This window comes from Arachis stenosperma, chromosome 9 (assembly GCF_014773155.1).
Source record: "Arachis stenosperma cultivar V10309 chromosome 9, arast.V10309.gnm1.PFL2, whole genome shotgun sequence".
Lineage (NCBI taxonomy): Eukaryota > Viridiplantae > Streptophyta > Magnoliopsida > Fabales > Fabaceae > Arachis > Arachis stenosperma.
In genome coordinates, this window is record NC_080385.1 from 1809675 (window position 1) to 1881763 (window position 72089).

The 72089-nt window shown below is 29.4% G+C and overlaps 2 protein-coding genes and 2 long non-coding RNA genes across 5 annotated transcripts; 2 read left to right on the forward strand and 2 right to left on the reverse strand.

The window, feature by feature from the left end:
* Positions 1 to 25978: 25978 nt before the first annotated feature.
* On the forward strand, positions 25979 to 29535 carry LOC130947293 (receptor-like protein EIX1). The gene is made up of 2 exons (XM_057875953.1): positions 25979 to 28717; positions 29315 to 29535. Exon 1 carries the CDS (start codon positions 26086 to 26088, stop codon positions 28669 to 28671), a length of 2586 nt encoding a protein of 861 aa, XP_057731936.1. The 5' UTR covers positions 25979 to 26085; the 3' UTR covers positions 28672 to 28717; positions 29315 to 29535.
* Positions 29536 to 35327: 5792 nt separating this feature from the next.
* LOC130947934 (cysteine protease RD19A-like) lies at positions 35328 to 58501 on the reverse strand. Its single transcript, XM_057876647.1, has 4 exons — positions 58039 to 58501; positions 55574 to 55689; positions 45972 to 46047; positions 35328 to 37752 (listed from the first exon to the last, which is right to left on the reverse strand). Exons 1-3 carry the CDS (start codon positions 58152 to 58154, stop codon positions 45992 to 45994), a joined length of 288 nt encoding a protein of 95 aa, XP_057732630.1. The 5' UTR covers positions 58155 to 58501; the 3' UTR covers positions 35328 to 37752; positions 45972 to 45991.
* LOC130947935 (uncharacterized) lies at positions 42436 to 45299 on the forward strand. The gene is made up of 3 exons (XR_009072864.1): positions 42436 to 42750; positions 42975 to 43131; positions 45017 to 45299. It is a non-coding gene; the product is annotated as an uncharacterized LOC130947935 (long non-coding RNA).
* Positions 58502 to 62024: 3523 nt separating the features above from the next.
* LOC130951487 (uncharacterized) lies at positions 62025 to 65760 on the reverse strand. Of its 2 annotated transcripts, XR_009073988.1 has the most exons (8): positions 65018 to 65760; positions 64910 to 64945; positions 64594 to 64697; positions 63955 to 64109; positions 62921 to 62965; positions 62670 to 62762; positions 62512 to 62577; positions 62025 to 62421 (listed from the first exon to the last, which is right to left on the reverse strand). It is a non-coding gene; the product is annotated as an uncharacterized LOC130951487 (long non-coding RNA). The 2 variants fall into 2 exon arrangements; XR_009073987.1 differs by lacking the exon at positions 62921 to 62965.
* Between the last annotated feature and the right edge of the window lie 6329 nt (positions 65761 to 72089).

The window sequence follows — 72089 nt, forward strand, 5'->3', positions numbered from 1 at the left end:
TTTCTCCCCCTTTCAAAATGTCACATGGCTCCCCCTTAATGTATGCTATTTTACCAAGGGAAGCATAAATCTGTAACATTTTAATCAAGCTTCAAAATAACAATGTTATTTAGCATATTTATTCATAATGCTAAATGCTTGATTTATGAGTAGATTTGAATGATATACAAAACTCATTTGTTATCAGTAATCTGATTTTCTGATCAAACTCAAAATAATCAATAATAATCAATCAAAAAATTATCTTTGAAGAAAGTCTTGCTGTTCAAATTGTTTAAAAATATTTTCCAACAAATCAGAGCAACTTAGTTATGGTAGGAGAAATATTTTTAATCATGGTATGATCATTCCAAGCCCAGCAACTTTCATCATTAAAAAAAAACTAAAGGAACTGCCAAAAATAACTTATTCAGCAAACAAATTTTCCAAGATGAATCAAGATATTCCTATTCCAATAGCATCAAACATATTCATCAAGATAAATCATTTGCTTCCTCACAAGTGTGCATGTTATCAACCAGGCAGCCACAAATACATCACAGATGCATCACAAGTATTGTTTCAACACAGTAAACATTTTACCAAGATAAAATTAAATTTCAAACTTCAAAGTTTCAATCATCAACTCAAAACAGCAAGCATCAATCAGATGCGTTATTAACATATAACAAAATATTGAAACTTCTTCCAAACAAGGATTTCATCCCTGTTTTGTTAAATTCACTTTTCAGCACTTCCTTTCTCAATTTCAATTTTCAGCACCATTTCTCCCCCTTTTGGCATCAAGGGGCACTGCAAAATAAATGAAAATAACATACAAAAGGCAGAATATTTGTTTTTCACCAAAACATAATGGTCCAGTCAGCACACATGCATTTGAGCACATGACAATCAAAGCTCAACTCAAAATCAATCTACTAACACAAAGTGCTCAAAACAGAGTTAGATCAGAGCATAAAATAGAGCAAAACAGGTCTGCAAAATAGTGCAACAAATCAATGAAACATAACAGTTTCAATTCAATGAAAATAGTTCCTAGAATCAAGGGATGAGGAAAGTATAAAGATTTGATTTGACAACTTCCAAAAAAAAATGAGGAACGGGTCAGAGTGATGTCAAAGAGATTTGGTGGGGCCCAAAATAATTAACTTCAATTCAGTCTCCCCCTGTATCATGGCCCGTTCAACACATCCTGAAATTTGTCTCCTGCTTTTCTACGAGACAAAACCAAACAGAATCAAAAAGTTCACAAATTTTCAACAGAACTTAATTCTATCATTCCCAAACTGTTTCTTAAGGTGCAGAATCTGTCTTCACATAAGGGCTTAGTGAAAATATCCGCAAGTTGATCTTCAAATTTTACAAATTGAATATCAATAGTTCCCTTTTGCACATGTTCTCTAATGAAATGATATTTAATTTCAATGTGCTTTGTTCTTGAGTGCAAAATAGGATTTTTTGAAATATTTATTGCACTCATGTTATCACAAAATAAGGGTATGCTATTGATCTTTAATTTGTAATCTTCCAATTGAGTTTTTAACCAAATTAATTGCGAACAACAAGCAGATGCGGATATATATTCAGCTTCAGCTGTGGATAGAGCCACTGTGGCTTGTTTCTTGCTTGACCACATGTTGAGTGAGCTTCCAAGGAAGCAACACATGCCCGAAGTGCTCCTTCTATCCACTCGATCTCCCGCATAATCTGCATCACAAAACCCTACTGCACAAAAATCATCAGATTTTGGATACCATAAACCATAATCACATGTTCCCTTAATATACCTAATGATGCGTTTAACAGCCGTTAAATGGGATTCTTTTGGGTGAGATTGAAATCTTGAACATACACCCACACTTTGAACAATATCCGGTCTAGAGGATGTAAGATACATTAGTGAACCAATCATTCCTCTATACCGTGTCTCATCCACATCTAGGCCATCATCATCCTTTTCAAGTTTAGTGTTAGGATGCATTGGTGTTCCCATTGGTTTGGAATTCTCTAAGCCAAATTTCTTTATCAATTCTTTTGCATACTTGCCTTGGTGAATAAATGTACCACTAGGAGTTTGTTTAATTTGGAGGCCAAGAAAGAAAGTTAGCTCTCCCATTAAACTCATTTCAAACTCACTAGTCATGAGTTTTCCAAACTCTTCACACAAGGTTTCATTGGCCGATCCAAACACAATATCATCCACATAAACTTGAACAAGAAGGATATCATCATTAGAAACTTTAATGAACAAAGTAGTGTCGGTGGTTCTCCTTTGAAAGTGATTTTCTAATAAGAAGGCACTAAGCCTTTCATACCAAGCTCTAGGAGCTTGTCTAAGGCCATAAAGAGCCTTTGAAAGTTTAAAAACATGATTAGGAAAATCTTTATGTTCAAAACCGGGGGGTTGAGCCACATACACTTCTTTATCAATAAAGCCATTAAGGAAAGCACATTTAACATCCATTTGAAACATTTTAAAACCTTTATGGGCAGCATAGGCAAGAAGCAACCTAATTGCTTCCATTCTAGCTACCGGAGTAAAAGACTCATCAAAATCTATTCCCTCTTCTTGATCGTAACCTTGGGCCACTAATCTAGCCTTGTTACGAACAACTTGTCCATCCTCACCAAGTTTATTTTTGAATACCCACTTAGTACCCGTTACCTTCTTACCATCCGGATGAGGTACTAAAGTCCAAACCTTATTCTTGTCAAATTGAGCAAGCTCCTCTTGCATGGCCTTGACCCATGATGGGTCTTCAAGAGCTTGTTTGACATTGTTGGGCTCCATTTGTGACAAGAGAGCAAGGTTGCTAGGTTCGGTTTGCCTCTTGGTGGAGGATCTTGTGGTTACACCTTGAGAGGGATCACCAATGATGAAATCATGAGGATAGCCCCTCATGGACTTCCATTCTCTAGGCTTTCGGACAGGTGTTGAGCTTTGATGAACTTCTGATGGTCTCACTGTTTCAGTTTCTCGTGTCTGCTCAGGAGACAAAATGGAAGTTTCTCCTTCAATCTGACGAGATAAAACAGGGCTGACAGATTCTTTATTTTCCACAGTTTTGGAATTTTCTTTACTTGTTCCATCCTCTTCACAATCTGAATCATTTTCCTTTACAATACTGGGAATTAAGTTAGAATCACAAAAGGTAACATGTATGGATTCCTCTATGGTCCTATGCTCTTTGAGATAAACTCTATAGGCCTTGCTTGTGGTGGAATATCCAACAAACATTCCTTCATAGGATTTTGGATCAAATTTTCCAAGATTTTCTTTATTGTTAAGTACAAAGCATTTACATCCAAAAACATGAAAGTACTTAAGATTTGGAGGGGTTCCTTTCCATAACTCATAAGGAGTTTTCTTTAACCCTTTTCTAATGATTGTTCTATTCAAAATATAACATGCTGTGTTCACAGCTTCAGCCCATAAAAATTTGGGAATTTCATTCTCACATAGCATGGCCCTAGTCATTTCTTGAAGGCTTCGATTCCTTCTTTCAACCACCCCATTTTGTTGAGGGGTTCTAGGACATGAAAAATTATGAGAAATCCCTAAGTCATCACAGAATTTTCCAAAATCTTGATTTTCAAACTCTCTTCCGTGATCACTTCTCAAATGGGCAATTTTCAAATCCTTTTCATTTTGAATTTTCTTACAAAGGGTGGAAAAGGCATAAAATGCATCATTCTTATGAGCAAGAAAAAGTACCCAACCAAATCTAGAGTAATCATCAACCACCACAAGACCATAGTGTTTACCTCCCAAACTTTGAGCTCTAGTAGGACCAAAAAGATCAATATGTAACATTTCCAATGGCCTTTTGGTTGAGATTCCATCTTTTGATTTAAAAGAGGATTTTACTTGTTTGCCCAATTGGCAAGCATCACAAGTAAGATCCTTATCAAACTTGATGTTCGGAATTCCTCTAACCAAATTCTTTTTGACTAGCTTAGAAATTTGGTACATGCTAGCATGACCCAACTTTCTATGCCAAAGCCATTTTTCAGATTCAAAAGATGTAAAGCATGTTACATTTTGTTCTTTTAAATCCTCAAGAGTTAATCCATACACATTGTTGCATCTTTTAGCTTCAAATAAAATATCCCCAGTTTTCTCACAAACAACCAAGCAAACAAACTTCTTAAAGATAACATCAAAACCTAAATCACACAATTGACTAACACTAAGCAAGTTATGTTTTAATCCATGTACAAGAAGGACATCATTTATACAAGATGAGAGATTTTTACCCACTTTCCCAACAGCAACTATTTTTCCTTTTGCATCATCACCGAATGTGACAAATCCTCCATCATATTCATCAAGCTTTATGAAGAAGGCGGTCTTTCCAGTCATATGCCTAGAGCATCCGCTATCCATGTACCACGTGTTTTCTTTTCTTTTGGATGCTAGGCACACCTGCAAAACAATGCTTAAGAGACCTTAGGTATCCAAATCTTTTTGGATCCTTTAACGTTAAACCATCTTCTATGTCCTAAGCCATTGTAATAAAAAACAACTTTACAAACTTTGTCACCAATCATTCTTTCACCAAAGAAACATTGGATAGGAAAGTGTCCATTTCGATTGCATAGTCTACAAAATCTTGGAGTTGCTGTTTTGTTAAAGCAAGTTGGGTCTTGATACTTTGCATCATTTGAAGATGAAGCAATGTTTTCAAAATGTGATTTTTCAGATTTATAAAAGCCCAACCCAGCTTTATCATAAAGAGGTTTTTGACTAGCCAAGATTTGATTCAAATTTTCAGAACTTTGGGTGAACTTGGCTAAGTCTTCTTTAAGTCTGTTAACCTCTTTAAGCAACTCTTCATTTTGCTTAAAACAATTCACATATGCAAGGACTGAATGGTCACTTTCACAACTTCTAATTTGGGCTCTTAACTGCTTATTCTCTTCAACAAGATCACAAGCAGTTTCGGCCTCTCTCACTTTTTCTTTTAGGAAACTGTTTTCAGCTTGAAGAATGGTGATTTGTTGTTCAAGTTCTTAATTTTCCATTAGAAAGCATCTTATTTTTTCAGAAAGGTGGTCTATCATAAGATGAAGATCTTCAGTGTCAGGGTTATGAAAGACTACCTGATTTACATGATCTGCCATAAGACACTGTTGGGACTTTGTTTCTGATTTTTCATCATCATCATCTGAGTCATTTTCCAATTCTTCCCATGAAGCCATTAGTCCTTTCTTCTTTCCTTTTCTCGGCTTTTCTTCCTTCTTCAACTTGAGACAATCAGATTTGAAATGCCCCATTTCCTTGCAATTGAAACAGGTTACTTTGCTAAGATCTTTCTTTATCCTCCTTGAGCTGCCGCCTTTGCCTTTGAGCTTTGCCATTTTCCTGAATTTTTTTGCAAACAACACAAACTCATTTTCAGAAGAGTTATCACTGGATTCATCATCCAGAGGGTTAGTTACAGAAGAAAATGCAATTCCTTTCTTTTTTGAATCTTTTTTCAAATAGGAGTTTTCAAAAGCAAGTAAATTTCCTCTCAAATCATCAAGTGTCATGGAATCTAAGTTGCTACTCTCAGAAATGATTAAAGCTTTTGTTTCCCACTCTTTTGTGAGACATCTCAACACTCTTCTCACTAGCACAGATTCTGAATGTGTGATTCCAAGAGCATCTAAGCCAACGGTGATGATATTGAACCGTTCAAACAGTTCATCAATGGACTCTCCTTCCTTCATTGCAAACATCTCATATTCCCTGTTTAACATGTCAGTCCGAGTTTTCTTTACAAGGGTAGTTCCTTCATGAGTGATTTGCAACTTGTCCCAGATTTCCTTTGCCGTTGTGCATCGTGATACTCGTCGGTACTCCTCAAAGCTGATAGCACAATTGAGCAGATTGGTTGCCTTGGCATTTAACTCCACCTTCTTCCTATCTTCCTCGGTCCAGCTTGCTTCTGGTTTAAGAGAGGTTACTCCTTGAGCATTTGTGGTAATTGGAAATTTAGGACCTTCCAAGATGATCTTCCAAAGTCTGTAGTCCACGGCTTGTACAAATATCTTCATCCTCTCCTTCCAATAGGTATAGTTTTTCCCATTGAAAAGAGGAGGTCTATTGCTTGATTGACCTTCAACCAGATTGTAAGACACCACATTTGCGCCACTGTTTTCTGCCATGAGGATCCTTACTCCAAGCTGCAAAGCTTGATCTCTTTGAGACCAAGCTCTGATACCAATTGATGGTTTCAGTGGCTAAGAGAAGGGGGGGTTGAATCTTAGCCCCTTTTTGCTTGCTGATACTTGCTGGACTTAGAGAAAGCTTTTCTGTTTTTAGCTCGTCCCTAGGCACGAGACATTTTCATTTTGTCTCGTCATTTGACACGAGACATTTTTTATTCTTCATCTTGAACAGTAAAAACAGAATTGAAGTAGGAAGAGAGAGAAGATAACACCCAGATATATCCTGGTTCAGCTGCTAAGTGCAGTGCAGCCTACATCCAGTCTCCATCACAACAATGATGGAATTTCACTATAATCATACAGATTACAACTTGTAAAGTGCTAACCCAACTTACAAGGGGATTCCCACAGAATCATGAAACACAACATAGATGAACAAAGGACCTCTAAGACACCTATGGCTTTTTCTTTTAATTTTGCACTCTCTGCCTTTTTCCGCTCTATGGCTTTTTCATTACAAACCTCACTGTTTGCCTTTTTACCATGAGACTCAAGACATGACAAAATTAAACAGAAAAATACAAAACAGAATACTTTGAAGGAGAAGAACATATGTTAGCTCAGGTAGCTCTGAGAACCCTGTGCCTTGCACTCTCACACTGTCTCCTTGAATCAAACCATGACTGTTCACCTCTTTTATAGAGAAGTGAAGCCTTCATAGTTGAGACCCAAACCCGAGCTCAGCTTCTTCCCTTCAACAAAAACCGGTTCGGCCATACAGAGAGAAGAGGTAACTCATGCAAAAACCAACATGCAAATACCTCTAGTCCTTCCTTGGTCACCACTCTTCATCAATCCGAGCGCTCCATCCTTGGCTTCCTCTCCAAGATGGATTTCTGGCCCTTGATGCTTCATGATGACGATGACTTCATCTGCTTCGATCTCTGCCTTTAACCATCACTTCGCCACTCTAGCTACTCCCTGTGGTGGTTGAGCAGAATCAAAGACAAGCCATGCCTCCAAGGATCTTCTCTACTGGCCGAATCTACTTCTTACTTTTTTGAGCATGAAGAAGCCAGGATCTCATCACAAAATCTTACCATAAGTGATGCAAATCTTAGCCACAGCATACTTTTCTTTTTCTTTTTCGTGCCATCATCATGATGGTCTTGTAGCTTGTTCTCCCTTCCTTTCGGTAGCTTACATTTGCTTCCATGGCTACCAATATTTTTTGTGTAATAACCGAAGAGAGAATGAGATGAGAGAGAGGAAAGAGAAGTTAATAATTAATGAAACAAAGATAGAGAATAAAGTAAATCAATTTCCCTTTCTCTTTGCTGGAAAGCGTGTAGCTTTAGTGCTTGTAGTCAAATCAATGACACTCATATTCTCTCTCATGTTTCCAATGCTATCAAATTAAATTTGGAATCCATTCAAAAAGGAGAGATGGGATCCGTTGGGAAGCATGAAACAAATATTAACATTGGCTTTCCTGATGGACTTAGGATTCGGATCATGCATGGAAACATTCATCAAAATTTAAATTGGGCTTTGTTGCAATAAAGCTTAATCTGACCCAATAAAATTTTGATTCAATCAAATTAATTGGGCTTATGATAATGTTTGAGTTTTGGCCCAATTAATTCATTTTCCATTCAGCCATAAGAAACTAACTCATATTAATGCTGAATATTTTAATCATTGGGCTAGCAACATTTCCTTTTAATTCGGCCCAATATATAAAACCTGCAACAAAATTATTAATCAATATATTAAATAAAGATCAAATTAATAATTTTGTAATTAATTATTTTAATAATGTTTAGTCATCACAAATATTAATTTAGAGTTTTCCAAACTCATCAAAAATAATTGTAATAAGTTATCATTGCATATATTATTATAGCATTTAAATATTATGGACAATAGAATTCAACCAATAGTTGAATTAATGCATACATAACTAATAACCAATATATGCATACATCAAAGTTTAATTTGTCTGTTTTTTTGTAGACCAGGAACCACAGAGCCAGCACTTACCCCTACATACAAATATCTGCAATATACATAACAAATGTTTTGGGTAAAATATTTTTTTTGTAGGCTTTACGATTGAAATAAATCTAAAGAATACTTGAATAATATGTTTAGAAATAAAGAAATTTAATAATGTTAAAAATAAATAATAAAAGTAATTGTGAATAAGTTTTTATTAGTTAGATTAATATATTTTTTTATAAATGATAAAAACTAATTAATTTATATAATTTTTTGTACAATAAATTTAAGTCTTAAATTATATAATATTATTCTATAAAAATAATTTTATCCACCATGTCTCCCGTATTAAAATTTTCTGAGTCCAGCATTAGCTAATAAGTAAATTATTTTCCTAAATTGCCAGATAATGAATGATGTAATTTAGAAATTGATGATGACCCACTAGCATTAATACTAAGGTCCAAAAATGATGACAGATTTCAAGAAATACCATCCATAGTCCATATAGACATTCTACAACCATTTTATACAATTCAAAAGATAAGAGTGTAACAAACATGTAGCTGGGGTCACTACTTCAAAGAGACATGGTTGTTAATTGTTGTGTTGCATTGCTAGCTATATATGTGTCCTTGTTATTCATGTGGTTAAAATCTTTTGTCCCTACCTCTTGTCTCCTTTCTTGTCTTTTAACAAATTTTGATATTTGAAATAATATATAGCACGGATATTTTGTTGAGTTGTTATATTTGTATATTATATTTATTTTAGATATAATATTTATTAATATTCATCTGATACACATATTTTTTGTATTTAATTGTGTCATATTAATAAAAATAAAAGATTATTCTCTGAATACGATTCTCTAAATATGGTTGGATATATACACTTAAATACTATTGCGTATCGACGTATTTAATTTTATTTTTAATATGTATTCTTGAAATGAATATAGAAAATAAAATAATATATATTATTATTTATTAAATAACAAGATTTTAAATACTTTATATAATTAAAAAAATTAATTTATGTTTTAATATTAATAAAATATTAAAATATCATTATAATTTATCTAAAAAAATACTTTATATTATTATTTCCGTGTCTTATAAGAATTTAAAATTTGTGTACCTACTACGTGTCCTATATCGTGCAATGTTCTGTATTCGTGTTAGTATCCATGCATAATAAAAAATAACACAATTAGTGAATCACATACATATATAATTAATATAAATGATGAATTTCAACAAATTAAAATTCTCATTCAGATGTTCAATTTAGGGGTGTTGAAAATGGGGCAAGACTGAGAAGTAATTCCTCACTTTATTATACTCCTTGCTTAATTTAAGCTTTAACTCGCTTGTCATTATTAGATTTATAATAAAAAAAATGGAAATTAAAATAAAAGAATACATTCTCTATGTATGAAAATTTTACATCACATTATCATACGTAATTTTTTTGTTATCATTGATCCGATAATTGAAAAGTAGGGCTATAATTAGAATTAATTAATTACTCCAAAGTAAAATTTCAACCAAAATATATAAATGGAGAATGTTGAAGATATATAGAGTAGCATGCAGAAGCATTTGTCTCCGGAAAGTGCTAGGTGAACATTGGAACACACAAAGCAATTAAAAGCTACATGAATTGGAACTTTGTTTATTAAAAGTTTGTCTGATGTCTCTTCCCAACCGAGCAAGTTTTAGTTGCAATGGAGCATTAAGATTCAAAGAGAGAGTTCCACACGTCATGCTTCTTGCCTTGTGTCCTCTTGGCACATCACTGGAGGAATCAAGGTTTTCACATCCTTGCTTCATTCAAAACCCTAATAATTTGTTTGTCAATTAAAAGCAAAATTTTGGGTGATTAGAAAATGGTAAGAATTTCTTGTAGTGATTACTGGTAATAGCGCACAAAATAAGATAAAGTGATACTATATGTTTAGAAAATAATTACTTTTAAATAGAGATGTCGAACAAGTCGATTAATCTAAGTAGCTAATGAGCTATACCTTAAATGGTATAGCCTTCCGTAATTATCTAAGAGGTTCAGGTTTCGAGTCTCCTTATCTTTAGTAAAAAAAAAAAAAAAGTCAATTCATCTAAGTTCGTGGGTTAAAACGGTTTAGATTAATCATATATTAAGAATATTTGAGATTCTAAAATAAGAGATTTGACCCATAAAAAATAATTATGATATGCACTAAAATTAATTACTAAAATTAATCACTAATATATAGTATAAGTTAGAATATAAAATATACATTAAAAATAAATTAAATAAAATATATATTTATACATAAATATATAACAGTTAATTTTATAATTAATTTTTGTGTACACATAATATTTTTTAAGGAAAATTCAAGTTAACACGTCTATTAGTTTTTTTCCCCAAACGAAATTGATTTTTTTTAATAAAATCCCAAAATAATCAATTTTGAGTTATATACCAAACTTTGGAAGCCATTTCTTTTCCTTCAATTGGGTTATTTTTATAGTATTTGGGTTGAATTGTAAACGAATTGAAATTTTATTAAATAAAATAAACGAGCTAATTCATTCGACTCGTTGAACAGCTTCTTTATTTTTCAAATTAATCAAACTAAATTCATTCAACATTTTATTTTTATGAGTATTTTTGAGATTATAAACTTGCCTATTTTAAGAAATAAACAAAATAGTTTGATAGATTTGGATATCATTTTGATGACCCTATTCACTATATCGGTTATGTTCACATTTTTTCGTCAAATTTATAGATTTAGTGTATTTAGTTTTAATTTCAGTATATACTTCATTTATTTCAGGATCCTTGGAGCAATTTAAATATTTAATAATTTCATAAATATATGCATCTATTTTTAGCAGGGGTATTCCGGAAATGATGCATTCTTTTTTGGTAAGAAATATGATCTATATTCGGCTTTTTATATTTTTCAACGGCCCTGAAGCTAACTTGAGCTAACTTACTTCCTTTGTGTGCTGTTCAGTTTTGGGCTTTAGTCCTTTACTAAGATTTAGGCCCAAACAATTTAAGCCCAAATATCAATCCAGTTTGACTTGGCAAGCTGCTCCTATTCATTTATTTATTTATTTTAATGTGATAGAATCACAATATCACATTCTTATAAAATATGTATTAAGTTTTGATCGCATGTATTAACCATCTTTAATAATTTAATATTTTGTTATTAATTAATTGGTTGAGATTTAAAAAAAAAATTGATGGAAAATTAAAAAAATGTGTTTAACTTTAAATCCTTATCTCATATCAATCAATAATTCAATTAACAAGTAACTGGTTTACTTATACTCGTGGGAGAGAGCTATGAGCGACAAAGGGGTGATCGGGGATGAAAGTGGAAAACACGGTGAGGCAACCGGCTCCGGTGGAAGTAACAAGGAGAAGAGTGTGAGAAGAGTTGTATTCGGTGACATAGAGAATTCCAAAGGGACGAGAGACTCTTTTAGAGATAGAGTGATTGGCGTGTCTAATCAATCTGAATTGAAAGTTAACTTTGAAAAGTCAAAAGTAATATATTTAAAAGATGTTTTCAATGTAAAAAAAAAGTTGTTTACTGAGGTATCATCTATCTATTTTACTCAAAACTTGGGTAAATACTTAGGTGTTAATTTGAGGCACTTGAGAGTGATTCGGATCTGTGCTATAGAGGTTATTGACAAAATTTAGAAACGTATGGCATTATAGAAAGGGAGACTGTTGAATAGAGTTGGGAGATTATGTCTTGTTAAATCGGTTGTATCAGTTATTCCTATTTATCAGATGCAATGCTTTCTTCTTCTAGGTTATGCTTGTGAAAAGATTAATTCTCTCACTCTACCGTTCTTTTGGAAGGGTAATAATATCGAGAGATATCTCTCTTTGGTCAAAAAATTTTGGTGGTCTGGACATTCGAGATTCTTCTCAATCAACGTGGCAATGATTGAAAAGTTAGTTTAGAAGATGCTAAACTGCCATGACAAGTTGTGGGTTCAAATTATACTCAACAAATATCTTAAAAATCCCTTGAACTTAGAAATTTCTGTTCCAAAGACTGCATCTATTTGCTCGAAGGGCATTGGAAAGTTAATGCAGCTTCTACAAGAGGGTTTGGCTTGGAGTCCTGGTAACTTGGACCAATCGATTTGGTTTAATGATCGACATCCAAGAGGTAAAATCTGTTATTATTTCCCTTTTGTCCATATCTTCGATACTCAATTGATTATCAGAGATGTTTGGAGCGAGTATAGTTGGCGTTTGGAGCGAATTGCGACACCCTTATCAGAGTTAATTCTCCATATAATGCAAACTTCTAACTGATTTTAGTAGTGCATAGTTGAATCTGGATGGATTTGGACAGCAAATATTAATAAAAATTATTCAACTAAAGAGGGATATACATGGTTACTGAAGAAAAGGATTCAGTGGAATGAGGGGCAAAGTTGGAAATGGCTGTAGCGGGCGAATGCCCCGGAGAAAGCAAAACTCCTGGCATGGTTTGCCATTCATGATTCTCTACCAACAGAGACTTTCCAACACCGGCGTGGACTCTTTGAGTCGAACATGTGCCCTTGATATATCGAAGAGACATAATCGGCGATGCATTGCTTGCTATGTTATCGACAGGCGCAAGACATTTGAATGAGATTGGATCCATCAAGTCTTTAGGTCAATGGGAATATGTTTTCTTTTATGCGAGCTGCTGTTTTGGAACAAAAAATATATTTTTTTTCATGGCATTTGGTGGATTTGGAGGCATCAAAATCAGAAAATCTTTAATCCATATGAAGTTTGGACACAACATAAAGTGGTGATATTGGCTAGAAGATGGAAGATGGAGTTAGAACAAGCTCGGATTCAAAGAAGATGTGTGCGAAACAGATTTAAGAGAAGCATTCATTGCTGTTCAGAGTGAGCCTGTTTCAGAAGATAAGAAAGATGGGAATCTGGTGGTACGTATTCATAAAATGTTTGGTAGGAAATGGGAAGTTCATTTTAACCTAGTGCTTCGAGAGGAAAATAGGATGACCAATCTGATGGCAAAGTTCGGAGCTTGAGGTCAGAATGAATACGTTGAGTAGTTTGATCCTCCTAATAAATTTGTTGAAGCTCTTCTTCAAGATTGAGATATTATTTGTCTTATAAAAATCTTCTGTATATCTTTTTTTTCTGTTTGGTTTCTTTAATTTTTGTTCAGACACAAAAAAATCAATAATTCAATTAAATAAAAAATAAATTTGTCTTTTGATCTCTTGATCTCTCAAACAATTTATTTTTAGGACAAATTTTTCAATTTATATCTACTTTATCTTTTTTTGAAGTTCTGAATCTCTCATACAACATTTTTAAAGACAAAATTTTATGACGACCTAACTTCAAAATTTCACAAACCTTAACTATGTAGATAATCCAAAAATTTGTGGACTTCACTCACATAAATATCTGCCCACAAAATGAAAAATCACTAAATAAAAAATAAACAAAAGAAGATGATGCTGACGACAATTTTAAAGTTTATTCATGGTTCTATATGTGTTTGGGAATTGAATTTGCAATAAGTTTTTGACCAGTATTAATTACAGTTTTCTTCAATAGAGAAGATTTCGGCATTCATATTTCAAATATTTAAAAAAATTATGACTTGGTGATCCAAAAGTTCAACTTTACTTTCTAAAGTATACATCATCAAAAGCTCTCGTAGTGGTAATTGATAAGTAACTCAACTAATTTTTATTCAAATGTTTAAATTTGGTGTGATATCCCTAATTCTCTATGGATATATTTTTTTCTATTCTTTCCATGCTAAAGGTTTATTCTTGTACACTTAAAGGGTAATATTTAAAAAAGAAGAACACAATTTTTACTCACTTATGCCAACATTCAAAACACTTATTTCACAACACCTAATAGCCACTTGCACTTTATTTGCTTCTCTCTCACTTTTCACACTACACTCTTCTCACCGCAATCATTTGATTTGCAATCTTCACACACAAGTACTAGCTAAGTAGAACGCCTAACTCATATTCGCTAGCTAGAATAATCTTTATATATATATATAGCATTTTAATTATTTAACATTAGCTATACAAGAAATTATTCTGAAGCATATTTCGGCTATCAAATCTCATTAAGCAAAATGATGTGAAGAAGGTTCTAAATTTTTAATCCTTTAGAATTAGTGTTGATGTTTCTTTCGTATACCTATTGTTCAAGGTAGGGTTAAGTATCTATTTTAAAGTATATATACACGTATAATGATGGTAATAGCCAACTTTTTTTTTTTATTTAAAAATGCACCAAAATATTTATAAAGACCAAAATCATAAATCCATGCACTGGCTAGTTAATGAAATGGAAGTATAGACTGAGTTCTCACTATATATATATATATATATATATATATATATATATATATATATATATGGTGCCGACTCTGGTGGCTTATCTTTTGCATGGCTAAGGTGACCACAACCAATTAGTTGTGGCCATTTGGCAATTGAAGGCATATCACTAAAAGTGTTGCCTAAAGAGAAAGTGTTACCCTTAATCGTTAACTTGGCTCTGATACCAATTTTTGATTGCATTATTAAAATCTTTCTAATACAAATTTTTGAAAAATCTTTCTTGAGTTGGATTTGCATTATTAAAATCATCTATTTCTTTTAACAACTTTTCTATTTCTTTTGTTATGCATTCTATACAATTTTTACAGAATTGTTCTACTTCTTCTCTATTTCTTGTATAAAAGTTACTATTCTGTAATCTTACTTCATAATATCTTTTTTTACTTTTTTGAAGATCTAAATCATTTTTTAAATCTTGTAGTGTTTGGTTTGCTATACCAGGCATTTTATATACTTGTTCCAGGATTTTGTACAGGTAATAAAGGTTCTTGTAAATTGGATTCAACTTGAACTGGTTGTAAAGGGTTAGGTTGTATTACTTGAATATTTTGAACATGTATTCTTGATTCTAAAGCTTGTAGTGCAATCATGCTTTGAATATGAAGATAATGTAGTCTTCGATTACGAAAAATACGTTTATTCTTAATACCTTCTTTTAGATTTTTAACTGTTTTCTTGGTCTTTACATGTTCTAAAAGTCTTCTTGTTTTAATTATTTTCTTAGTTATCTTTTTCATTTCTTCTTCCAAATCTGAAGATTCAATTGTTAGTCTTTTTATTTTCATGGCTATAGCCAAAAACCTTGTTTTCATATTTCTTTTAGTATTTTTTAAGGAAATAAGTCTTTTTTGGAAAACTTTCATATTGAAATTTCAGCATCTTCTGCCATAGATTCATGATTATTTTCTAAAGATTCTATTATTTTTTCTAATTCTTCAACTTCCTTCTTTAAATTATTATAGATCATTAGTAATGTCTCAAAAGCCCTTTGATTTATTGTAGAAAACCTTAGGTATTTCAAACGATTTTCTCTTTCAAAGAGTTCTTGTTTCTTATCTTGATAAGATACGTATATTTCTTCTTTATTTATTGTCATAATTTATTATTCAAAGTTTCATTCAACTTTTCAATTCTTCTTGTTAATTCCTTTATTTCAGAATTTTTTTCTTCATCCTTTAAATGAGATAAACTTAAAGGACTATTGATTTTAGATTCTCTTATTCGAAAACTAGAGGAACACGATTTTCTTGATGGATCCCTTAATAATAAAACTGGTTTTTCAATAGGTTTGCGACTTGGTATTTCAGTTTTAACAACCTTCTGGAATAAATCATCAATATAAATTCCTTCTTTGTTTTTAAATTCTATACTATGATGACTATTGGTTAATGCATAGTTTATTGCATATGTAATTGAAAAAGGTTCGTCATTTTGTTCCATTAAACTTTGTCTATGAAACTTATAAGCTAAGCTTATGGATCTATCAAAATTCTTTGTAGATAATGGGATAGCATATCCAATATGAGTATTAAATTTAACATTTACATTTGCCAAATTTCCATGAATAATTCCAATTATTTGATCTGTGGGATCAATAATTCTTTTATCACAGATTGCTAGACTTATTGGTGAATTAATTCCTTTCATATATGTTGATTTTACTAAAACTTGGATAGTACTAATATGAATCCATCCGATTTTAGATCTTTTTTGTTGATCTTTAATTTTCTTTATTTGTTCATTTATTTGTTCTTCATCTATTAGAGCTATTTCAAGTTCTCCATTAGCAGATTCTATTTTTACAGGTGCTTCAAACTGCATTTTTCCATAATATATTATGTTTTTTCTATTAAAAATTTCTCTTAAAAAACTTTGTTTAAAATTCTCATTTGCTTTGAGATCTAGTTCTGATTTTAAAATAGCTTGCTTTTCATTATCAAGTAAAGCAGTTATTTTATAATAATCAGATTCTTCAGTTATTTCCAAATTTTCTAAGTAATTCATAATATAAAAAGATTAAGATGAAGATGTACCTTTCTGGAGATGAACTTTTATTTAATGTTATTTTACAATAGGTGTTTTTCTCCAGAGGGGAGATTTTACAAATTAACTCCAGAGGGGAGTTTTTAGAATTGTTTTTCTAATGGATCAGACTCCAGAATCGCCTCAGCTACTTCCTCTTCGTCCTCCTGGCCTGTGAGTACTCTAAGCTTCCTGCTTTCTGATTTCTGATGCCTCTAACAAATGACTTAACACTCTATTTATAATGGTTGGGTCTGATGGACAAATCCCATCCTTACCCTTCTTGTGACGTCATTGCATGCGTCACTGAGCACTAAGTTCGCACCAACTTCATTATTGGTGCTTTTGTGATGTAAGCTCTTACGTCATTCTACAATAATGTTGATGGATGACTCAGATGTCTCATCTTCTTCTTTTCCCACGTGGGTGGGGTCTTCGGCATTATTGCTTTCTTCGGACATTTCTGAGGCGCACAACTGGCACCTATGGTCTTCTTTGTCCTTTAGCAAATGGCATAGATTCCTCCTTATCCCGTCAGGAAGCTTTTCTAGTAATCCAGAAAAATTGTAAAATGCTGATTCAAAATCTACTAGGAGTCTCATTTCTCTTGATTCAATTTGGTTTTTCTTACTAGAAACAATTAGAGTGTTTCTGCTTTTATAGTTTATTCTTGTTCTGGATTCTTTGTTTATTTTTTGGGCTCTCTCGAAGACTCTTGCCAATGTGCCGGCCAATCTTCCTTCGTCGTTATAAATTGATAGATCTTGAACTTGTTCTATTGGTTGAAAATCTCCTGGGAAGACTGACATGAAAACTACTTGAAATGCTGGGATTAAACATTCTCCTTCTTCATTGAAGATTGGCTGACTGCTTGTAAATTTTAGGGATATATCCCTTGGTTCTCTTGCATCAATCATATTTTTAAATTTTTTCACTGCGTCTATAAAACCTGCAGGAAATTCTTTAATGATATTCAAATTGTCAAAAATTAGGATTGTATCAATTAATCCGTATTGGAAAAACTGATATGTATCAGAGGGTGAAGCCTCTGGGAAGATTACCAGCTTTGTTAGCTGTTCTTTGTTTATGGGATAATATCCCATTGTTGCTCTTTTGTCTAGAGTCCAGTTTAGGACCAGATTTAAGGTTTCTCTACAGTTTGATCTGCAGACCCTTTTCTTGTCAATTATTTCGGCCCTTGTGGGAATATTTTTCATTATTCCTGTTCGAACTTGAACTTGAGTTCTTTGGGCTTGGGCTGGAACTTTGTCAGCTCTTCTTAGAATTTGCTCTGGATGGAGCACTTCATATTCTCTGAGGGATTCTTTTGCTTCTTCTATTGTCAAGAATCCTCCTTTGTGAATAGTTTTGGGCTGGTGAGTGAATGGGGCTGCTTTAGCCCAATCGTCGTAGACTCCTTTCATTGGGCCATTATAGATGACGTAATATTTTTTGTCCTGAGTTGATTTTTTAACTATTTCTGCCAGAGTTTTATTTTCAGGGATTTTTTCAGAAAAAATTAGTTTTGATTTTGGGTTTTGTGGCTGGTCCACCACGCTTAGCTGGCTGAACTCTGATGGTGTTGTCAGCATTGGTATTGGATTGGGTAAAGTTGCCTGCTGGGTTACTTTCATGGCTTCCATGGCCTTCTTGATGGATTGAATTTGAGCTCTGAGCTGCTGACAGTGATTGCATCTTTCAAGCTCTTGTTCAAGTTTCTGGATTTCTTGATTCATTGTGTTGACAATGAACTCCATTCTCTTGTCAATGTATCTGCAATAATATTTTTATTTCCTTTAATGTACTCGATTTTTATCGGATATTGTAATAAAAACATTTGCCATCTTACCAGACGACCCTGATTATAATCAGATTGTAAATTGTATCTAATAAAACCTGTTAAATAACTTGAGTCTGTTCGTAATGTAAATTCCTTTGGAAGTAGATCAATCCTCCATTTCTTAATAGTTTTTATTGCTGCTAGAGTTTCTTTTTCATGGGTAGTATACCTCTGTTCTGTTGGTGTAAATGTTCCAGAAATATATCTGCATAATAATTCCTTTGAGGAATGTTTAGAATCTAGTGATTCTTTTTCTTTGTTCAAGCTTTTTTCAGCTTTTTTAGCTTTTAGACAGCCTGACCAGGTCTTGTCTGAAGCATCTGTTTCTACTATTAAATAGTCATCTTCTTTTGGAATATAAAGTTCTGGGAGATTTTTACAAAATTCTTTAATTTTTTGAATCTGCAGGCTATCCTTTTCTTCCCATTTCCAAATCTTTTTTATACTTATTTTTGAAAATAAGTTTTTAGTATAATTTGTTATATTCTTTAAAAATCCTTGATCAGAAATATAATTTATGCATCCTAAAAATCTTTGTAATTGTTTTCTATCTTCCATTTTATCAGGAAATAAATCTACTTTTTCTAATACATTTGGTTGAAGTTTTAACTTCCCTTCAGAAGATAGAATTAATCCAAGAAATTCTATTTCTTGTTTTGCTATCTTAGCTTTCTTTTTACTAAGGACTAAACCCTTTTCCTTACATCTTTCTAAAACAATTAATAATTTTTGAAGATGATCTTCTTTATCTTGTTTTGTAAAAATTAGTATATCATCAATATAAACTAAAACAAAATCATTTAAATCTTTTAAATTTTCTTCCATAAATCTTTGATAAATACCTGGAGCTTGTTTTAGCCCAAATGGTAGAACATTCCATTCGTAGAGTAATACTCCTGTTGATTCTTTTGTTAGACAAGTAAAGGCAGTTAATTTCTTTGTTTCTTCGTCTAAACGAAGTTGCCAATATCCTGATTTCGCATCGAGCGATGAAAACCAAGTTGCTCCTTTAATCTTTTCTAGAATGGAATCCTTTCTTGGGAGCTTATGAGCATCACCTATGGTTGCTTCATTCATTTTTTTATAATTAATAACCATTCTTCGTTTTCCTCTTTTAATTTCGTTATTATTTTCAACATAGAAGGCTGGGGCCGCATGAGGACTTTTACTTAGTCTTATAATTCCTTTATCTAAAAGATCCTTGCATTCAGATGAAAATTCTTCCTTATCTCGAGCTGAATAGGGAATTCTATTTGGAACATTTATTTCCCTTGTAGGAACTTTTAGCTTTATGCTTATTAATTCTCTGTTAGTATTTTTGGTATCTAAAGGATTTTCAGCACAAACTTCATTTAAAAGTTCTTCTATTTTAATTTCGAGGTCATTTTTTGGAGTTTTTATTTGGAAATATAAGTTCAAATAACATTCTTCTAGAATTGAAAATATTTTGAATTTTAAAATTTCGTTTATAGTAGTAGTTGGGATTTTTATTAATTTTGCCTTTTGATTTAGAGAGGAATCATATGGGGCTTTTAGAACTATATATGTTAATTCTTGGATAAACGGGTGATATAGTTTTAGGAAATTATTTCCTATAATTAAATCTATTCCAGATTCTAATTTATATATAGATGGAATAATGAATCTGTAATTTTGAATGAAGACTTCAATCATTTCTGCTTTAAAATTAATTTTGTGTATGGATTTATCGGCTATTCTAATTCTTAGTGGATTTTCTAACTTTTTCCAGTTAAATTTTATATTTGAACTTGCAAAACATTTTGTTGCCCCTGTGTCTATGAAGGCATTGATAAATTTTTCTGTAATTTTTACAGTAATAAACGTAGCACTATTACTCAGTTCCTGAGCTTGTCTCCGAATCTGTTTCTGAGACATATTCAAAAATATATTTTAGTTCATCATCAGATTCTTCTAGAGGTTCCATAAAACAAGTTTTTGCAACTTCTAGTTGTTTAGTTAAGCCTTTTTTATCCTTCTTTTTTGGACATTCATTTGCATAATGTCCTTCTTCTTGACAGTACCAACATTTGCAGTTTTCTTTTTTATTTGGGCAATAGTTCTTTTGTTTTTTATTGATACTTCTTTCCCTAAAATATCTCTTTTTTCTCCAATTTGGATAATATTTTCTTTTTCTAAAGTGATATTTTCTTTTTCTTTGGATATTTTTATAAGGATGGTATTTCCGAATATTTTTATTAGAACCATATTTTTGAGAAATTTCCTCATTTTCTTGACAACAGATTCTAATTATATTATTAAATCTTTTCTGAGTAGCCTCTTGCATACAGCGTTCTTTTATTTCCTCTCTTATAGCAAAAGTTGCTCCACCAAAATTATTTTCAATTGTTTTATTATTTATTTCTCTTATAAATCTTCCCATAATAATTTCATTAGCAGGATATGGAAGTTTTGTAATATACATGCTAAGATAATGATTTTTATCTTCTTCTTTTAATTTATAATAATATATTCTATATTCACAAATATAGGATTCTATATAGCAAAGATCGAATATTTGAATATTGGCTAAATGATTTTTTGCCTCTAAATACTCTTTTTCAGAAATTTCTTTTCCATGATCTATGACATTTTTTCCAAAAAATTCTTTGTATAGAACCCTCATTATGTATGCAATTTTATCATAAGCTGTTATTTTTTCAGCTAATTCTTCTATTATTTTATTATCTACTGATAACATATAATTTCTTATAGTTCCTTTTGTGTGGAACCCTATGAAATTCCAGATATCCATTTCAGATAATTCATTTAATTTTGGGTTTGTATAAGCTTCTAATAGAAAAGAGTTCATCCAATCTTCGAAAATTTCTTTTTCGTTCCTTTTGCAATCTAAATCGAGCATTTTTTCTCCTTCTAGCTCTTGAATTTTAGGAACGTATTTAGATGGTATTTTAGTATATTTCGAGTTGTTGCGTATAAAACCTTTTTTGAAGGCATAATTTTCAAAACTTGTTTCCCATTTAAATTGGGTTTGATTATTATTCCCAGATGTTCCAGCTTCATCTTTTACTTGTACTGGATGTACTGGTTCTTCATCACTTGAATAGTCTAAAACATATTCTTCTCTTTCAGAAATTTCTGGTTCTTCTTTAATTTGAAAACCTTTTTCCATGAAATTGTCTTCTTGAGCCATTTTTAATTGTTTAAAAAGCATTGTAACTTCTTCTAATTTTTCATCAATATTCATAGTTTTAGAGGTGGTCTAATCTTTAAACTTGTTGTATCTATTTTATTTTTGACTTCTTCTTTTTTAGGAATATCTTTTTGGAGGTGTTTATCAAGAATCTGTTCAATTTTGTTTATTATATTAGGCTCTTCTTTTTCTTTATTTTTCTGAAATTTTAGAGAAACTAATATTTCTTCAAGCATGTCTATTATAGAATTTAATTGTGGATTAAAAGTATGATAAAGATGGGGATAATTATCTCCATGATAACATTTTTTAGAAACTCCATGTGAAATATAAGTTTTTTCAGGTTTTTGAAGCCCTTCAATAAAACTTATAGTAAAATAAAGATTTTGAGAAAAATCATTTTGTATTGATTTTAGGAATTCAGTGTCATTACAATTGACATTAGTCAAGATCATTAATTTTTGATCTATTAATTTTGATAAATTAATTATTTCTTCTCTTAAATCTTCTAATTTACTTTTTTCCATTAGATGACGCTTTTCTTTGTGAAAGGTTACGCTTTTAAGTGTAACCTTAGCCACCACTAGCCACTATAGCCATAGTCACCAGAGACTTGGCCTATATATATATACACTGATACTCAGGTAAATTTGCAAGGAATTATGCACCCTTGACTCTACTTAATTTGCAGGTTTTGGGGGTGCATAATTATTTCACTAAGTTACCAACGTTTTACACGTGTGTTACTTTTTATTTTTCTAAAATTAGGAGTGAGATTCGAAACTAAAATTTTTAGATGAGGATGAAAAAATTATGTCATTTGAACTATAAATTAATAGTTATAATTACTAGACATATATTCATCAAGATTTTATTTTAAAATTTATTATTTGTCAATCATAAACACTTTATTTTTATCTTTTTCATATGTTGAATTGAGTTGTGATAAAAATGTGTTGTTGGAATTGTAAATTATAGTTAAAGTTGTTTTTATTGTTTATATATATATATATATATATATATATATATATATATATATATATTGAAATAATAATTTTCAATACGTTGCTTTACACTATAATAATTAAAGAAAGCACTAATGTCAATTTTTTTTTTTATTAAAAACAGTGTAGTCTGTGTAGATAGTGCATTTAGTTTCAATTTGAGTACATACTTCTTTCATTTCATGATCCTTGGAGCAATTTAAATATTTAATACATTCACAACTACATGTATCTACTTTTAGATGAAATATTTTGGCAGGAGAAATGCTAAAAGATCATTAGAATTTATTATTTTTTGTTATTAATTTGTCATTAATATTTAAAAGTATAGGATAAAGTATGTTGTCAATAAGTAATAGTTCAAATGACATAGTCTTTCCATATTCAATTAAGAGGTTGTGGGTTCAAGTCTCGTATTTTTTATAAAAAAAAAGAATAAAGTATGTTATTGGATTACTAGACTAAAAGAATTAGACTAAAAAAAATTGAGTTAATAGTTAAATAATAATTAAAAATACTAAATTCTAAATTTTGATAGCCTTCTAATATTTTTTTTCGAAAATAATGATTTTATTTTTTGTTTACAATGATGAATTCCTTTTTGGCAGATGATAAGATCGAATATTCTCTTTTTCTTTGTTAAGAAAAAACGCCCGGAATATAACATTCCTTTTTTTTGGGGTCAGAATAACTTATTCCTTTGAGTACTAGATTTTGGGCTTTAATCAACTAAGATATAGGCCCAAATGAATTTAAGCCCAAATATCAATCCAATCCTACTTGGCAAGCTGCTTCTATTTATTTATTATTTTCAGGATATGTGTCGAAAAACAAAGTTTGCGAGAGTTTGACATTACTCGCAATGAGTGCGTATAAAGATCACTTAAAAATTATTCTAAAAGAGCTCTCGTAATAGTAATAAGGACCAGAATAATGTTCTTATAAAATCCGAATTGAGCTTTTATCTCGTGCATTAACCTTCTTTAATAATGTATTGCTTTGTTATTAATTTGTTGATATTAAATTTGTAACATAATAGATAACTTGAATGAAAATTAAAGAAATGTGTTCAGCTTTGAATCCTTCTCTCATATTAAATTGAGAGGATCCATTCCAAGGTTACATAATGATGACTAAACTTGTTTTGACTTTCTCAAGCTTCCATCATATATTGTTGTTATCTTTGCCCTCCTATCTTAAACACAAGACTTTGAAATTATTAAAAGATGCATCAAAATTGATGTTTTTATTTAAGAATTGGAGTGTGGGATATCATTGTGGAGGTGGAAGAGATTAATACGATGTTTCAGAGTCATCCTTCAATTCATGTATAATTTAATTTCACTTCTCAAATCTATCTATTACTTTCAATATTTTTTTTATTGTACAAGTTGTACTAAGATTTAAGCTATTGATAACCACCATTATCATGTCACATTGACATAGTCCATGAATGGAGGAAAATGGGATTGGACTTTCGGCATTATTAGTTAACAAAGGTAAAATAAAAGGTTTTTAGCATTTTTTCATACATTTTTATTATATTGAAAATTTTTAAAAAGTAATATTGTCACTACAAGAAAAAAGGTCTATCGGCATACTTTTTTTACTACACTTTTAAAGCGTGCCTAAAAAAGGTCAATAGCCACACTTTTGTGAGAGTGGCTACTGATTTGTGATTTGGCCACGTTTTTTGACACGCTTTTTATAGAGAAAAATCGGCACGCTTTTACATGGGTGGCTACTAATTTGTGTTTTGTTACGTTTTTTTGTCACGCTTCAAAAACGTGACCATAAAGAAAAACTGACACGCTTTAAAAACGTGGCTAATTTATCTTCTAACAATGACATTTTTAAAGCGTGTCGATATACTGTGTGTAATTAGGCACCCTGCAAAAGCGTACTAATATGCTGTGTGTACCAAAATTTGATTTCCCACCCTCTACTTTTCACGCTTAACTTTTTTCTAAGTTAACTTTTTAAGTGATAACAGTGCATACTACATACACGCTTCACTTTTAATTTACCCCCAAATTCACTTTTAACCTAACATTAACCATCGCGATGAAGCAAGCCGCCGTTGTACCCATCAGCAAGCCGTCGCACCAAGTTCATCACTGCAGATCGCGATGACCATCGCACCACCCTGCTCGCCGTCGCACCAATGTTCATCTAACCGTCACACTCAGCCCTCTCTCTGTCGCACCCAACCCTGGCACCATCAACGGTCTCTCGCACACTACTCGAACGGTCGCAAACCCTCGCAAACCCGCGCAAACCCAATCCTTTGTCTCGCAAACCCAAGCCTCTGTCTCTGTCTCAGTAGTCTCTCCCTCAATCGGTCTCTCGGTGTGCCCAGGCATCAGCATGGCCTCCTACTCGCAAACCCTCGCAAACCCAACCCTCTGTCTTTGTCTCAGTGGTCTCTCCCTCAATCGGCACCGTAAACACTGGTAAGTCTTTCTTTCCTGATTCTCTGTTTCTTTGTGTCTCTATTTCTTCTCTATTTTTGACTAATTAACAGAAAGAGAAGGTGTCACTCCTTTGCATTTGGTATGTCCTCTATAAACCCTACCAAATCCACCTTCCCCAATTAGGCACTCTTGCCTGAAGTTTTTTGTAGTAGCAGCTAATTCGCGGAAAGTGAACATTTGTGCAGCAATGTTATTACTCTCTGTGTCTTTGTTTCCTTCTTTGTTTAATATTTTAGGTTCTGTTTGGCCTCCACTTGCCTTGTTCTGATAATTATTATTTAGTTAGTTAAATCCATGTTTTAATTTTGCAGAATCTAACCCTGGAACATTGTACAAACTACAAAGCCTCAGATCTTGAAACTGTTGTTCTTACACTTGTAGATTTGCAGCTCAACACCAAAGCTAGTTCCCTGGATGCTATACGTGAAAAGTATAAACAACATAAGGTAAAAGGCGTGTCGTTAGCTCAAAAAGCGTGGCAAAAAGCTATTGACACACTTTTTTGTACTTTTTGACACACTTTAAAAACGTGACAGAAAGTTTATTTTCTTGTAGTGTGTTTATTAAAATTTTTATTTGTAACGTCCTTAATATTTTTTTTCCTTATATTAGAATTGAGATTGAACGAGTCTAACTCAACTCAAAAAACTAATTCAAAGTGTGAAGAACGACTAACACTTATAGACCCATTTAAAAACTATATCATATTCATAGTCTTGTTAAAATTCACCTTTGAATAAATACGAGACTAACCATCAAACTTATGCATACACGCCACGCTAATAATAATATAATAGGTTGATAGATAATAGAATGCTTGATACTCTTAAGAAATGGAAGAATTTGAAGCTGCAACTATATAAATATGGACACATGGTCATCGATATAGTTGTAGAAGTTAAATGAATTTCACATATTGCACTTGTTCCACACCCTTATAATAAAGTTAGTCCAAAATAATACAAAACCTTCTTGTTGTGCAACTAATATGGCTGTTTCCTCTTTCTTTCAATACCATATTGAATTCCTTTTACTTTGTTTATTACTATGTACAACCATCTTTAACTACTCACTAGTTATGTGCAACAATTCCAAAACCGTTCTCTGTGATGAGAATGAGAAAAATACATTGCTTAAGTTTAAATATGGAATCATAGATCCTTCTGGTGTACTTTCTTCATGGTCCATCAAGAAAAGAGATTGTTGTGAATGGTGGGGTGTTCATTGTGATAATATTACTAACAAAGTCATCGAACTCAGTCTTCCTTGTCCAACAATTTATCCTGTTTATGGTGATTATCTTGACAAATCGCATTGCTTAACAGGTGAACTTGACATGTCTTTTTTGTTTGACCTTAAATTCTTGAGTTATTTGGATTTAAGAAACAATGACTTCAACACCATCCAATATCATGGTCTGCATGAAAACTCTCCCAGCAACCTCCATCATCTTGATTTATCAAATAATGATAATCTTAAAGCTAGTAATATATTTCACTGGATTTCTAATATTTCTTCTCTGCAGTATCTGGACCTTACTGGCATTAATCTTCAAAAAGAAACTAATTGGCTTCAATCAGTGACTGTTCTTCCTTCTCTTTCAAAACTATTTTTGGAGAGTTGTGGACTTCAAAATATCTATCCAACCCTTCAATATGTCAATTTTACTGCACTTAAAGTTCTTGATCTTTTTGACAACGAATTTGTGTGTGAGTTACCAAGTTGGGTTTTCAATCTTAGTTCTGATATTTCAATGATTGATTTTTCCCTAAATTTCATGTATGGCCAACTTCCTGAAACACTACCACACTTTCAAAACCTTGAGTATTTGGCTTTGCATGACAATGATCTTAATGGACCCATTCCAAATTGGGTGAGTCAACTTCAAAAACTACAAAAACTTAATCTTGCAAGTAACTCATTTTCGGGTCCTGTTCCTACAACTTTGGGAAATTTGTCATCATTGACTTTCTTGTTTCTCTTTTCAAACAATTTGACAGGAATGATTTCTCAGAGAAATTTTCACTCTCTTTCAAAGTTGAAGAGTTTAGGTTTAGGCTCAGAGTCCTTGATCTTTGACTTTGATCCTCAATGGATCCCTCCTTTTCAACTTCAATTTTTGATATTGACTTTTATGAGTCCTAAACTTCCTTCGTGGATCTACACACAAAATTCTCTGACACTTTTAAACATTGTAAACTCAAGAATTACATTGGAACCACTTGACAAGTTTTGGAAGTTTGCTGCTAATCAAGTTGAGTATCTTGATTTACAAAACAATTCAATCAGTGATGACATGTCGAATGTGATGCTTAATTCTAAAATAGTGTCGTTGGGGTATAATAATTTGAGAGGTAGTGTGCCAAGAGTATCACCAAATGTCACCCTTTTAGATTTATCACACAACTCTTTGTCTGGATCTATTTCTCCTTTTTTATGTCCGAAAACAAAGGAAAAAAACACCTTGAAATATGTGGATATCTCTCATAATCTTTTATCAAAGGAGATTCCAAATTGTTGGATGTATTGGAAATCGTTACTTTATATTAATTTGGGAGACAATAATTTGATAGGCCAAATTCCTCATTCAATAGGCTCTTTGTCTAACCTAATTTCATTGAGTCTATACAATAACATGTTATCTGGAGAAGTGCCTCTCTCTCTTAAAAATTGTCAAAAACTTCGTCTCCTTAATTTAGGTGAAAATGAATTTTCTGGAGTTATATCAAGTTGGATAGGACAAAGTGTAATTGGTCTCCAACTAAGATCTAATCAATTTAGTGGTAATATCTCCACTGAAATATGCCAGTTCCATTCTCTCAAGATCTTGGATCTTTCAAATAATAGATTATCGGGGTCAATACCAAATTGTTGTCGCAACATGACAGGCATGATTTCTAAAAATGAATCATTTGATTCATTCCATGTTACCATTCCTATGACCAATGTCACATTTGAGTTCAATGTCAATTTTATGTTGCTTATTAAAGGCATCAAGTTAAATTATACACACTCGATGCGTGTTGTTGACATTTCTAGTAATAATCTATTTGGATTAGTGCCATCAGAGTTATTTATGCTCATTGGATTACAGTCTTTAAATCTATCCCACAATCAATTGATGGGAAAGATTCCACAAAATATTGGCAACTTGACACTGTTGGAATCCCTTGATCTTTCAAGTAACGTATTTTCAGGACAAATTCCTGAATCTATGTCTGCTTTGTCCTTTCTTGAAGTCTTGAATCTCTCATGCAACAATTTTGAAGGAAAAATTCCATCAGGAACCCAACTTCAAAGTTTCACAAATCTTAGCTATGTCGAAAATCCAAAACTCTGTGGACCTCCACTCACAAAGATTTGTCCGCAAGATGAAAAATTACCAAATGCAAAACAAATGAGAGAAGATGATGATGACAACGACAACTCTCAAGTTTATTCATGGTTCTATATGGGTTTAGGAATTGGATTTGCCACAAGTTTTTGGGCAGTGTTAATTGCAGTTTTTTTCAATAGAAGATTCAGACATTTTTATTTCAAATGTTTAGACCGAGTCTATGACATGGTGATCTAAAATTTCAACTCTATTAAATCATCAGAAGCTCTCATAGTGGTAACAAGTAAGTAAACTAACATTTTTCAATTAGATTTTTTAATTTTGGTATGATACTTTTATGGATATATTTTCTTCTATTCTATGCATGCCAGAGGTTTATTCTTGGATTTCCAATCCTGATCATAATTGTAATTTATTGGCTTAAATGGTAATTATATTTAGAAAGAACACAAATCATTTGATTTGCAATCTTCACACACAAGTATTATTAGCTAGAAGTTGAACACCTAATTCCTCTACTATGTTCATTATGAGATATATATGCCAATTATATATTAAGTATACACTAAAATTAATTATTAAAATACATTATAATATAGAATACATATTAAAATATAAAATATATATTAAAAATAAATTTAATTATATATGTATTTATATACAAATATGTATATTGATAATATTGTTATAATAAGAAAGAATGAAAATGAAATCTATGCATTGGTTAGAACTTTTTGATAACTCAACTTTATATCAGTCCATCATTGGAAGCTATAATACACCATTTTGACACATCCTGAAATTTTGAATTTTTTATATATATATTTGGATTATTGGGCTAATGATCTATCTAAATAAATCCACAAATGCAATTTTGCAGGTCCTTATTAGATTGAATGGATACTTGGTCCTGATTCATCAACAAGATGGCAAGAATGAATGAGGCTTTTACAAAGTTTTATGCAAGTGTGTGCTAATTTGATTAGTTGATTTGTTTAGGTAATTGTATATTGTTTCAATTTCTTTATCAGATATGTACTATGCTAAAATTGTTCTGTTTTTTGACATTATAGATCAATCTTGTAAACATGTGTTTTGATACTTAAAATTTATGCATAATAAAATGTTTTATGAACTATTTAATTTTATTATAATTTATGCAAAATAAAATGTTTTATGAACTATTTAATTTTATTATAGCCGTAAAACTTTATATGTTATATTCTTAAAAATATTAATTCTATATTATAAATAATCTATTTTAATTCCTAAAAGTCTAAATTATTAAATAGAAATGTATGAATATTTTTAAAATTTTTCAACAATTATTAGAGAATATAAAAAAAATTCTTTGACAAAACTACATAAAAAATTCATAGTAACAAGAAATAAACATATTTTTTACCTAAAAAACTTTAGTCCAATTCAGATCAGCTTGGATTTTTTCTCTTCCCTTTAATAATAATAATAATAATAATAATAATAATAATAATAATAATAATAATATACTAATTTGTATGCACTTTAAAGTCCTTAATCTTGTTGCCAATGATTTTGTGTCTGCTAAATTAGGAAGTTGGATTTGTAATCTTAATTTTGGTATCTTAAATATTGATCTCTGCTCGTGAAAGGCCAACTACTTTTTTTTGTTTTGGATTTAGAAAAAGATTAACTTCAAGATCTTATATCTTTAGATTTATCACCAACAATATTACCAAATATCACTCTTTCATATTTGTCTAGCAATTCTTTATTTAGATCTATTTCTTTTTTTGATAAGACAGAGAAAAAATAATTTAAAATATTTGGATATTTTTTAAAATTTTTTATTAAGGGAGATTTCGAATTCGTGGATGATACATGAAAAATCATTAGTTTATATTAATTTATATTAATTTGGAAGGTAATAATCATCAAATTGGGATATTGAGAAAAAAAATATATAAGAAAAGATTGGAGGCGAGAATAAAAATATAGCATGCAGTTGATACCATAATAAAATTTTGAAAGAATAAGAAAAACAAAAAAAATGCTCAACTTTATATTTATTGATTAAAAACTTATAAAAATAAAATTATATATATATTATTGTCTATAAAAAATTAGAATAAATAAATACAAAAATATATATATTATTGTCAATAAAAGATAAAAATAAATAAAAATAATAAAAAATTAAAATTATGGCAGAATTTATGTATTATATTAGGAGAATTATACGGTACAAATCTAAATTTATACAGGTATATAAATATTTTATTTTTATCACAAATATAGTGACAGTGGTATGAAGTGTAGTAATAAAGAAAGGATGGAGTTTGACAATGAATACTAAAAGTGGCTCAAAAAGCTTGCTCAAGACTCAAGAGCGTTTGTTCTTTGATAAATGTGTACAATGAGAGTCAGTTTTTTTTTTTCTTCTCTTGGGAATGGTGAAACAATAATGGTAAAATTAGAATATAACCAAAAATAAAAAATATTGTTGTGAGTTCATGAAAAACATTGAATTGAACTTCTTGTACTAAAATCAAGTTACCTTGACATTGTATATTATGTAGTTAATTCAAAGATTTTTTTTAAAAAAAGTTGTTTTATTTAAAAGATCATAGAAAAAATATTAATTTTTACTTTTAAAATTAAAAAATTTAATTTTAATATTTTTCAGTAAAATATGCATGACACATCTTTTTTGTTATACCTAACAAATACTAAATTTATGTTTATTGTAATAAAAATAAAATTTACAATAAAAGAAGATTTATGCAAATAATAATAGTAAAAAAAGTTAAAATTATAATATATATTTACATATGAAAACACAAAAATTAATGTTTTAAGTGGTATTTAAATACATAATTTTATTTATTTGGCACTAAATTACTAGTTAAATATTTATATAAAGATAATAAAATTTTTTGGGATAATTTGACTTTATTTTGGAATGATGAATTAGAATTTTATTTTTAAATAGTTGGATTGTTACTTTAGTATTAATCATGATTGAAGGTGAAAAATATTTACAAATATTCTCCACGTATAAGTCATTTACATATACAATTCTCTTTAATCTAATTTATCTCACACGCCACTATCTAACCAACTTCTCAATAAACGCGCGAATATATAACTGCATTTTTGAAAAGGATTTCATTTCTTTTTTCGAATTTTCTCAGCGTTTTCGATCTACATTCTCTTCTATATCTGTGTTTCTCTTCATTCGTTCTCTGCGATTTTGTTTTTCGCGATTTCTTTTGTTCTCTACGTTTTTTAAATCAAGTTCTAAAATCAGTTTTGAACAGTTATCTCGTTGTTGAAGATAATGAATAATTCAAGTTCAGATTGTCAATTGAACCAGAACGAAGTGGATTATTATTTTGAATCCAATCAAGTGGCTGGATTGTGGTTTGATTCTAGTTAATGTATGTTTTCGTTGGTAGTTTATGATTCGATAGGTGAATAATGTTGTTTTGTTTGTGAAAATTGTTGTTCATCGTTGATGGTTTGAATTGAATGTAATGTAGGAGTTCTGCATCAAAGAAAATATTTTTGTGTATTTGCATCAAATTTCAGTGTAAAACTAAGACATTTATGTGTATTGTTTAAGAATTTTTGATGGATTTGTACTGATAAATTCTGCATAATTCAAAATTCTTCCTCTTCCTTCTCCTCATCTTTTGCTGCTTCTTCTTCTTTTTTTCATCATCATCATCATCTTCTTCTTTTTTTTCTTATTCATCTTTTCTTTATTGTTTTATCTTCTCAAGTTTTTTCTTGTTTTACTTTTTTGACAAGAATAAAAACAAAAAGGGTAAAGTATACTTTTTATTTCTGAAATTTGCTAAAAGTTTAAAAGATATCCCTAAGTTTATATTTGTTTCAATTTTGTCTATCGAGTTTTCGATTTGCATCAATTTTATCCTTATTACTAACTTTTTTATAATTAATATTTTTCTTTTCAAATATACCCCTCCTTTATTCCTATCATCATCATCATTACAATCCTCTGTCTCTTTCTCTTTCTCTCTTTTCATCCTCACCATCATCTCCACCACCATCATCATTATTGAGTAACCACTATCAATCTCCTCCTTCATCATCGCCGGCTAAACCTCTCTTTCTTCTTCTTTCTCTTTTCTTCTCTGACTCTCCATCTTTATCACCACCATCTCTGTTGAGCTCCATTCTCGATGACCACCACCCTTTTTTTTCTTCTTCTTCGTGCAAATCTGGCACCGTCGAAGCCATCGCTCTTCCTCCTTCTTTGTTAGCAAACCTAGCTTCCTATCTTTTGTACCTTCTTCAAGACACACCATGACCACATTTTGATTCACAGTATCAAGAATTTCATACAAATTGCTCTTCAGAAACTATAAGTATCCAGCAAAATTACTCTTAATTGTTTGAATCACAGTGTGTGCGCTTCTTCCCAGTCGGAAGGCGAAAATCTATACTAAAAAATAGGCTCAAGGATCATCAAGAGAACCTCCTGAATCACTCGGTCGTGGAAATAGGGCTCAGACGAGTTCACAAACTTTTTAAGTTTGCAGCAAATTTTGGTGTAAAACTAAGACATTTATGTATATTGTTTAAGAATTTTTGGTGAATTTGTATTGATAAATTCTGCATAATTTCAAACTCTTCTTCTTCCTCCTCCTCATCTTCTGCTACTTCTTATTCATCTTTTTCTTCTTGTTTTACCTTCTAACAAAAATACATAATGTTACAAAATTAATAGAAAGATGAGGAGGAAAAAAGTGCAGCAACAACCGCAGCAATAAAAAGAACGATGAAGATGATGAAACACGCGAGGAAGAAGAAATAATGCGAAGAAAAAGGAGGAAGAATGCAAAGAAGAAGGAGAAGAAAGAGGAGGAGGAGGAGGAGGAGGAACACGGAATACAAACGTTGGAGGAGGAACGACGTGATTTCACGCGCGCGTTATGAAAGTGAGTTTTGTTAGATTAGGATTAACTTGTATAAACTTGTATGACAAAATGACTTATATATATAGCAGGTCTAAAATATTTATAGTTAAAAATTATAGCTAATATAGTGCATTGTGAATGACATTTTTTATAATTGATAAAAAATTAAAGTAATTAAAAAATGTTAAATAAAGTTGAATAGTTAATCTTTTTATTTGAAATTTTTTATTAATCATATAAATGTTAGATATAAATTAAAAGTGAAAAAAATTGAAATAAATCTAAAATCTATTACTTAATAAGTACAAAATACTTAAGAAGAGGTGAATTGATAAGGATGAACAATTTTAATAAGTTTTTGCAATATTAAAACAAGACAAATGAAATAAATCAAATATGACACCATTAAATAAGAGATAAAAATAGAAGGAGTTGAAATAAATCAAATATGACACAAATAAGTTAAAAAAGTTATCAAACTTATGAGTTTGGGAACAATAAAAAATATTAATTTAGCTTTTAAAGCACATAAATTTCCACTAACGAAATAATTTTCATTTAAAAAATGTTAGATGATAATTACTGATGATTAATAAAAAATTTTAAATTACAATTATCTTTATAATTACTTTCATTCAAACGGCTAAATAGGCTCATAAATTGTCTTTTGGTAATTATTTATGTGATTTAATGATTTTAAAAAGGAGCACAAATTGTCAAAATGTTTTTTATTTTAAAAATATTTTATATACAATTTATTACTCAATCAAAAGTAAAAATATTTTTTCAAAATTAGTGACACAATCATTAATATATATATATATATATATATATATATATATTATAATTAATTAAATAGACTAACTTATTATTTTGATTTTAGTCTATATTTATTATAAATTTATTACATATTTATATGTAATATATTATTATTATTAGTTTTTTGTTTTGTTTTAGTTTGACATCATATATATTATCGTGACCACTCTTATTATTTGCTTATTATTTGAGTTAAATGTTTCTGAAGATTTGAAGGATCATTGATATCATTTATGAAGGTGGAAGTATTGGTCTAATGGGTATTGATGATGGCCAAGAGTGGGTTTAAAATTTTTCTTAAAATAGAAGTGGTATTGCAAATATAGTCTCAAAGACTCAAACCAATAATCAACTAACATCAAAATTTAAATTAAGAATTGTTACAATTCAAAACAAATATTAACCAGAAGTTTGATGATAATGAAGTGTTTAATTATTAACTATAAAAAAAATAAGGGTTTGATGGTAAGATATAAGTAATGTAATAATTAACAAGAAAGTAAATAAGCATGCAAGAAATCAAACTCAAAGCAATTTATCAAAGGAAAGGAAATTCAAGTGCTAAAAAATTTCTTGGCAAGAAATGGGAGTCAAGGTTATCTATCCTAATCATTGACTACAAACATATGATGATTATGAAGAGTTAATCCTATTTAGTCAATCCTAACATCGAGAATAAGTCAAATAGGCATAATTGATCTCAATCCACAAGTCCTAGTCTACTCACTAATTAGCTTAGTGAAAGACTAGAGTTAGTAGAAACCAAAATCAATTAACTACCCTAATATATCAATCAAGAATGGACATCAATGACTCAAGGTCACCAAAATCCTCAATTCCAAGCCAAGAATGGGAGAAAAACTATATTAAAACTAAGCCAAATATTTTATCAAACACTTGGTGTGTATGAATATAAAATCATATTAAATTGCTATAAAAATAAACGGAAATGTTCAGTAACTAAAGAAAATCAGCCAAAAACAGCCATAACTTGTCTTATTTAGCATTCATTAATTGTCGCGACAATTAATGAATGTTAAATAAGGCAAATTTTGGCTATTTTTTTTGTCTACCTAGTATTACCCAAAAATAAATTCTAAAGCTACCAAATGCAAGAAATGAATAACCAACAATTAAAGAGAGCAATAATAACATGAAAACATAAATTGCATTAAATGAAATAGAAATTTACAAGGGTTCATCAACATGAAAAGTAACCAAAATAAAAAATTAACAAGATAAACTAAGAAAATTGAGACAATCGAACAAAGAAAGGTAAAAGAAATTAGACGAAAATAAGAATTAAAAAGAGAAATTAAAGAGAAATTAAACTAATAACTCTAATTTCTAGAGAGAAGGGGGAGCTCCTCTCTCTCTAGAAGATGACCTACAACATGATACTAGGCTACCATAATTGCTCCTCCCCCTTCATCCTTCTTCACTTTGCCTTGAAATAGCTTCAAAAATAAGTTGGACTGGATTTTAGAGGCTTAGAATTCGCCCCCAGCGAATTGCAATTAATGAGCTCACGTGACAAAGGTCCCGCGTACGCATGGGTCACGCGTACGCGTCACCTGGCAAAATTCACCCTCACGCGTACGCGTGGATCACGCATACGCGTCGCCATGAGCTCACACTTGTGCATATGCATGCATTACTGTGCGCACGCACGGATGCTGAAACTTCCAAATTCCATTTCTTCATTATTTCTTCTCTTTTGCATGCTCTTTTCTCACTTCTTCAACCCATACTTGTCTTGAAAACCTAAAATCACTTAACAAACACATCAAGGCATCAAATGGGATTAAAGTGAATAAAAATTAGTAATTAAAAGATCTAAAAAGTATGTTTTTACTTTCAAGCACAATTTATGAAGAAATCATGAAACTATGCTATTTCAATAGATAAATGCAAGAAAAGTTGATGAAATCTACCCAAATAGAGCAAATAAATATCATGAAATGTGGATTTATCATATCCCCACACTTAAACAATAGCATGTCCTCATGCTATGTCAAAGAAAGATAAGAAGGGGAATTACATTTATTCAAAGTAAGGAAACTACCTATATACAATCTATCTAAATGAATGCAACTACTTAGTCAAAATAAATCAATTTCCAAGAAAGCATATATGAACATACGGGCTAAAGCAATCTTAACCAAGTCAAATCCATAATTGATTAGAGTTGTTGAAAAGAATTTACAAACTTGCTGGATAAGCAATAATAATAAGTGGAAACGTAGAATTTGAGCAATCGAACCCCTCACTGGATGTGTATATGCACTCTAATCGCTCAAGTGTTTAGGATTGATTCGCTCAATTCTCCTCTAATTATGCTTTTCAAGATTTGTTTTTCATCTAACAGTCAACAATCATTCAATGTATGCATACAAATATCATGAGGACTTTTCATGGTTGTAATGGGGTTAGGGTCAAGGTAAGAATGTATATGGTCAAGTGAGCTTAAAATTTGAATCTTTGACTAATTTAAGCTCTCTCACCTACCCATTATTTACTTAATCACATACTCATGCATTCACTTGTTATTATTACTTTATTTCGAAACATTTTGTCCCCCTTTTTATTACTTACTTTTTTTTCTCTCTTTTTTCTTTTTCTTTTCTTCTTTTTTTCCTACTTTTTTTTTTCAAACTAGAGTATATACAAAAGTATCAATACATATGGTTTAAACATTTAATGCATGAATATATATCCAATTCTCAAGATTTTCAACAAAAGTATAAAAATTCGCTTTTACCTCAACCAAAGTTCCCAACTTTCTCACACTTAGATGATAAACACTCTCACTAGCATAAGTTAATCAAAGATCCAAATAAAGGACATTTATTGTTTTTCGCTTTAAGACTAGTAATGCGCTAAAATTAAGAACAAAAGGGGATTAAAATAGGCTCAAAGTTGGTTAACAAATGAAGATAAAAGGGTAGGCTATTTGGGACAAGTGAGCTAAATAAAATTATGGCCTCAATCATACAAATGCATATATACATCAAACATTGGACATAAAGAATCAAACAAATCAAAGATTACAATCATAAAAAGAGAATAACACACACAAGAATAAAAATAGTGGTTAATATGATGTAACCACATAATTAGGCTCAAAACTCACATGCTTATGTATTCTTAGCTCAAAAACATGTTCCACAATATATTTCAAGCAAGTTTCAATGCAACAAATATCAACTCAAATCAATTAGGATATCAATGTCCTATTTAGAATATTTTTCTTGGAAAACTTCATTATTTTAACTAAACTTATTATATATGTGGAAAGAAATGCAATAAACTAAGAAAAATACAATTACAGCTCTAAAATATATACAGACTAAGAAAAAAATAAAATATGCAAGTGTTTGAGATTAGAATTTGTCACCTAAGATCGTCGATCGGTGACGATCTCCCTACACTTAAAAGTTTGCACCGTCCTCGGTGCATCCAAAGATGAGCAAGGGGGTATGGAGACTATTCGGATTGCCACCTTCAGCGGGTGGATCAACCGACTTCTACGTGTTCTTTCTCCCGCTTCCCTTTTTGCTTATGGTGACTCATCCATGAAAGATGGAAAATAAGATAGTAAGATGAGTAAATGCAAAAACAAGGAAGCATAGATTGTTGAAATGAGGTAAGAATCACTAAAATAAAGTGAGTGAATTAGTTTGTGACATGAAGAAAACAAGTGTGTGAATTTTAAGTTGTGCGCAGTTTAGAACACAGACTAGCATGAAAAGCTATGTCACAATTACACAAAGAAACATGCACTTCACTCATTCTAGTGTGCTTAAAATACTTTTAAAAAGGAAACTTGTAGGCTAAGATAAATAAATAAGTAATAAATGAGCATAAAAGTATTCAAACAAAAATCAAGAAATTGTGAAATGGATGATAGAGAAAAATTTGTTTGCAACACCTAAATGACATGAAGTGGAAAACATGGCAAGCATAGACCACAAAACTTAAAAAGCTCAAAAAATATCACTAGGTGGGCTTATGATCCAATTTCATAATTCCTTAATGTCAATGCATCAACTAGATGACTTAAATAAAAATCGATCATAGCAAGCATCACCTAATAACAAAAAAAAAAAAAAAATACATCAACTACATACAATTGCCAAATAACAAATAGTGAATTCAAATTACATGGTGGCTTGTTACAACATGTAATTTTAAAATTCAACAAAATTTATGAAGACAATGTCATAAGTACTTAGTATGTACAAATGTCCAACATTCAAAATTCAACCAAGTAGTCAAGTATAATCTAACCTATGCTAATAACTAACTTAATCTACTAAAATAGAAAATTAAACTAACTTACTAAACATTAACTAACTAACTAACTAAAGTGGGGTATGGTGGGTGGTGAATGATAGTGATGGATGATGATTGAAGAAGAGAAAGAAGAGAAGGGAAGAGAAAAGACGAGAAGAAATGGAGAGAAGAGAAGAAAAGAAGTAGGGTGGTGTGATAACAGAGTCGTGCATACGCACACTTGTCCATGCGTACGCACAAAAAATATAAAATTGGAGTTGTGCGCACGCATCAATATGTGCGAACGCTCCGAACAGAAGATGTGAATCGGTTTGTGTGTACGCACACATGTGTATGTCTGTACATAAAGAATTTTTTTAAAAAAATAAAACATCAAAATTTAATACCTAATTTAATATTTGTATATACACACAGGTCCGTACATACGCACAAGAGTTACTATTAATTATTATGTTATTTGAATATTACTAGGGAACTATGCACCTAAAGAAATTAAGGGTTTGCCTCACCTTCATTGATTTGTCCATGCCTAGAATGTGATATTTCATCTTTATTGATTTAATCCATGACTAACCTAATAAGGAACATAGTCATACTATAGCCATCCATTTTACAAGTTCAAAGTTCTAGTAAAACATATGTAGAAGACGTTTATATTATTATTATTATTATTATTATTATTATTATTATTATTATTATTATTATATTATTATTATTATTATTATTATTTAGTGAATATTTTATGAATTTAAAATGAGATTTATTTATTCTAACCAATTTATAATTTTATTTTTATTATTATATTATTGTTGATTTTTTAAAAATATTATTAAAACTTGTTATGTCATTGTTGGTTATTTAAAATTTGATGTCGAGATTTGTTATGTACATTTTTTAATTTATAAAACCATAAATTTAATCTTGTCTAAACCATTTAATATGAGATTGAATTGAATCAAATTGTCTATAAAAAAGTATTTAATTCAAATTGCACTGCAAGTAAAATTAGTGTTTAAATCAAATGAATTTTTGACACAAAACTGATCTAAATCGCATCGCAAATAACTCTAAATATAATATAATACTATTAGTTTACTCTAATTATGCTTTATTAGAACTGATATTGAACTTGTAAATAGATAATAAAAGGGTAAATCACACAAACAAACTAAATGGAGATCTATATTACACCAATGTCTTAAAATGAAATGAGTTACATGTATATCCTAAAATAACTCTATGTAAATCGAATCAACTAAATTCGATTTATGATTTTTCAATATAAATCGAACCAATTGGATTCGATTTACTATATGTGTTGTATGAATAATAAATCGAATATAGTTTATTCGATTTACTACTTCTGTAGTATATACATATAAATTGAATTAATTTAGCTGATTTGATTTAGTACTAATATAGATTGTATATTAACATTTACTACTTTTAAGTTAATTTATAGGATAAAACACAGATAAAATAAATGTAGTTTAATATTATACAATTATCCTAAATGAAGAATGGTACATGTATGTCCGAATTCAGATTCAATTATATGTAAATTGAATCTATCTAATTCGATTTACACTTATACTATGTAAATCGAATTAATTGGATTCGATTTATTACATGAAACAATAGTAAATCAAATTAACTTTATTTAATTTATTACTTTTGCAATATATACATATAAATCGAATTTCAAAAGTTCGATTTATACAGATTACTTATTGACATTACTACTTTTAAATTAATTATTTATTATCTATATCCTTGTAAATATTAAAAGAGGAGAGTATTAAGATTATACCTAAGATGGGCCTTTGCCCCTACTATCACCAAAAGAAAAAAAAAAAAAAAAAAAAAAAAACTAAGAAGCTCATCCTTTTAAATTTGAATGCTGTTAGTATGAGGGGATATGTGTTAAAGGGAGTTGAGCTTTTCTTATACCCATCTCGTGTAATATTGAACTGCATTTATTTTATCTATATGTTTTACCCAAAACTTATATGTATATTAGTTTATTTGCTTAAAAATTTTTGTTCATTTTTATTTCTTTTCATAAAAAAAAATAATTTGCAAATAACTCTAATATTATTGAATAATTCAAAATACATTTGAACATCTCTATTTTACAATTTAAATTGTTAAGAATCAGAATAGATGATTTATGATATAGAATACTTTTATGAATAAAATGTCTAATGTTTCAATACTAGCTACAATAAGATTGAACAGTTTATAGTGCATCTTGTTATGAAACAAGTTCACCATATATATATATTTTTTAAGCAGCCACTAAGGGGTGGCAAAACGAGTTCAAAATAATGGGTTGGACTCGATGATCTAACTTAGCTTATTAAACGTTATTTCATCTACTTGATTAACTAGTCATTGATCACTTGATTATCTGTTTTAGTATAAAGCCTCATAATTTTGTTTTAATAGTAGAGATAATAACAAAATTCTTATATTTACTCATTAAAATGCGTTTAGAATAAAAAGATATTCACACCCTTATAAAAAATATGTTTTATTTCCTTTTTAACTAATGTAGAATTTTATATATATTTATAATGAAATAATAAATAATTAAAAATGACACCTAAAATATTATAAGTACATCAATTTGGTTTAAGAAAAAGAAATATATATGTAAAGGTGTAAAGATTTTATAAAAAAGTTAAAAAGTATATTAAATTATAAAATAATTTTTTATTTTTATTTCTTTTTCCTTAAAATTCTAATTCGCAAACAACTCCAAAAAAAAAATAAAAAAAACCTTTAAGATGGTATAGATTAGACTAAAGTCTTCTTGGTTGAAATTATGTTTATTTTTTTTATTGTGAGTTTCTTATATAGCTTGTCCAAAAAGTTCTTTATATTTTTTAGTAATTATTAAATAATTTTAAAAAATATTTTGCATTTCTATTTTATAATTGAATTCTTTAGGAATTAAATTATTTGTTACGCAATTAATGCTTTTATGTATAAACAAAATGTTTAAAGTTTCATTGCTAGATGTGATAAGATTGAATAGTTGCATTTTTTTATGAAATAAGTGCACACAATAAATCTATAACGTCAAGAAACAAAACAATTTCATCATAACATAAATCTCACAGAAAAAATAAAACAATGTACAATTGACTAAACGCTTTGAACATGAAAAACTTGAACTTATATATATGTCAATCTATACTAATTACTTCAAATTTTTTATATATGTCAATTTATACTAATTATTTCAAATTTTTCTTATATATATATATATATATATATATATATATATATATATAAGTTCAAGTTTTTCGTATTTGAAGTAATTAGTATAGATTGACATATATATATAAGTTCAAGTTTTTCATTTTCAAGGCGTTTAGCCAATTTCACATTATTTCATTTTTTTTTGTGACAATTATATCATGATGAAATTGTTCTGTTTCTTCACGTTACAAATTTATTGTATGAACTTGTTTCATAAAAAAATGCAACTATTCAATCTTATCACATCTAGCAATAAAACTTTAAACATTTTGTTTATATATAAAAACATTAATTCCATAACAAATAATTTATTCTAATTCCTAAAGAATTAAATTATAAAATAGAAATGCAAAATATTTTTAAAATTATTTAACAATTACTAAAAAATATATTATATTATATTTAGGATTATTTGCGATGCGATTTAGATCAGTTTTGTGTCAAAAATTCATCTGATTTAAACATTAATTTTATTTGTAGTGCAATTTGGATTAAATACTTTTTTTATAGACAATCTGATTCAATTCAATCTAATATCAAGCGGTTTAGACAAGATTAAATTTGTGGTTTTATAAATTAAAAAAATATACATAACAAGTGTAAATCCCAGAAAATTAGCGAATAATTAGTCGATAAATTAATTTTTAATAAAAAATAAAAAACGTGAATATTATATTAAATTAGAATAGAACTCATTAAAATAATTTTGACATCAATTTTAAAAAATTTGGCTCTAAGATTAGACCGAACGAACCGTTCTGATTGAATCGGACCCAAAATGGACCCAAGGCCCAACTAGTCAGCCCAAGTAATTAAAGAAGGGGCACTCTTCTTCCCTTCACTCAGCAAACACGCTGAAGCAGCACCCATGGTGAAAGGGAAGAAGACATAAACCTAACACCACCTTCTATCTACCATAATTTCTTCATCCAAACTCCGATTGCCGCACCGTTTGCGGCCACACGTTTATCGCGTTGAGCTCTACAATTCTATTGGAATAATTTTTTTAGTAAGTTACTCTAATATTCCAGCCTCTCCTTCCCCTCAATTTTCAAAAATTATGTATGCCCAATTTGAGAATTTGTTAACTTTGATTCTCTAAATTCAAATTAGCTTGTCGAGCTTGTTGGTTTTGGCTCTCTTGGTCCGATGTACGGTGAAATGTCTTTCCTTGGCCAAATTCTTGGTTTTGAGTATGTGAATTCTGAATTTTGAATCATATATGTATAATAGGTGTGAACTAGGTGTGTGTATACAAGTTTTGGGATTGAATTGTGGATATTTGAAGGCTTGGTGAAGGATTGGTGTCAAGGTCTTGGTGGTTTTGTGAATTGTGAGACTGTATGTATGACTTAAGGGTTGCCTTGGACCAACACCGGAATCGGCTAAGGTATGGTTTAGGTTTCGCCATTTAATATGTAATGCTCTGGGAAAACTTAGGCTAGAGAACTATAGGATAAGTTAAAGTGGTTGAATATGTTGAATGATTAATCTTTATGATGTTGATTGATAACTTGATGTTAGGCATGTGTTGAGGAATATGGTCATGGTGAATTTATGATGTTTTCTTGGTGCTTGGTTGTAGTTGAGCAATTGACAATGTGGGTTAAATATGTACATATGTATGCTAGTATAATGATGATGTTAATGTTGATGGAGGTAAGAACTTAGTATGTGATTTGATGAAAAATGAAGTTTGAAGAGTTTGTGATTTGTTGAATAGGTGGTGGACTTGTATTGAGATGCTATGTATGTGTATTGGTGCTGATTAATTGGGATAAGAAGTAGGTATGGTGAGTTGAATTTTATAGAAAAGGAAGGTTTGAGGTTTTGAACGAAACTTAATTTTTATGAATTTTGGCAGTCCATAACTCGAACCTTAAATTTTGGATGACGATGATATTTGTTTCAAATTAGAGACAGTTTTATAAGCTTGAGAACGATATAAATTTTGCAGAAAATCAAATTCTGTAGGAGAAGTTATGGACACTGAAAATCTGATACGAAAAATTGAAAATTTTTAAAATGTAGCAGAACCAGAGTTTTTGGTGTGTGCCTACGCACACTGATGTGCGCACGCACCCAACAGTAGCAACAACTTCACTTGTGCGTACGCACACCTTTGTGCGCACACACACCTGGTGTTTTACAGAAAATGTGCGTACGCATGTCATGGTGCGCACGCACGCATCAGGATATGCTTTCTGCCGGTGGCACTTGCATAGGTGAGGCGCATGCACACCAAGTAGTTCCTGTTTGGTGTGCGCACGCACTCTATTTCTCCAGCACTCATGTTTTTATGATTCAAACATGGTTTCGATCCTCTAAACCTCTATTTTTATTCTTTTAGCCGTATATCTTATTAGTAAGCTTAGTAATTAGTTGAAACTAGGAAATTGAGGTAATTTGGGGATGAAGAAAAGGGTAAACGTATGAATTATAAGAGAATGATGTGAAAGTTAAATGAATACATGTTGTTATGGCTATAAAGAACGAATGTAAGGAAATGATGATGATAAATAATGAGATTTGGGGATGACTGGGTGTGGCCAAAATGGTCGATATGGCAAGTTGAGGACGAAAGTTCCCTCTCTTGTTGTGATGTAGATGTGGAAAAGATGGAAAGGCACTCTCCTTCATATTGTTTCCCCCCACATTCTTCTCTGGTTGCAAGGTGGAAAGGCACACTCCTTCGATGTGGAAAGGCACTCTCTTTCGTAAAACCTTCAGGAGAAGGTGGAAAGGCACTCCCCTTCGTTTATGATCCTCCTAGAGATGCGCAACCTAGAGACTAATGTCTGGGTTAGCTACCAGATGTGCGGGTTCTGATAAAGTAACCGACACGTGAGCTCACGACCAGTAGGATAGACATTCATCATGTGCATTTTGTTTATTTTGTCTACTATGCATCACTTGGGATTGCCTAACTGAATATATATCATGCTAACTGTTATATTTCCTATTTGCACTATCTGTTTTGTACTTGTGCATGAAATTGTTTGATTGTTTGTCTCTGCTAAATCAATGGTGATGGAGGAGCGGAAGAAAGGTGGACCGGTTTGGTGTTAATGTTAGGTTTAGAGTAAGTAAGTTTAGAACTCTTTAGATTACCTACCCCTATTTATGGCTTCTGCTTAGAGTTTAAGTTTTATAACTGTATGATGGCATTCTAGGATTGCCTCTAGCATTTCCAAGACCTTATATATTATATGCGTGGCACCTTTACCATACTAAGAACCTCTGGTTCTCACCCCATACTATGTTGTTGTTTTCAGATGCAGGTCGAGAGGCACCTCGCAAGGCGTCTGGATCCTTGAAGCGGAGTAGTCCATGGGTTCTTTTGATTATCAGTTTGTGTATATATATACTTAGCTTTCTCTCCAAGAAACTTGATTATTTTGTCCCTCATAGAGGTTAAAGGAGAGTTAAGGTTTTATTTATGTATTTTGGGTATTTTGGGATATTTGTATATGTATGTAAATATTCTTCCGCCAACCTTGGCTTCGTAGGCTGAGTCAGGGGCTAGTTATGCTGTATTCTTGGCTATTTATCCACTCTTTCGCTTATTCATATCTAAGATCTTTAGGTTTTTAGCTTGCAAAGTAATTCCGTTTTCTAAATGTTGTGCTTTTTATTTTGCGATTTTGCTTTACCCGTTTTTCAAGACTCCTAGTATATTATACTTTTTCACTATTATACGTATGTATTTTTTATCAGAGGTCCGTAACACCACACTACCTCTATTCTACGATTTAAGCGTAAAGTTCTGTGTAGTAGGGTGTTACAACAAATCTCGATATCAAATTTTAAATAACCAACCATGACATAACAAGTTTTAATAATATTTTAAAAAATCAACAATAACATAATAATAAAAACAAAATTATAGATTGGTTAAAATAAATAAATCTCATTTTAAATTTATAAAATATTTACTAAATAATAATAATAATATAAACGTTTTCTACATATGCTTTACTAGAACTTTGAACTTGTAAGATGGATGACTATAGTGTGACTATATTCCTTATTAGGTTAATCATGAATTAAATCAATAAAGATGAAATATCTACATTCTAAACATGGAATAATCAATAAAGATGAGGCAAACTCTTGATTTCTTCAAGTGCATGGTTCCCTAGTGATATTCAAATAACTTAATAATTAATAATAACTCAAGCCATTAGCCTATATCAATATTTGCACATAAAAGTAAGATGAATCCATGTACCTTTCAGCTTTGTCTTTACTCACTCCAGTTCAGCTTCATTCCTTGCAGAGATGATTAGCTTGGCCAAAACCTCACCTACATACACACCATCAATAAATAAAACCAATAAAAAAAAAAGAATGAGGCAATTATAAAATAGTACCTTAAACAACTGCACGAGATAAAAATAAATAAAAATAATAATAAAATAAAATTATGACAAAATTTATATATTTTATTAGGCTAAATTTTTAAAATTAATGTGAGACTTTTTTATTGTTATCGTAAACTAATTTAAAATAATAGTTTACTACTCATGTGGCACCTCATGACGTACACTTCATCATCTATTTTTTTTTTCTCTTCTGCTTAAACGCCACTCTCTGTATTCAAAGACTTGAAAATGATGATCTTAACATGCCCAGCTTCTTCAATATATTATTTTTATTATATTATTTATTTATCTATTTATTTATTTTAAATTAATAATAACAAATAGAAAGATAATTTTGTCCAAAAATAAAAAAATATGGTTCTAAGACTGAACTTAATGTTAAGAATGGTTTTAATTTTTATGCCAAACCATACGAACTAAAATAATAATAATAATAATAATATAGTATATATTAATGTTCAAATAAATTTGAAAAAAATTTTTACTTACCCTTGCTTCTATATATATGTATAAAATTTGCAGGTTGTGGGGGTGCACAACATAATTGAACAACTTACTTTATCAAGTTATCAGGGTTTTGCATGTGTGTTTTATTTAGACAATAATTAATAATTACAATAATAATGTGACATGGATTCATCAGGTTGTTATTTTAAAATTATTTTGTCAATTATAAAACTCTTTTATTATTATTATTTTTATGTTTTTCATCCGTTGAATCTGTAATGTATTATGATAAAAATATATTATTTGAATTGTGAAATATATATTTAAAGTTGTTTTTATTATTTAACGATTTATTTGAATAACTACTAAAATAGTAATACATGCATGCCCTCTTATTTTCTTATTTCTTACTTGTAACAATAATAATAAATTATTAATTCAATTTTGTTACATCTACACTTTTATAATAAATACTATTGAAGAAAATCTCATGTCCTAAGTTGTTTAAGCTGTGATGTTGATGGTTTGAAAAGAGATTAAGAAAGGGAGAAAAATAAATTATTCTCATCGTTGAAAAGAATGAAAAATCTCCTTAAAAATATCTATTAAGTTATTACACTTTATATACTACATACTCTTTATGTATTTTCACTAAAAAAATTATAACAAATAAACTTACATTTATTATTGATAAAAAAATAATTTAAATAACAATTATTTTAAAATTAATATTTTTTCTTAACAATTAAATATATATTTTCTTTGTTTTTAATTAAAAATAATATAAATACATAATTAATTAATAATAATTATATTTTTATGCAAATATCGTCAATGGTATTTAGTATATAAATAATATATTTCATAATAATTAATTAATTATTAAGACTTAGCTATTATAAATTCAAAAGTCTCCTTATATTACTGTTTATTAAAGGTGAGTCGTCTTTTTACTTTGCACGATTTACATCATCTAGTGACTAATAATAAGGTTAATAGAGACACGACTTAGAAATGAAAAGAATATTTGTTTTGAAAAATATATATATTTTTTGTATGCGAAATAATGATATGCTTTGTTTATTAATTGTTACATGTGAATGCATAGTAATAGAATATTTGATCTATGTGTAAACTTCATTTTCACTCTCATTTTAATTTTTTCTCTTTAATATGTAAATTTTTGACACAGTTACACTATTTGATAATTTTTATACATAATGATGATAAGTTTTATCAATTTAATTATCAAATTGAGATATTTTACTATAAAATTTGAAAATTACTTAACATCTCATCACACTACTTTATTATTTCAATGTATAATTTAGTGTTCAAAGTACAATTAAAAGATTCATTTATTAATCTTCAATTTTAAAAGAAAATGATAAATTTAATTATCAAAATTAATTAATATAATGTGATTTTGTGATATTGATGTTATTTTTAATTACTTTCTATTTAGCATACATGCATGTATCTTATTAATTTTAATTATGTACAATTGATATGATGTATATCCACAATTCTATGTTATAAAATTTGCTTTTATGATTCTGTTCCAAAAAAAAATTACTTTATGGATAAAGCTAAGAAAAGATGTTATTGTGCGATTAATAAAACAATACAAAATATATAAATAAAACAACTATAATATTTTTGTTCTCCACATATCTCTCAGGAAGGAACTAAGGAAAAAAAATATAAAAATTAAAAACTAAACGAATTAAAATAACTACTGATAAGCATAAAAAAATTGTGGAATTTTCATTAACTTTTTCAAAGTATAAAAATAAAAGACAACTCGTTTATCCTTATTTTAAATAATTATTTTTTATAATAAAATAATAAATATTAAACTCTTAAACATAACAATTAATTACTAAGACATAGTTATTGCGAAGTCATCAATTACTTTCTGTCAATTGATTAAACGTCTACAATTGCTAAAACATAATTATTGTTCTTCTTTTTTTTTTATTGATAGTGAGCCAACAAGTTAATAATCATATTTAGCATTAACTTTTTTTTATATACAATTTTAAATTCATCAATAAGAGGGAAATGATATCCCAAATCAAATCTTTTTAAGAAATTTTTAGTTAAACATTTTAGTCTTTAATAAATTTTAGTCATTAAATTAATTCTCAAATTTTTAATAATTAAAATTTTTTAAAATTTATATTAAATTCATTGGTACTAATTTGAAATATTACTCATAAAAAGAGCATATCACAAGAACTAACAATGTCACGTTTAAGTCATTTTTATCTGTATTTTTATTTTTTATAAATTTATTTATACATTGTATAACATGACTCTACAATATAATCATTATTGTGTAATATTTTGTCATTTTTAAGAATTTTTTTTTATATTTTTATATAAAACTTTTGTTATGGATTTCAGAAGATAAATAGACATTTTTTATTTTATAAGACTATAATATTATTAATTTTGGCTAATATTAGATTTAATGCCATCAACAAAAATGTTAAAAAATTTGTTTTAGAAAGCGTAATATAGCAAGTGTTATCCAATATTAAATTATTAATTTACATTTTGAGTAGTTATTTAAATACTAATTTAATTTATGTATTTTTTAATTTTATTTTATTTATTTAACGGGTTAAGTTTGTGGTTTTACGTTTTTCTTAATCTAAATATAAAATATATAAATAACTCTACTAAATAAATTATTTTAGCAAGCAATTTTGTATGAATAAAAAAATCACTTTTTATTTTAATCACGAATAATCATATTAATAAAAAAAATTTACTAAATTTTTATATTAGTTGTTAAAGGTCTAATACAATTCTCTTTTTTTTATCTGAATTTGGGATCGATTATGTATTGCAGATGTAACATAGACGGAGTTAAAAAAATTAAATGAATATAAATCTAAAAGAAAATATAAGAAATTAACTTTTAAATAATTAATATTAGTTCATTTTTATTTTTGAAGAATTTAAAATTAAAATTTATATTAAAACAAGTTTATGTTTTAAACTCAGTCCAAAATGATGGGTAAATATTACTCTTTGGGAGACCTGCATGCATTATGGCCTTTGCGTGGTACATACGACTCTTTTTATATGTGAACACCGACACAAAATTGTTAAATGTTCTCCACGTAAATTATAATTTTTACCCTAGTATATAAAATAGGAAGTATTTCAAGTGCACCGAGAGTATCGGTGTACCAGTTGTTTTAACCGTTAATCTGAATTATAAAAAATATATATAATATATATTAATTAAAATCAACGGTTAAAATAATTGGTGTACCGGTGCTTCCTGGTGCACTTAAAATGTTTCCTATAAAATAATAAGTTACTAATAAATATTTATAACAAAGTCACTTTAGTATACGTGACATAAATTAATAGGAGAGAATAAATCTTTTATTTTACTTTCAGCACACAAAATCATGACCCCACCAAAGCACCAGCACATGACCCAAAGAAAAGAAAGAGTGTGAACACTAACATGATAATATTATTCTACATTACACTTGTTTCATGAACTTATAAATTCTTTGTCATGGGTACTAATAACTTTTCATCAATAAGACCATCATCACCAAAACTCTAAAACAAAACAACATAATATCTAATATCTTATTGTGCAATTATTATGGTCGATTCCTTTTCTTGTCAATACTACATTTAAATCCTTTTATTTTGTTTATTACTGTGTACAACCATGTGTAATTCCAAAATTTGTTAGTGTGATGAGAAAGATAAGAACACTTTATTTAAATTTAAGCGTGGAATCACATATCTCTTTGGCATATTCTTTTTTATGGTCTATTAAAAAAAATTTGTTGTCAATAGAAGGGAGTTCACTGTGATAACATCACGGTAAAAATAAAAAAACTGAATCTCTATTATCCAAAAATTTATCCTATTTATGATAATGATCTTGACAAGTTCGCATAACTCAATCTGTCTTCTTTATTTGATCTTCCATTTCTAAGTTAGTTGAATTTGGACAACAATAACTTCAACAACATCCAATATTATAGTCAGCGTGAAAACTCTTCCAACAACATTCACTATATTGATTTGTCAAATAATGACAATCTTAAAGCTGATAAAATATTCCATTGAAGTTTTATTTTTTTTCTTTGCAGTATTTTGACCTTAGTGGCATTAGTCTTTAAAAGGAAACTAATTCATTTTCAGAGTTATATTCAAAGCATTGTGGACTTCGAAATATCTATTCATCCCTTCAATATGTCAATCTTATTGCACTTAAAGTCTTGAGTTACAAAGTCGGATTTAATCTTAGTTTTGGTATCTCAACTATTCTCTTATCCAAAAATTTGATGCAAGGCCAACTTCCTGAAATACTTTCATATTTTTAAGGCCTTAAATCCTTGTATTTGGATGAAAATAATCCCAATAGATCCATTCTAATTTAGATGGGTCAACTTGAAGAACTACAATATCTAGTTCTTTTTAGAAATTCATTTTCAGGTCTTTTTTTTTTTACAAGTTTAAAAAATTTGTCATCTTTGACTATGTTATATTTTGAATTAAATTTTTTTACAGGAAACATTTCTGAAAAAAATTTCACTCCTTCTCAAAACTTAAAACATTTAAGTTTAGGCTCACAATCATTGATCTTTGACTTTGATCCTTAATAGATCTCTCATTTTCAACTTCAAGATTTGATGTTAGATGCTATGAGTTCCAAATTTTTTTGTGTGGATATATACACAAAATTCTCTGCCACTTCTTACTATTATGAACTCAAGAATTTCATTGGGACCAATTGAAAAGTTCTTGAAGTTTGTTTCTGATCAAATTCAACATCTTTTTTTATAACAATTCAATCAATGACAGTATTTTGAATATGCGGCTTAATTCCAAAGTATTATTACTAGATGGCAATAATTTAATAAGTAATATGTCATGAATATCACCAAATATCACTCTTTTAAATTTATCTAACAACTTTTTGTCTGGATCCATGCATTTTTCATTTCTTATGTCACAAAATAGAAAAAATAATTTGAAATATTTGGATCTCTCTCGTAATCTTTTACCAGGAGAGGTTTCAGATTGTTGGATGCATTAAAAATCATTACAATATATTAACTTGAAAGACAATAATTTTAGAGGTCAAATTCTCCACTCAATAAGTACTTTATTCAACCTAATTTTATTTAATTTATTTAATAATAGATTTTCTAAAAAAGTGCCTCTCATGGAGAAATTGTGAAAAGCTTCTTATTCTTAATCTAGGTGAAAATAAATTTTCATGAGTTATATTAAATTGGGTAAGACAAAGTATAATTGTGCTCCAATTACAATCCAACCTATTTAGTGGTAATATTTTCACTACAATATACAAGCTTCATTTTTTTAAGATATTGGATATTTCAAATAACAAATTATTCGGACCAATACTAAGATATTGTAGCAACATGACAAGTATGATCTCCAAAAATGAATCATTTGATTCATTTGGTGTTACTATTCCTATTATTTTTACTTTATTTTTCTCTTTACTTGTAATTTACTATGCTCATTAAGGGTATTAAATTAGATTATACACATTCAATGCGTACCATTGATTTTTCAAGTAACATTCTATCTGGATCGATACCAATAAAATTGCTTATATTCAGTAGATTACCGTCTTTGGATTTATCCCACAATTAATTTATGAAAATGATTGCACAAGATATTGACAACTTGGTATTAGTAAAATCTCTTGATCTCTCAAGCAACTTTTTTCGGAATAAATTTCTCGGGCCATGTCTAGTTTGTCTTTTCTCAAAGACCTGAATCTCTCTTATAATAGTTTTGAGAGCAAAATTCCATCAAGAACTCAACTTTAAGAGTTTTAAAATTTTAGCTAATGAAAAATCCAAACCTATGTGAATCTCCACTTACAAGGATATGCTCACACGATGAGGAACTACCAAATAAAAAACAGATGAGAGAAGATGATGACAATGATGATGACAACTTTGAATTTTATTCATGGTTCTAAATGAGATCAAAATTTGAATTTGCCACAAGTTTGTGACATCCAAATCCTAATTCTACAAAGAACCATAAATAAAATTCAAAGTTATCATTATCATTCTCATCATCTTCTCTTAGCTGCTTTTTATTTGGTAATTTCTCATTGTATTAACATATCCTTGTGAGTGAAAATTCATATAGGTTTAAATTTTTTATATAACAAAATTTTTAAAACCCTTTAAGGTTAGTTCCTTATTGAATTTGACTATTTGAGCCTCAAAATGATTACAAAAGAGATTCAGGTCTTCCAGAAAAAATAAACTAGACATGACGTGAAAAATTTGTCCTAAAAATAAGTTGTTTGAGAGATCAACAAATTTCAATAATACCAAATTGTTAATATCTTGTAGAATCATTTTCATCAATTGATTGTGAGATAAATTTAAAGACTGCAATCCACTAAGCATAAACAATTTTATTAGTATCGATTTAGATAAATTGTTACTTAAAAAATTAAAGATACGCATTGAATGTGTATAATCTAATTTAATATCCTTAATGAGCATAGTAAAATTATAAGTGAAGAGAAAAATAAAGTAACTTTTGTGAAAAATCATAGGAATAATTACCCCAAATAATGAATTAAATTATTCATTTTTAGAAATCATGCTTGTCATGTTGCGACAACATCTTGGTATTGATCCTGATAATTTGTTATTTGAAAAATCCAATATCTTGAGAAAATGAAGCTTGCATATTACAGTGGAGATATTACCACTAAATAAGTTAGATCGTAATTTGAGCGTGATTATACTTTGCCCCACCTAATTTGATATAGCTCCTAAAAACTTATTTTCACCTAGAATAAGAACACGGAATTTTTTACAATTTCTCAATGAAAGAGACACCTCTCCAAATAATCTATTATTGAATAAAATAAATAAAATTAGGTTAGACAAAATACATATTGAGTGGAGAATTTAGCTTCTAAAATTATTGTCTTCCAAGTTAATATGCTGTAATAATTTTTAATGTATCTAACAATTTGGAACCTTCCCTAATAAAAAGATTACCAGAGATCCAAATATTTCAAATTATTATTTTTTATTTTGTGACATAAAAAATGAGAAATGGATCCAGACAAAGAACTGTTAGATAAATCTAAAAGAGTGACATTTGGTGATATTCGAGACACATTACCTCTCAAATTTATCCAACAATAATACTTTGAAATTAAGCAACACATTCAAAATTCTGCCATTGATTGAATTATTATGCAAAAAAAGATGTTAAATTTGATTAGAATTAATAAACTTTTTCTACTTTTCAATTGATTCCAATGAAATTCTTAAGTTCATAATGGTTAAAAGTAGCATAGAGTTTTGTGTATATATCTACAAAAAAAGTTTGGAGCTCACAATATCTAACATCAGAGTTTGAAATTGAAAAAGAGAGATTCATCAAGGATCAAAATCAAAGATCAATAATTGTGAACCTAAAACTAAATCTTCTAGGTTTGAAAAGGAGCGAAATTTTTTTTAGAAATATTTCCTATAAAAAAAATTTGATTCAAGATATAACATAATCAAAGGTGACAGATTTTTCTAACTTATAAGAAAAGAACTTGAAAAATGAAATTTTAAAAAGAACTAGATCTTATAGTTTTCAAGTTGACTCACCTAAATTGAAATGGATCCATTGAGATCATTCTCATCCAAATATAAGGATTTAAAGCTTTGAAAGTATTGAAGTGTTTGAGGTTGGCCTTGCATAGAATTTTTGGAGAAGAGAATAGTTAAGATACTAAAATTAAAATTAAATCCAATTTGATAACTTAAGACTTTAAGTGCAATAAAATTAGTATATTGAAAAGATAGATAGATGTCTCAAAGTCCACAATACTTTAAATATAACTCTCAAAGTGTGAATCAATTTTCTTTTGAAGATTAATGTCACTAAAATCGAGATACTGTAAAGAAGAAAGATTAAAAATCTAATGGAATATATTATCCTCTTTCAGATTGTCATTATTTGACAAATCAAGATGGTGGATATTGTTAAAAGAGTTTTTACGCTGATTATGATATTGAGTGATGTTAAAGTTATTGTTGTCCAAATTTAAATAACTTAAAAATTGAAGATCAAACAAAAAAAAAATATTAAATTTATCTATTAGATAATGCGATTTGTCCAGGGGCGAAGCTAGGTGGTGGGAAAGGGGGGCGATGGCCCCCCTAATTTTAATTTTTTACATGTAAATTATATGTAAATTTTAGTTTAGCCCCCCTTAAAATTTTATTTTAGTCTTAGTTTATTGGATAAATATTTTTGTCCCCTCTCTAATATTTTATCTAGCTCCGCCCTGGATTTGTCAATATTATTATGATAAATGGGATAAATTTCATGGTAGTGTTTACACTTTTTCTTTTCTTTGGGTCATGTGTTATACTTTAGTGGAATCATAATTTTGTGTGCTAAAAGTAAAATAAAAGATTTATTTTCTCCCATTAATTTATGCCACGTACACTAAAGTGTCTTTGTTATAAATATTTGTTAATAATTTATTATTTAATTAATATACTAGAGTAAGATTATAATGTACGTGGAGAACACTAACTAATTTTGTATCGGCGTTTACATACAAAAGGAGTAGTGTATACCATGTAAAGGCCATAACACATGTAAGTCTTCCAACAAGTAATATTTATTCATTATTTTAGACTAAATTTAAGACATAACTAACTTTTTTTAATATAAATTTTAATTCTAAATTCTTCAAAAAAAATTAATATTAATTATTTAAAAGTTGATTCTTTATATTTTTTTTAGGTTTATATTCATTTTTATATTCATAATATTATATAAAATTAATCTATTGTATTACTATTTATGAAAGAAAATATTTTTACACTTTATGATATGAAGAATACATTTATATACACTTCAAATAAACTTTATGAATAAACTAAAAAATTCAGATAAAATTTTAATAATAACAATAACAATAATAATACGTACCTGGTTCTTGACTGGATCCAAGGTGATGCCTCTTGAACTCTTCCGGCGTCAGATCGGAGAACTTCCTGACACCGTGCTGCGCCGATGGATCCAGCTTCGCCCTCCTCAGGTTCGCCCTACATCACACCGATCAAACAAAGTCAGTTACAGTTACAACTCTCAACTAACAATATCAAAAACTAGGAAAATAGCTCCTCCTCCTCCTCCTTTTGTTTGATCTCGGAGATGGCGCAAGAGCGGTTATGCCGCCGCCGTTTCCTCAGCAAAGATGAAGCGTCTTGGGACATTGTAATTCTTGGCAATCGGCCTCGAGCCTTCGAGGAAACTATTGCCGGAGAAGTTGAAGTGTCTGAGGTTCCGAAACGAGCGAATAGAAACCGGGACACGACCAATAAAGTGGTTGTCGGCGACGTTTAGCTTTTCCAGGTTCGGAAAATACTTGAGGAAGTTGAGGTTGCCGGAGAGTTTGTTGGAGGAGACATCGAGGAGTCGGAGCCTTGCAAGCGAAGAAAGGTGAGGCGGGACTTCGCCGGATAAGCCGTTGCCACGGAGGTCGAGGATTTCGAGCTTGAGGTTGACTATGGAGTTTGGGATGCGGTCAACGAAGTGGTAGTTATCAGATAAAGAGAGTTCTTTAAGCTCAGTGAGGTGTCCAATGGCGGAAGAGAGGGTTCCATTGAGAATCTTGGAGGACGTAGGTGGCTGTGGCGGTGTCGCAGAACACACCATCGATGGTGCATGGGTGGAAGCCTTGACCGCATTGACTAAAAGTGCATTGAGACCAAGGTCTCTTTGGAGAGTTCTAAAGGTGTTGAGATCTGAAGGGTGGAGATCAAGCTTGGCTTTGATGATTGAAGAGAAAGAAGAAGATAGGATTTTATGAAGCCATTGAAGAAGAAAAAGAAGAGAATGGTGTTTTTTGAATTTTTTTTATGTGTTTGTTTACTGGTTGTTTGATGTTTATAAACATTATAAGGTGCTAAAAGCGAGTGGAATTTTTTTGCTGATGGGTCCCTCTTTGGACTGAAATTTCCACCAGCACTCCGGGGAGTTTACCCATTCAAAGTTTTTTTATTTTATTTTGGAGTAATTAGCAAGTTGATCTTCAACAAATTTTCGATCACATTTATTGGTTTTTTAATGAATTTTTGTTTTTATTTTTTATTTTTGAAAATTAATTTTGTTAGACAAATTAATTTTTTTATAATTTTAAAAGAGAATTAATATGTGTAATATTTTTTAGATTCTAATTATTCAATAATAAAATTTATTAGAGATTAATTTGTCTAATATTTACAAAAACGAACCTATGCATATAGTAGTGGGGCAAGTGCCCCGAGTCTTCCATTTAAATTTAAAAATTTATTTAGACTGGTTATTAATATTTTCATAAGTCGTTGTAGTTTGTTGTTGTGTAAGCACTGAGTTCTTTTCTTTTTTCTGGGATTGAGAGTCTGTAATCACCGATCGAAAAAAAAGTGTTATCATAGAAGAAAAAATGTCTAATTTCTATACATTCTATTTTAAGAAAAAATATTTTTTAAAAAAAAATACATAATAATAAGACTTGATTAGATATTAGTATGAATGAAGTTGTGGCCGTTATGAAAAACTACCACAAAATAAACTCATGACACTTCAAAATTTATTATTTTTTTTAAATAACTAAAATATTTTTTGAGTGATTTAAACCGCGACAAATAAAAAAAAAAGCACAAATAAAAAAAATTACATTCGTCAATAATAAAGTTAAAGTGAAACTTAATTTGGCTGCATTTATATAGCATAATGTTATTAATTTCATAAAAAAAAAACCTTTTTTATTAATAACAAAAAAGGGTGTAAATTACACAATGACTTGACTCATTCCTTATGAAGTCTAACACGGCAAAGACCCTCCAAATAGTTTATATATTTATATATATATATATAGTAAATAACACTAGAAGTGTTTATAAACATCATATATTCTTATAATAATTTCATTGTTATGTTTTATAAAAATAAAAAATATAAAAAATCACACAACTTAAATTTTATAAAAAAAAATAGTGTATAAGTTTAGGATTATACTACGTGTATATTAAAATTAACTATTAAAACTAATCATCAATATAAAATATATATTGAAATGTAAATATATATTAAAAATAAATTAAATTATACATATATTTATATACAAATATATTAATGACTGATTTTAGTATATAAATAATATTTTTAATATGTTTATATACTTTCATATTCTGTGTTTGTTCTTATTACTTACAATGAAACTTCCTTACCCCTTTTTATAAGCATATAAAGTCTTTTGGATAGTAAAAGCATAACGTTTTTAATGGTTTTGGGTCAAGTCAACCCACGAAGTCAACAAGTCAAGTCGAAACAGGTTTACACACATGATTTGCAGCATGTAATAATGCATATATAAAATAGAGAAGTAGTATAAAAAGTTAATTAAAAACCTTTGGATGGTACAACAGCTGCCCCTCCCCGCATTATGTAAATTGATTGAGGAGAGTTTGGGCTTAAACAAAGAAAATAATCCATCACCATCCACCAGTGTTTGAATAACGGGCATGTTAGAAATAAGAGACTAAACTAGAGAAATGATTTGTGTATTATTGACTGTATTCAAATTGTCTATTCAAGTTATCTAGAATGATACAATATGAAATGATATTTATAGGTACTAAGAGAATCGTAATAATAAGGACGTAATCTCTTATAACAAATATTCAGATGTATTAAATAATACTAATTGATCCTAATTAATCCTAATAATATTCTAACAGGGCAAATAAGAGATGAAACAGTAAAGAAGAATGAGTGGAAGAGGAGGAGAAAGAAGATTGAAGAGGCATGAGAAGAAAGAAGGATAATAAAAGGTTGTATGAATGTTGGGAGTGTTGAGTCTCAGAAAACCAAAACAAAGTAATCTATTTATAAACAAGAGTTAGTGATTGGATTGGATGATTAGTGGCTTCTCATTTGTCACATTGGTCAAACTTGATGGCTTTGTAAAATCAGCAAGAGTTGCCACCGAAAGAAACAAAATTTGGCACTCTATAAAGTTGGTGCTATAGTGCAAATTTTTCACTTTAATCTTGTTCCCTTTTTCCCTCTCTATGCACTAGTTCATTCTAAGTCTGTTCTAAGCTTTCACCAAAATTATTATTGAAGAAGAAAAAGAAGAGCATATAGGAATAGGAGTGGGGTTAGAGCTTATACTTAACTGGATTATAATGCATTAGATATTGCTTCGTAAAATGGTGGCTTGTTGTAAAACCAGAGATACATGAACATGAGCAGAATACAACACCATCACCATGCCTAAATATATCAAGAAAAAAAAAATGCTAACGATGAGTAAATATTATTTGTTAGCTAGATTCATTCATTATTATTCATGGCACTCTTCTATCTATAACATACAACAATAATATCTTTATCTCTTTTTAATACTTTATTACTATATATATATATAGATAATATAATAATTAATTTTAATGTATATATAATATTTTTATATTTTTTAAGATCATAATTCACATATAAATAATAATTTTGGTAAACTCAACAGTAGTAAAATAAATATTAATATATCTTTTTTATTGTCCCGTCAGCAACCGTCAAAGTTAAAAGTGTCAAAGTCTTTTTTTTTAAAAAAAATTTAAATCATGGAATAAAAAAAATTATTATTTGGATTAAATCGTAATAATATTTTATTAATATTAAAGTATAAACTAATTTTGTTTAACATGTTGATTTATTAATATTAATATTAAAGTATAAATTGTCAAATTTTATCGATTACAAGTTTATACTTTATATTCACTGCTAAATTTGTCAGTAATTAACGGCAAACAAAAAAATCTGCCGCTAAATAATTACCGACAAAATTTATACCGTCAGATTTGTTCATTGTTAAATTTGACTGTGTAACTGGTTATTCCTTACCTTGGGATCAAATTGGTTATTGGGCAGTCAAAATTGTAACAGGAGTACCCGAAACTATTCCCGGAATAGGATCGTCTGTCGTGGAATTATTAAGGGGAAGTGCTAGTGTAGGACAATCTACCTTGACTCGTTTTTCATTTTTTCAGTTTCATTTCTTTTTTTCAAAGTAATTCAATTGGTACACGCAAGAAGGGGAAAGTCGTGTGCAATGAAAAATGCAAGCACGGCTTGGGGAGAGATTTTTTATTGTTTTCCTTTTTCAATTCATTAACAAATCCAATTTCTACTCCATCCGACTAGTTCCGATGACTTTTTTATAATGTTAAAATAAACTTAAAATTTTTTTTCGTTTTTAAAATTAACATGAAATTTCTAATTTCTTATACAATAAAATAATATAAATTAATTAAAAAATGATAGTATTTTGAAAATTAAACTTAAAATATATTTTTTTATTTGAAATCTTTTAATAGGTTTATTTTGCTCAACCTTAGCTTTTTTTTTTATAAAAAAATATCAAAATTACCATGTGTAATATAATTATACAACATTTTACTCTAAAAGGATAGTTACTCTTTTTTTAAATAGTATTTTAGTAATTTTAAAAATGTAGCTTAAAGAATATTTTAATCTTTTTAAAATAAATACTAAAAATTATTTTAATTGTTTAAAATAAACTTTGCAAATATTTTAATATTTTTAAAGTAAAATACAAGTCTTTTGAAATATAATTAAATAATATTAAGACAAAAGTAAAGCGTGCACCTTCTTTTTTAAAGAAGCAAAGCATACTCAATACTTTTCACAATTGTTAAAACATAGCAATTATCCTTTTTTTTTTCAGTGACCATATTTGGTATTAAAATATTTTATAGGCTTTGAATTCATGAGTTGACGTGGTTCAACTATGTGCATTTTCATAAAGTGATGATATAAATGGTATTCACTCATTTTTTCTTTTTGGTGATTTAACAAATTGGTTAACCCAAATTTGTAATTATCCAAGTGCATGCCCATACATAAAAAGTTAGAATATTATCAAAAATGCGAATTTAATTTATAATTAAATTTAAAATTAAAATAATCATAAGTATCATATAATTATTTTAATTTTAATATTCTATGATTATTTTAATTTTAAATTTAATTATAAATTAAATTCGCATTTTTTATAATGTTCTAACTTTTTATGTATACACATGCATTTGGACAATTATAAATTTGAGTTGTCTAATTTATTGAATCAGAAAAAATAAAAAATAAGCGGTACCATTTATATCATCACTTTATAAAAACACAAATGATTGAATCACGTCGAGTGATGAATTCAAAGTCCATAAGAAATATTAATACCAAATATAGTTACTAAAAAAAATAATTGCTATGTTTTAGCAATTGTGGAAAGTATTGACTATTGAGTATGCTTTGCTTCTTTAAAAAAGAAGATACACGCTTTACTTTTGTCTTAATATTGTTTAATTGTATTTCGAAATACTTGTATTCTACTTTAAAAATATTAAAATATTCTCAAAGTTCATTTTAAATAATTAAAATAATTTTTAATATTTATTTTAAAAAGATTAAAATATCCTTTAAACAACATTTTTAAAATCACTAAAATACTACTTAAAAAAGAGTAACTACCTTTTTAGAGTAAAACGTTTTATAATTATATTACACATAGTAATTTTGATATTTTTTTATAAAAAAAAAAACAAGGTTGAGCAAAATAAACTTATTAAAAGATTTTAAATAAAAAATAATATTTTAAGGTTAATTTTCAAAATACTATCATTTTAGAATTAATTCATATTATTTTATTGTATAAGAAATTAGAAACTAGAAATTTCATGTTAATTTTAAAAATCACAACTAGAAAATGGATTAATACAGACAGATTTACAGACGGATTTAGTCTTTATTACAGACGGATTTTTGGTTACCGACGAAATTACCGACGGATTTTGTCCCTCTGTAAAAGCCCCGTCGGAAATTATTTACCGACGGATTTTTTTTCCGTCGGAAAATTACAGACAGATTTTTAGCAGTTACCGACGGATTTTCCCTCTGTAAATTTTCTACCAATTTCCCAAAGGCGACGCACTTTCAGACGGATTTTCCGTCTGTAATTACAGACAGATTTTCAGACGGATTTTCCGTCTGTAATTACAGACGAATTTTCAGACAGATTTTCCGTCTGTAATTACAGACGAATTTTCAGACGGATTTTCAGACGGATTTTCATACGAATTTTTCGTCTGTAATTACAGACGGATTTTCCAAACTTTGAATACAAACAAAAAATCTGTCTGTAAATCCACCAGTAAGGTAATTTTTTTTAGATTTTTTCTTTACAAAATACACCTTTTTTCATACAAAATAAATATAAATTTAATAAATAAATTTTTTTATCTAATTTATATTCGAATATTTATAATATTTCAAAAAATAAACAAATTTATTATATTATCGAACTAAAAGAAAAATACTATAATCAAGGAAGCCAATATAATTCAAAAAATAAACAAAATGTATTGATACATCAACTATAATAATAAATAACTATACATCAACAAAATGTGTTGATACATCAACTATAATTCAAAACATATACTCAGTATATTGTTCTTATAGCATCATATAAAGAGGAAGAAGAAGTTACATTAAATTAATTAATTATTTGACAAATGCATCCTTGCTGGGAGTTACATTATTTGTAACTCATTCTTGTATATTTTCTCAGCTTCAAATGGAGTAATGATGCTGTCATTTGGGAGAATATCATCATCCTTTTGATTTGCATGTACCCTTCTAAGAGCTGCTTCTGTCGCATATTGTGTAGCCAATGCACATTTCTTTTCATCTGTCAGTTTCTTGATTTTCAGATTCTGCATGGCAGTAGATTTAAAAACATGCATTTAGATATACTAAACATGATTTCAAATTCCATGAAATAACAGGACCAGACTATACATCACCTTTTGTTTGAGATGATCATCAGTAACTCCAAGCCTTTCCTCCAGTTTATTAACTTCATTTCTCAACTGGCAGACTCCAAAAGAATATGTTTTGTAATTATAATGCAACTGAAATACACAGAGACTAAAACTTAAATGCCAAAATTAGTTGATGATACCTTGAACATTATCACACTAGCTAGGATTGTAAGTGTTGTGAACATGACATAGTATATAGGAGAAACTACTGCAGTGTTGAAGGTGTCAAGAGCCTGAAATATTACAATTATGTTACATTAGTTAAGCATAGTTGATTTTAAATTGCGAAAATTGTGTCTAATTCTCAAAACAAATATGAAGTATGGCAATTATTCATGTTCCACTAAATAAAATTGAGACAACATTTTCAACAAGATATATGAATACAAACATTGATGTAAATAATGATAATTGATATTGAAATTCCAGGAGATCCCTACAAAAACAACACCATCCAAAAAATTTTAGTTATGCTTGCTGGCTACATATGGCTAATAAGTGAATTTTAATTGAAAAAAGAATGAAATTTGAATTAGAAAGCAACATCCAAACCTTAATCTTGTCAAGAGGTACTAAATGAAAGAGTGTTTTGCCTCGGATTAAGACAAACAAATTCATTCCCAGAATTTTGACAAGACGTGAAAATAAAGTAGTAATACAACATCCCAGATTTCACAGTAATTATAATTCGAACTACTAAATACTAAAGGTAACCATTATTTATTGATTAAATGTGCTGATAACCATTATGTCTACATTAAATAGAGAGACAATCCATCAAAAGTAGACATCACAGGAATTAAGTTTTAGAAAAATTAGATACAAAAAATCAGAGAGAATATGACGGAACAGCCACTAAGTTCATTAATCAAATTCTACTTGTCCTTAAAGCAAGAACTAGAATAATGTCAAGGGCATTATCATTAAATTGGTCTTTCTACTTAAGTCTAACAATTCATTCATTAAACAAGAGAGTTTAGTATGCAAACTTGACTAACCAAAAATAATAAAACTAACCAGAAATTTGGTTAAAGCATTTCATCGAACATGTTGAGTGCTACTAAAACTAAAAAGAAAAGAGAATTTAATTAACTAGGAAAATCAAATTTGAAATGCACCAAACCCTCAATTACAAAAATTGAACAAAATTGAACCAGAAATCGAAAGGGCAAATGAAGAATTGAAAATCGCACAACTGTATTGATTGAATTGTTAGTAAAATTAAAATGAGATCAGAGAACCAAGGAGAGAAAAAGAATCTACGTACCCTTACAATATGTGATAAGTGATAGGTGAATATGACCATTTATCCCAGAATATAACAACCCTAACCTTTAATTTCAGTCTTTGAAGAAAATCAAAATATTATCAAATCAAATAGCTAAGGGATGAGGAAGAAAATGAAGAATATAAAGAACCTTATACCTTAAAATGAAGAAATTGGAAGAAGGAGCCTTGTCAGAAAAAGGTTCTACCAACACGCTTCCCGATGATGAAGGGCGCAGCTAGCTTGAGGAGTAATTTCAATCGCAGCAACTCAACGTGAAGAAAGGACAGAGCAAGTTTCAGTCGCAGCAACTCTGAAAAATATTTGGCGTTTGGATCACTTATGTATACTTTGGGCCTTTGAAGGGAAAAACTAAAAGAAACCTGCGACGGTTGTCACCAAATTCTAATAACCGTATCTATCTTTTAAAATGGAAACGGTTTGAAGCAACCGTCGTTAGTTTAGCGCAGCTAACTTGTTTATTTGGCGTAGTGACAGCCAAACCACTAATCTTTTTTGTACCGAAAAAGGGGCTCCTGATAGGAGAGTAGCACCTATCCTAGCCATTAACTGTAGGCTAGAAAACTAACCAGAAGCCTTCGAACAACATAACCAATAATAAAATAAGTGCCTCGACTAAAGCTATGACCGTGATAATTAAAGCACGTAAAGGCAAGATTTAACTAATTGAAGTACACATCACAGATTCTCAACTCATGCTGAAAATAGAATGTTTTAGTTTCACCTAGGAGCAAGCCATATAAACAATAAGATGAAAAGGAATTCGAAAAACCAACCTTGATTGGGTATTTAACTTCCCCCTAGCATTGGTCATCTTACAGCTTGCACTACCTCTACAACCTGTGTAAATAACCATGCAGCCAGAGGTTTGTCCTGAGACCTGCCAAATCATATAAGCCAACAAAACTAATCAGCATTTGCAATCTTTGCATGAAATGCATACCTCTTGTACCAAACAGAAAATAAAAACCTAAACCAAACAGATCCAAAAAGTGAAAATCAAATTCATTTGCAGTATATATACCAAAAACAAAAACACCTTCGAAAAGAAAAAAGGAAATAAATCATGTTCCTTATTAATTTGAAACCAACCTTAACGTGGTAGTGACATTATACTTGGGCAGCATCCTGCCACCAAAATAACCAGGTCAGTAACCAATTTCTATTTGACAAATCCATAGAATCAATCAGTGCACTAACCTGATATCTTTCATGAAAAGCTGTTTGGGCTTTTCCACCAAACTTGATATCATCCCGGAGTATCTGCTCCTCACTCCTCAGCCAAGTAGGTCATAAACAAAGTTAATTTTATTTTCTATTAATATTTAAGCTGAAAAGAAGGTCATAAAACAGAAGGAGAAAAAAAAGGAACCTTCCAATATTCTATCTTAACATATCACCTAACTACTTCTACAACTTCCAAATCACAGAAGAGAGAATAATACTGCAATAAATAATCCTAATAATACAATTTCTGCATAGATAAATCTATTTGCTGCAATAAGTGATTAAGAGAAGCCACAATCTAGAAGTTCAATTCAATTCTATATTTATAAGAGTTCAATGAATTTCACTGTATTGCTAGAACACTGATTAATGAAGAATGTGCAATTCTAGGGTTCCAAAAATAATTAACCAAACAGAATAAACAAACATGCATACAATATGAGAGGAAATAGATTAAACCAGTGTTACAATGGTGAAACTGAAAAAGTTTCAGAAAGCCTCATCAAGCTATATATATAAAATTGAAATCCAAGTGTTTCGCACATTGTATAAGAACGAAAAATACTAAGATGAATGATTGAAAGCAATGCATTTATCTACACACAAAAAAAATCACAAATAGAGTAGAATCGTGGAACAAGCTCAGAACAGGTGATCGAATTCCTAAGCTGGAAATTAGAAAAATTTAAACAGAAGAAAGAGAATGGAAAGGGCAAAATCACCATCTGTTTCGAGATACCAGCATGTGATAGGAACTGAAACAGGAACAAGAAGCTCAATCAGCATCAACAACAACAAGAAGATAGAAACTGCGAGGAAAAATTGATAAAACTAAAATTGGTACAGAAAAATTGAACCCTAAGCAACAGCAAGGAGAGGGCTCGTGCGACGCAAGGGATGATAGAGAGAGATCGTGCGACACAAGCGGTGGCGGCAGCGGCGGAAGAAGACGAAAACTCAGAGGAACGATCAAACAATGGCAGCAGAGGTGGCGGCGAAGGAGGAGGAACGGAAGAGAGCGTGACGGAGAAGATCCATTGGAAGGGGTGTGACGGAGAAGATCCCTTGGAAGGGGTGTGACGGAGCTTCGGTGTGACTGAACCAAAGCTAAGATGCACCGCTGATGGAGGATATGGAAGGGATGAGCGTAGAGATTTGTAATCGTGATTGAATGGCAGAGTTTTTTGGTCACAACCCTTATTTTAATATTTTTTGATGGAAAATTTTAAATTACAGACGGAAAAATCCGGAAAAATCCGTCTGTAATAATTTAATAAAATGCTATATTTTTGTAACCATTCCACGGAAAAAAATTAATTTTTTTGACAGAATTATAGACGGATTCTTTTTTCTGTCTGTAATTTATGCTAATTTATTTTTTTATTTTCCGACAAAAAAATTCCTCTGAAATTCCGTCTGTATTTCAGTGGGATAAAATCCGTCGGAAATATCCGTCTGTAATAACTAATTTTCTAGTAGTGAATGAAAAAAATTAATTTATGTTAACATTATAAAAAAGTTGTCAGAACTGTCAAATTTAGCGATGAATAAATTTGACGGTATAAATTTTGTCGGTAATTATTTAGCGATAGATTTTTTTGTCCGCCGCTAATTACCGACGAATTTAACAGTAGATATAAAATAAAAATCTGTAATCGGTGAAATTTGACGGTAATATATTATTTATTAATAATTAAATTAATAACTGCTAGCAAATTTAACTGACGATAAATTTAAATTTTAATATATAATTTTAAAGATTTAAATTCAATAATAATTAAACTAATAAAATTTAAAATTTTACAATTTATTATAATAATTTTTTTAAAACTTTTAATTTAAAGTTCACAAATAAATAAAATAAAATAAAATAAAATATAATTTGGAAGAGACGCATGCATCAAGCATTTGGTTTATGACTTTATGTGTAACCATGGTAGACATAGAATAATAGAATTATTGTCTCTCCTTTAAACCAAAGCAAGAGACGACAAATGGGTTCTATCATAATATGCTGGCTGTTGCATTAGCTAGTGGATATGACTTATTTACTTTTTCTTCACATTATGTTCAAACAGATCAACAATTAATTCGATTCGAATTAAAATTTTATTTAAAAAATTATTATTAGCTAATAAATTATCACAAATATATAACCGAATAAATTGATTATTCGACTAATTTAAGTTAGTTATGATTTACTTTCTTAATTATTACATGTCAACCATAAAATAAATAGCTTTATTAAATTTTGAGTTTTATATATAAATAATAATGAACTTTGAATTTAACTAGGAAATCAATTTTTTCTGGTAATATCAGCTAATTTTTTAAATTATAAGTTCTAATAAATATAAAATTTTAAATTCTAAAATTTAACTCTAAATTTTAAAAAATAAAGGTTAAAAAATAATTTTATAATAAAAAATTAGTTAATATTAACTACTTAAAAATTAATTTTTTTATAATTTTTGTAAATAATTTTATTTTTAAAACCGTCAATGTTCGTTATTTTTGTTTATTTTAAGAAAAACTTATATTTTTGTATTGTAAAATAAAAATATTATTTATACATTAAAATTAGTCACTACATATTTATATATAAATATATGTGTTATTTAATTTATTTTTAGTATATATTTATATTAATAATTTCTTTTAATGATTGATTTTAGGGTACATTTAATATAATTGTTACGACATTATAGGTAGTCTTTAGAAAATGAATTATGTTAAGGAGACAATGAAAAATTTTGACAATGTATAAAATGGATTTTAAATTTGGCCCAATATAAAGGAGGAAAAAAAACTTCAAACAGTTATTTCAAAAAATTAATCATCCAAATCCTAATTTACTAATAGAATTTATCCAAACATCTTCTCCCCCAATCGTCTGCTACCCCATCCTCATCACTCATTCCACCTCTCCGGCATTAGAAGCTCTCTCACTGGCCATCAAACAATCATCCATGTAGTTATTAAAATAATCATCCGACTACCTAGTGAAATGACTATTTAGCATTTGTTAATTGTATATACTTAAATTGAATCAAACAAAATAACCATCTAATTAACAATTAAAATAACCATCTACATACGTAATAAATTGAACATCTAGCATCTAAATTCGTCAGTCTTCAACCCGCTCGAAGCGAAGTATAGCGACAGCAACAATCCGTACACGAAATCTTCAATTTTCTGTATCAGCCTCTCCACGAAATCCCCTCCATTCGAAATCATCAATCCGAACATGAATGCGCCGAAGATCGAGTAGATCTCGATCAGGTCCGTCACGAATCCCAATACCATCAATCCGGCGAGAGTTAAGCAGATATACACCTCGTCCATCGTATCGTGCTCCGGCGAGCACCGTCATACCACCAGCTTCATCGCCGGTCGAATAACCGTTATCATTAAGATGACAAACACCAAGATGGAGAGGAGAACCCACACGGACACCAGGAAAATTTTGTGGTTGCCAATGCCTTCGGCCTTTCCGGTGAGTGCTACGGCGAGGGAGAGGAGGATACAGGCCGCGACATCATTGGAGGCGGTGGTGGCCATGTTGGTATTGGACTGCGCGACGGACGCAACGTGCGCAAAGGAGTGTCTTCGTCGGACATTCTTAGACAGCTGGGCGGCGTCGGTTACATTTTGGGCGGCGGACGGTGGTGATTTTCGCAGCGTCAATTCGGAGAGAGTGGAAGAGACTACCAGAAAGAAAAAAATGCAACACGTTCTTCATACGCATAAAATAGAGTAATACATAACTTCTCCAAGACCAAATCTTTATTTTTTCTAAATTTAAAATTCAAAATTATTAACTTATTATAATTTCAATTTATCTTTATTATACACATTATACACTAAAATTATTGTCTTCTCATACATTCTATTAAAAAATTAATCTCCCAATGAGGTTAGTAAATAGTAATTATATTAATAAGAGAGAAAATTTATTCTAGAAGCATTAAATTACAATAACGGAATATTGCTAATTTGTGTTGGTTAAGTCAATTTGTTTATATTGCCCAAAGTCTACAAACGAGATCTGAAAGATGTGATTATCGGGAGGAACTCAAAAGCAACGACGCGTTTGGAACATTATTTTTATTTTCTTGTAACAAAAAATCTCTTTTTCTTTCAAATTTACTTTTTGGCAAGATGACCCAAAAATGGAAAATAGGAAGGATAATTTTTGGCTAATTTTTTTTATATTGGTTAAATATATGTGTAATATATTGATATTGAAAGATTATGTGTTTTTTTTTATATAGTGTTTTATTCAAATTGGACGGTACGATTTGTTTGAAGAAAAAAATAAACTACAAATCAGAGGGTCCAATTTGCTTAAAGAAAAAAATAAACACCAAATCAAAAAATCCGATTTGTATTTTATATTTTTTTAATTTGTTAAAATGAAAATCGGACGGTCCGATTTTAACATTAAATTTTTTTTTTATTTTCAAAATTACAAATCGGACCGTTCGATTAGAATTTTTAACTTTTTTTATTTTTTCCAAAACTCAAAACGGAGGGTCCATTTTCTGTTGACACCATATATATGAAAAATATCTCTTTTCTGCACAGTGTTGTATTATTATATTCTTTTTTCTATATCAAAAATAAAAAGCGCACAATTTTTTTAATGGACATGATGCAGGGTTTGACTTAGAAGTCTTGTGCAAAGACCTCATTGTAATAAAGTAAAAATTTATGGTGAGGCCATTATATATATATAATAAAAAAATTAATAATAATAAAAAATGCATTCCAGTTTTACTATTATCATTTATCAGATCAAAGTCTTACAAAATTGTCCTCCTCTCTCTCTATATATATATAGATTCACCCTTCATTTAATTACATAATAAAGACACATCAAAAGCAACTACCTATGTTCCTTCTTCGAATTTTCTTGATTCTTTCGATATCCAAGATATTTTGCCAAAAAACAAGTTTTAATTAAATTGGAGGGAAGCACATATATACATGATAAAGTTAAAGCATTAATAAAACAATATACTAAGATTTTGCCTTACGAAAGGAATCACAAACTGAAAGCCAATATTTAATTAATTTTGTAGTATAGCTAGATCCTTGCATGTAAGTACGAAAAGAAATTAATATAAAATATAAGTAGTATATGTATATAATATTGGAAGATTTGGCGGATGAAAACACACGTGAACATGAAGACTGGACGGTGCATGTAGACATACAACCTTTTTTTCTTAATAAATTTTGTATGATTGAAATTGTCAGCTTGTTCTCGTAAACAAATTTTAAAAGTCATTTTTTTAATCGTTATATCATTTAATTTTTATAAAATTTTTTATTATAGTACTATAAAATAATTAAATTATTTGTTTATTACATATTTAATTATTCTATTATGTTAAGTTTAATTATTTTAATAATTAATTATTTAATTAAAAATATGTAAATTAATATGTATATGCAAACAAAGATAAAATCTTGTGTAAGGAAAGAGAGGCAATGTCCCTCTTAATTTTTTTGTAACAAATTATGTATAAATTTTTATTTAACTATTTTTTTATAAAATTAATTTTTAGTCTTTTTCCAAAACAAAGAATGATTCAATCTTAGTTGTTCTTGCAAATTCGATCATATATTAATTAAATAAAAGAATAAAAATATATATATGATTTTTTTATTATTCAATGATTATTCATTATTAATATGTTTGGATTTTAATTAATGAGTTTAGTTTTAATGTATTTGGTGTTTAACATAATTGGATTATTTCTATTGATGTTACATGTTTATTGTATTTGTTGAATTTTTAAGATAAAAATTTAGTTTTTTTTTATGAATTTCAAAGTCATCGAGTACTTAATTACCTGAACCGAATCAATCCATTCTTAATCGATTTGGTTTGATTTGGGTACATGTACAAAAAGACACAAATTCAAACCAAACCGAACCAATTATATTTTGATCGATTCGATTTTAATTTTACCATAAACCCAAACCAAATCGACTCGTGCCCACCTTATTTTCACTAGACTTGTACTGAAAATAAATAAATAAAGAACAAATATTAACTTACTAGACTTTTACTCAAAAAAACTCTTATCTATACGAAGTATAGCAAACTTGTTAATATTTTCCCTCTCAATTATTGTCCTTCCAACCAAATACTAAAAGCATTACTACCTTCTTTCCAATTTTCTTGTCTCTTATCTCCTTCCTTTCAAACCAACAATAGATAAAGGGTTGCCTGGGAGGCTGGGACCTGATGAGGATAAGCAAGGCAAATTAAATGAGCAGTACTCTAGCTCAATTATTTGTGAATAATCCCTACGATAATATTAGGAAAAAACAATTTAAAATTAAATTAAATTTAATATTTATAATTTAATGTACATAATATTTATACATTTATTATATCTAATATTATTAATTTATTAGAATAATAATTAATAAATATAAAATAAAAAATTAAAGTTGTGTTTCGATACGTTAAAGTTGTGTTTTGATATTATTAAAAATTAGATTAAAATTTGCGTGAGTTGATCCAGTGATTAATTTATTTGTTTATTTAAATAAATATTAACTGTCGAATTAAAAAATACCAAAAATTAAAATTAAGATTTGTGCCATATACAAATAGCTGAATTAATTATATTAGATAGAATAAATTTAAAAGTGTTATAAAGTAATTTAATTATTTATTTATTTATTATTATCTTTTAGAAGATAGTGCTATGTGGCATAATTTTAAAGTTTGGAGATTTAACTTCGCTGTCACGCACTTAAATACCAAATAAGGAAAAGATAGACCAATAAGCTATTATAACAGTGTTGAGCAATTCTATTGTTTAATCACTTTAATGTTTATCAATCATCATGATGAAGCCACAATTAAAGGTGAATTTATTGGGAAAAGAAAATTTTAAGGTGTGTCTTATGGGCCCAGACATTATTTAAAGAGCATAGATGAAAAAATATTTTATCATTAAATGTATAAAAAAAATTAAAGTTAATATTTGTGTCAAATTTTTATAATAAACTATTTTTT

Coding starts and splice junctions, on each gene's coding strand:
- LOC130947934 (XM_057876647.1), bottom strand. CDS start 58,154: ATGCCCGTTATTCAAACACTGGTGGATGGTGATGGATTATTTTCTTTG. Junction 55,690..58,038: donor AGCTGTTGTACCATCCAAAG/GTTTTTAATTAA, acceptor GGTGTGATGTAG/GGCGAACCTGAGGAGGGCGA. Junction 46,048..55,573: donor TGGATCCAGTCAAGAACCAG/GTACGTATTATT, acceptor GTGTGTATGTAG/GTGAGGTTTTGGCCAAGCTA.
- LOC130947293 (XM_057875953.1), top strand. CDS start 26,086: ATGGCTGTTTCCTCTTTCTTTCAATACCATATTGAATTCCTTTTACTT.